The 72,089-nt window shown below is 37.2% G+C and overlaps 1 protein-coding gene and 1 long non-coding RNA gene across 3 annotated transcripts; one reads left to right on the top strand and one right to left on the bottom strand.

Moving 5' to 3' along the window:
* Nucleotides 1–23,642: 23,642 nt before the first annotated feature.
* Nucleotides 23,643–66,353, bottom strand: PCDH10 (protocadherin 10). 2 transcript variants are annotated; one of them, XM_043902423.1, is made up of 5 exons: nt 62,884–66,353; nt 61,228–61,286; nt 60,570–60,676; nt 52,182–52,487; nt 23,643–25,109 (listed from the first exon to the last, which is right to left on the bottom strand). In XM_043902423.1, exons 1-5 carry the CDS (start codon nt 65,509–65,511, stop codon nt 25,090–25,092), a joined length of 3,120 nt encoding a protein of 1,039 aa, XP_043758358.1. In that variant the 5' UTR covers nt 65,512–66,353; the 3' UTR covers nt 23,643–25,089. The 2 variants fall into 2 exon arrangements, with proteins under 2 accessions (XP_043758358.1, XP_043758357.1); XM_043902422.1 differs by lacking the exon at nt 23,643–25,109 and adding an exon at nt 43,107–45,108.
* Nucleotides 66,354–66,433: 80 nt separating this feature from the next.
* Nucleotides 66,434–68,441, top strand: LOC122693510. The gene is made up of 3 exons (XR_006340929.1): nt 66,434–66,528; nt 67,874–67,965; nt 68,376–68,441. It is a non-coding gene; the product is annotated as an uncharacterized LOC122693510 (long non-coding RNA).
* The last annotated feature ends 3,648 nt before the right edge of the window (nt 68,442–72,089 follow it).

The raw sequence follows: 72,089 nt of genomic DNA, 5'->3' as shown, positions 1-72,089 counted from the left end.
GCCCTCATTGACACCACACATGCAGGTGATCAATTACCCCCTCTGGTTGAAAGATAGGAGATTTATTCTTTAAGGAGGTTAAAATAGAGATTCTTAGATTGGAAGTCAGCAGGACCAGTTTAATGTGGGATCACTAAGAGAAAACATTGCCTGCATGAAAGAGTTCAAAATAGCTTTAAAAAGGTATATTCAGAAAACAATAAGATCTCTTAGATTTAAAATAATAATGAAGTAATTAAATAACTAGCTCAACAGAAACTTGGATGACAAATGTGAGAAAATCTCCCAGAAAGCAGATTTTTAAAATATAGCAAATAGAGAAGAAAAAGTGAAGAAAATGTACAGGTCAGTGAAAGAGTTTCAACTTACAAATAAGGAATTGAAAAAAGATGAAGAAAATAGGGTAAAAAAAAAAATGATGAAACAAATAATTCAGAAAAATTCCCCCAAACTGAAAGATTTGCATTTAAAGACTGAAAGAGTTACTAAGTACCTACAATGTGCTTGAAAATGATTATACATCAAATCACATGAACTCATGAGAAGTTTATTTATGAAAATATTCTGCTTTGGAAGACAACATGGAAAACTTTTCAAGGAATCTAAGCATCACATCTGACAAATTTGGCTTGAATCCAGCAAGACTAAAAGCTAAATTCTTCGAGGGTTCTTGAAGATTTTGGTCTTCTCCATCCCTCTGACACTACGCTGGGACTCCTTCCCTCACCGACAGGATGAACAGGAGGCAAGTATGACAACCTTTGACAGAATGGTCCAGCCATGAGCAGGGACCCACAGTCAACTTGAATTAACTGCTCTTAGATAGATGAGTGGTTTCATGACACAGGGAAGGCTACCTGGGACCCAACAGCCAAAAGCTAGCAGAGTGGACTTGTGTTTTGGCCTGTTGGGTGTTGTGTTGCCTTTTCCTTGTGTTACCCTCTCTTCCCACATTAAAATGATCTTATCCTGAAGAGGAGAATTGTTCATTGTAGCTTGGCATGGGGCTCTTTCAGATTCAGTCTGTTTTTGGCTCTCACTCAGCTAAAGAGACAACACAGCACCTTAACTGGTCAGCTGGTGCCTGAGTCCCCCTTACCAAGGATAAGCTAGAGCTTTCAGGTCACTGCACCTAACTTAGTACCCATCACTAGCTGCTTGGGACAGCCGTTATGGATGCTATTTGTGATTGTACACCCTCAGGAGGGACCTAGGATGATTCATTGTGAATTTTGTGGAAAGGAAGGAGATCACCATCTATGGAGACTTAAGCTTGGCACTCGAATCATCTGATAAGAATCAGTGAGGCAAGGTAGCTACCTGTGCTACTGTTTCCCTTATTGCTGTCCCATATATTCTCCTGAGCCCAAAGTGTACATATCTGTGGTAACTCAGGGCCCAGGCACTGATGAAAAAACAGTAATAATAATGAGATTAAGAGGAAGAAGTATTGGGTACCAGCTCCTCCCAAGACAATGGAGGTGGTGACACAACTGCTTTACTGATAGAAAGCCCCTAGGCAACGTGCCGGGCTTTTCCTAGTGCTGCTCCTTACCGGTAGGCCAAGGGGTGGTATGATCACAGGGCTTGCTTGCCTATCAACACTGTAGACAAACTGTCCTTACTGGAAGTGGTTCCTGACCCTGGGGACATTGCCTGATGCTCTCTGGAGGAGGAGATGGATATCTACAGGTGGGTAGCTCAGCTTCCAAGCTCTTTCCCCTCAACAGCCCAGAAGGTCTGCCCCAAGGTTGATCAGATAAAGGAAGACATTGAAAGTCATGACTATTTAACATGTCTATAAATCGAAAATATATTGAGAAAAATTATACAGAGGGAAAAGGACAAACAAAACAGAAGGAAGCTCCTAAGCATATAGCAAAGGCTGATTTTAAATAACTGACCTCTGAGGTGGGAGGGGGGATCAATGGGAAATTCATGTAAATCGATGGCTGACTCATGTCAATGTATGACAAAAACCACTACAATAGTGTAATTAGCCTCCAACTAATAAAAATAAATGGAAGAAGAAGAAAAAAAGAGAAAATGCCACGTACCTGAATGGTAGCAAATAAATGTTTCTCAGTTCAGTTCAAAATCAATAAATAAATATTTATTTAATCAGCAAAATAAATAAATAAATAAGTAAATAACTGACCTCTGGATGTGGGGCCTGGAGCTCTGTTGTCTCCTTCTCTATTGCAATAAAGATCCTAATTCTCGGGATGATGGGGAAAAACACCCATGCACCTCTATGGCAAAGATAAGGGGATCCTTGCATTCTGTAATGCCTTGGGGGAGGCTACAATACTGATGATAGTAATTTGAGGCTTTCTGGAGTCAAAAAAAAAAAAAAACATAAATGAGAGCAGGTTAGAAAGAACTCTCCACCTCCACCACCAACAAAATGAATCTAGTGGCAAAGAAAAAACAAACAGGAAAGGAAGGAAAGAGGAAAGAGGTAAGGAAGAAAAGAAGGGATGGGAAGGGGAAGAAACAAAAAAAAAATTAAACAAATGTACACAATTTAGCCTTGGAAATTAAAATTTTACTAAAAGAATATATACAACAAAAAGATAAGAACACCACTGATTGGCTTTGTGTGTCTACAATGTAAGTTCTGAATTGACTAACATCTGTTGAAATGTACCAAATGGCAAAACTTTATGACTTTAATCAAAACTGGGACTTAAATGGCACTATACTGGAAATCCCACCAAATTTAAATGTAATAGCATTTATAATTTTAGAGGAATGACTGCATATAAAATAGAGAATAAGTTGGTGAACTCCACTTTAATCATCCAACCATTAACTTTCCTAAATTTCCCATGGTTGTAACACTTGCTGCCCTAATTTTAGCACAGTTCTAAAGTGGACATGGATGGTATGACACAATGAATAATAAACCATAATTAAAATAAGTCTTTGGCATTAAAATTGGCCTAAAAAATGGAACCCATGGATCCTATTCCCAAGTTGAATTTTGGCCTCTTCTTAAACCTGGCAAGAATTAATAGCATCCCATTGTGTACACCTACCACATCTTTATCCATTCATCTGTGGAATCTAGAAAAATGGTACAAATGAATCTATTGGCACGGCGGGAATAGAGATGCAGATATAGAGAATGGACAAGTGGAGGGGAAGGGAGGAGGGCTGAATTGGAAGGCTGAGACGGATATGTATATTTCACCACGTGTTAAAATAGATGGCCAGTGAGAACCTGCTGTGCTGGCAGGGAGCTCAGTGCTCTGTGAGGACCTGTGTGGGTGGGACGGGGAGTGGGTGGGAGGGAATCCCAAGAGGGAAGGGATATATGTGTACGTATGGCTGATTGGCTTGGTTGTGCTGTGGAAACTAACACAGCATTGTAAAGCAACTGTACTCCAATTTAAAATAAATAGCACCTTATGGTAGATTACAACAACCTTAGTGCTGTGGTTCAAGCCAATAAGACCCTCACACTCAAAACCTAATATGTGTGCCTGTGTACTTAGTCATTCAGTCATGTCCAACTTTTGTGAACCCATGGACTGTAGCCTTCCAGACTCCTCTGTTAATGGGATTCTCCAGGCAAAAATACTGGAGTGGGTTGCCATTCCCTTCTCCATGGAATCTTCCCGACCCAGGGATCGAACACGGGTCCCCTGCACTGCAGATGGAGCCTTTACTGTCTGAGCCACAGGGAAATCCTCAATACCTAGTTTTGTTTTGTTTTTTTTCAATTATTGATTTAATCCAATCAACAACCTATTTAACTACTACAGATCTGACTATTCAGTTCAGTTCAGTTGCTCAATGGTGTCTGATTCTTTGCAACCCCGTGGGCAAAAATTATGGATTTGGCTATTATGTTCTATTTAATGCCTATTTCAGCAAACTCTAAGCCACATGCTGCCTTCACCTCCAAAGTAATATACGTTTATCAGACTACCCATGGGACCCCAGCAGTCTTGCTATCACACAGTCTTTGCTGCTAAGACAGGAATTGCATGCAGCCTTCTCCAGGAGCACAGGTATTGTATTAAACTAATGACATCTGAGGAGATTCACTTCACACATATGTTTAGGACATACAAATTCTCACAAAGGAGCTCACAAAAAGGGGATGTGCCATTGCCCTCTCCAGAGTGGTAGGCCCTGGAACTTCTGTTAAATTCCTGAAAATTCTTTGGCAAACTGAGGGCTACCCCATCCAAACTGAAAAAAAACAAAACAGCAATTGATCCTTCTCAGCACCCACAATGTTTATATAATCCAACATCTTTCAGGTCTTCAGGAGTTTGGGAAGCCACATATTACTTATCTACAGTTTTACTTAAGCCCATTTATGCAGTTGCTTACAAATCAGCACAACTTTATTGGAGAACCTTCAAACAAAAAGGTTTAGAATCTGTCCAAATTGAAATCTGCAGGTACTCCCTTTAGTGTCCTCAGAGATTCCTTCACTGTAGAGACTTTAGCAACCTCTGCTCATGGCTCCTGGAGTCTCTGGCCCATGTACAGAGGCCACAAGTTGTCTATGATCGTCTCATACAGGAAACTGCCCCCTTGGCCTTGTGCTGTATGCCATTAGAGTGATGACTGTGGACCACATGCTAAGCTATTCAGAAAAGAGTCTCTCACAGACCCTGAACATCTATGCCCCCACTCCAAGCTGGCCCTTGTTCCTCACATTATGGAATCAGCCAGCACTGTACCAGCTCTGCACGGTGACCATGGCTCATTTCTACAGCTGAAGCCAAACTCGACCCTCTAACATATCACCCTGCAGGAGGAAGAGCTTCACTTCTCAATCGCTTGTCAGATGTCATGGTGCTAGAGGAGGTCAGCATACTCCCAGCCCCCTTGGCAACCTGGAGAGTCTCTTGGGAGCAACTGAGTGAACATTAATGGGACTTTATACAGTTTATGTGCCATACTGTCACCATTATATGTGCTGAAGCTCAGGGGAATAGTGCTGCTTCCCATTCCTAATCTGGTATGTTCTTAATAAGTGATAGGGACCAGAGGATCAGCACAGTTGACGACACACCAGAAGTCACCTTAGGACCAGAGACCCAGGCCAGTAAATACCCATTTACTGTACATTTTTAAAACAAACTAATATGTGCCACAGGCTTCCCTGGTAGCTCAGAAGGATCTGCCTGCAATGCAGGAGACCAGGGTTTGATCCCTGGGTTGGGAAGTTCCCCTGGAGGAGTGCATGGCAACCCATTCCAGTATTCTTGCCTGGAGAATCCCCATGGACAGAAGAGCCTGGGGGATTACAGTCCATAGGGTTGCGCAGAGACAGACATGACTGAAGCAACTTAGCACACACACACATATGTGCTACATGAGAATTGCTCCTTTTGGGACTTCGTGGGTGGTGCAGTGGATAGGAATTCACTTGCCAATGCGGTAACACCCGTTTGATCCCTGGTCTGGGAAGATCCCACATAACCATGGAACAACTAAGTCTGTGTGCCACAACTTTTGAGCCCGTCCTCCACTCTGCTGGCAGCAGCGAAGATCTAGCACAACCAAAAATAATTTTTTTTTTTTTTAAAAAGTAAAGGACTCTGAAAATCTCTTGCCTCATGGAGACCTAAACTTTAAATAAAGGTAAAGATGTCACTATCTGCACTAAGCCCCCAATTCAAGGCCTCAACAGAACACCCTTTATTGTCTTCAGAATTCCAATGATCATAGATCATTGGATGATTTTTTCACTTCTCAAAATAGATGATGTTGAGTTTTTGAAGAAGTCATTCAATGCACTTCACCCCCGGCAGCCAGTTTAGCTGAGAGATAAAATGCTCCCCCTCCGCCCCGCCCCCACCCAAAGAAAGCACATGGACCCCCTGCCATTGCCACAGGCGTGGATCAGCCTGCAGCCAGGTCCCCTGGGGGCAAGCACTCTCCAGACAATGCCACAGAGGTTCCTCAGTTTCCCTTATTGTCCATAAAAGGAAGACCTCTAAAATCCATGTTTTTGAAAATCACCTCACTATGTGGTGTTCTTCCTCCTCAAGTGGCTACTTCACATCCTAAAGAGGCACTTTTACTCCCTGGAAATCTCAGCTAATCACCAATATAAAAATTGATGGCAAAGCATCAAGTAGTTAATTATGGTCTAAGAACTAAAATTAAGGCCCAGTATTATGTACTGCTTTGACAGCTGGGATAACCAGGAGTGCCATTAATGGCAGAAACTCACCTTCCTCATTTTCCACTCAAAGACAAGATCCCTTAGGCACAGTGTTCTCCTTATCAGTAAGTTTCATTTCCTTGCCAGCCTCAGTGAATTCAAATAAGCCAATCACATGCTCCAGGAGGAACCAAGGAGAAAACTTTCCTTTTAATATATTTTTAAAAAGTCAACTTCTCATAGCCTCTGGAGTTCCTTCTATCCCTGAGTTTAAAAACACTGAGGTCCAGTGTTTTGTGGGGTGTCCTTCCCTCCCAAACTGTTAGAATATATAACTAACAGATTGCTGTCAATTTCATCTGTCTGTCCAGCTTCAGGTATCATGTGTTCTTCATTCTGTAACCCTAGGGTGGAAGTCTCTCCCTCATCAATATGGTGGATTCTTGTTGTTCAGTTGCTAAGTCATGTCGATTTGTGACCCCATAAACTACAGCATGGTCCATACTGCACTCCACGCAGTTAGTGAAAGATAGTGTCCTTCACCATCTCCAGGAGCTTGCTCAAACTCCTGTCCATCGAGTTGGTGATGCCATCCAACCATCTCATCCTCTGTTAACCCCTTCCCTTCCTGCCCTCAATCTTTCCCAGTATGAGGATTCTTTTCCAGTGAGTCAGCTCTTCATATCAGGTGGCCAAAGGATTGAGGCTTCAGCTTCAGCATCTGTCCTTCCAAGGAATATTCAGGGTTGACTTCCTTAATAGGGTAGATAGCTGATGATTAAACTACCCTTTTTAGAACTTATTTATATTTCAGTATTTGACTAAATTAGGTGAAGTAAGTTGAGCTCCACTGGGTGAACTTATTAGGTGGGATGATGATGATTTTACAAAATCAGGCTATTCAGACCTATTCTTGGTGAAGCAGCAGTTTGTTGAATATGATTTCTCTGGGAGATGTTCTCATATTTGTGTGACTCTAGTTTTGCTTATTCACTGCCAACTAGCATGTTGTTAAGGCGAATAGAAATGCATATATTAAAGCAACATTCTAAATATAAATCCTAAAAGGACAGTCAGAACTGTCTTTAGTTTCTTAGTTCCAATTTCATGGTGTCTTATACATGAGAATCATACTTACAGATGAGCATGTGGCAGGGAGAGCACTGAAATTTTAAAATATAAAATGAAGTTCTATATGCTTTAACGTATTTGTGTATTTTTAATTATAGTTGCTCCTAGGATTTCAACTTAAAATAAGACACAGGGACTGGAAGCATATGTTGGCCCAGACTGAGGACTGTGAGTCAAGAGAAAGGGTCTAGGTGAGAAGAGTTAGGATAATGGTTAGGTTCTCCCATCAATTGGTCTATATTTGTCTCATCTTCAATAGGTAGGATGTGTACATGCGTGTTCAGTCACTCAGTTGTGTCCAACTCTTTGCTACCCCACGGACTCTAGCCCGCCAGGTTCCTCTGTCCATGGGATTTTCCAGGCAAGAATATTGGAGTGGTTTGCCATTCCCTTCTCTAGGGGATCTTACCAACCCAGGGATCGAACCAGTGTCTCTTGCAGCTTCTGAATTGGTAGGCATATTCTTTACCACTGAGCCATGTGGGAAGCCCAACTTTCTCAAAAATAGTTGCTAAAAACATTATTTGAATGCAGATGCAAAGGTAGGTTACAAAATAAGTTTTTTACACTTATTGTTTCTTTTATTTATTTTTATTTACATTTCTTCCTCTTCATTGGGTAATGGCAGGCGTGTGTGTCACAAAAAAATAAAAAAGGAAGAGCCAGAGGATTTGATTTAATCTGTATCCTTTTTAAATTGATCAAGCACATTTTTGGCAATACACTAGCCAAAGTTCCACGTGAAAAAAAAGAGTAGACTTTCAAAATATTCATAATTTATATATTACATATTTATAGAATGATTTCCAAATAAACATAATTACTGAAAAAGTTAACTGAAGAAGTATCATTTAAAAAGTAATAATAATCATCAATTACCACATGAAGAATAAAGTGGAATACAGTAGAGAGACTTTTATTTGACATAAGGGTAAAAGTCTAAATTCTCTGGGAATTTTAAAACATAAGACTGATCAGGTCCCATTTGGATAACAAGCTTAATAAAGCTTGAATGATAAAGTTATCAGACTCCTTTGCAAGTAAGCTTATCTTCCCCACAAACCTTTTTCTTTCTTTTCTGTTGTCTTGTTAAAGGCAGAAAGATCCACTCAGGCAGACAAATAGTCTCAGTGATAACTTCTCCTTCTCCCTCATCAGTAGCTGACCATCTAATCTGAGAGGAGGTTCAATCTATCTGTCATTTGACATGTCTCTCAATTCTGTCCTTACACTTCCATTTTTACTAGCCCAGTCTGAAGTTAGCTGTGCTCATTTGTTGCCTAGCTGGAGCTATACAACATTGGGTCTCTCTTTTTATTCCCCCCCAGTTATGAATTGTCTTACTAAATCTAAATGTGATAATACTTAGTTACTTGCAGCATTTATTTTCACCTTTTAACTGTTGCTGCATCTAACATTGGAATAGATTCTTCTGCAAAGAGTGTTAAAAGAAATGTTACATCTTAAACTAAAACTCTGTGCTAAGGTCTAAACTTGAGATATACTTAATACATATACCTCGTTCACTCCACATAACTGATTTGCAGTTGAAAACTTGTTTCCCACCTCAGCAGCAGTATCTTGAACTGATAATCACACTGCAACAACTTTGTCATATAGATTTATGAGATGAGTTGTACCAGTATCACGTGATTCCACATGATTTGTTAATGGTATAACCTATTTTTCCCTTTTCTGGTTTTTATAATTACAAGTGTGTTATCCTAAGGTCGTTGAGACACCTTTGAACTCAGTCTGAGTAATGCTTGCAAACACTGACATGTGAATCCATACATCTTTGTCAAAGAAACAGTGGAAACCAAGGAAGCATTTACTCAGGCATTTCAGTGAAAGTGTTTGGTAATACTATATTTTAAATAATATGAAGTTATTTATTCCCTCTTTTACTTCTTACTGGGCATACTCTCGGAAAAGGGAATGGCACTCCACTCCAGTACTCTGGAAAATCCCATAAAAGGAGGAGCCTGGTAGGCTGCAGTCCATGGGGTCGCAAAGAGTCGGACACGACTGGACTGAGCAACTTCACTTTCACTTTTCACTTTCATGCATTGGAGAAGGAAATGGCAACCCACTCCAGTGTTCTTGCCTGGAGAATCCCAAGGACGGGGGAGCCAGGTGGGCTACTGTCTATGGGGTCACACAGAGTCGGACACAATTGAAGTGACTTAGCAGCAGCGGCAGGGCATACTCTATCACTTTATTTCATTCTTCATAATATTTTAACAAGAATTACTCAACAATCATTTATTTTCATTGCTTTTCTCCTTGTTTTAACTTACATAGGTGTATGACAACATGGACTTTAAAAATCAAAACTGCTTCTCAGTCTCTTAAAACTTACCATAGAATGAAAGAAAATTATTGTATTCTCTTTCTTTTTCTCTCTCTCAGTTCTCACTTTCTTTCTCTAATCCAACCTTACTCAGCATACTTTATTGTAACCATTGTGATGTTTCATTGTGGTCCATGTAGCCCAGTGATAAACAGCAATGGTTTTCACATATGCCAAAAAAAAAAAAAAAAAAAAAATTGACCATTGGTTGCTCAAGGGTGGAAAAGCTCAACCCAGTTTATTGATGATCAAATATTATTACCTTCCAACCAGGCATTTCAATATTCTGAACACTAATTAAGAGAAGGGCACAAAATTCTGTCTCTTCATGTATTCATCCACACGTTTCTTTGGTGCTGATTAATACCTCTACCCATCAAACACACACACACACACACACACACACACACGGATATCAATTTTGAGAGAAATAATTGCCAGAAAACTTTGAAAATGGCCATTCAATCCACTGTTAATTAGGAAACATAACTGAGAGTGACAGAAGTCTCACACTTTCAGAATAAAATTCAAAATTTCAGGTTTATGCAATTCACCCTGTCAACAGTTGTATTCCTCGCTTTGTCATGATTAAGAGGAGTCATTCACACTGATTAGGGGATGGGAGAGAATGGGAATTGTGCTCCAGACAACCTGATGGCAGTGTTAATTAAATGTACCTTACTCCTAACTGGATTCCTTGAGGAGTTGCCCAATGATTATCAACTGCTCTCAAAAGTGCATAAGTTAAGAGGAAATAAGACAAATGTATCTTAATCTACACAATATTCTCAATAGAAATTTTTACATGGACTAATAAATTTTCTTTAAACTATAAATGCTCCCTTAGAAACATTAACTTAGTCAAAGATGAATAAGAATTGCCTTATTTTAGCTGATAAATTTGAATCCTATTTTTTACAAGAACATAAACCTTCCAATTGATTAAAGAGAAAGAGAGAAAAAAAAGTTTAAACTTTTTGCAGAGCCGAAGGACAGCTCTGGAGAATACAGTCTGCCTAGCTAAGAAAGGACAACTTCAAGAAGTCTACAATTAGAATGATTACAAAGAAATCCAATTTCCACTGAGCAGATAGTGAGTACTGCCTACATTCACTTTTATAACATAAGTCATATGCAAAAAAATATGTGATTCTGTCAGATAGGCAGTTAATTCCAACTCATTTATTTGCATGGAAATATAAAGATATTCAGAAAGCACATTGGGGTTAGGTTAAAAAATCAGGTATATATGGCCTAGTGCTGAGGCAGGAGATAAGACGACTCCCCAGCCCCCCAGAGAAAAGTGATTGGAGATTCATTTCCTGTGGATCAAAACTGCTAGAGGAGAATAACAGGACAATTGAGGGAAGAGGTTGGTCCTACTCAGAACATACATTTCTCATTCTTGAAGTCAGGAGACCTCCCTGACCACACATGCACAGAAAGGCTTCTTTGAGGCCAAAGGGGAGTGATGCCAAGGGATGATCTACCCACAGGCTTTTACAGTAAAATCCATCTTGGCTAAGAGATATGCACATCTCTTGTGATGATCCTAAGATATACCAAATATGGACTACGAATAAGGCAAATCAAAATGATTGGCCAAAGGAAACCTGGAAGAAATGCCCCACAGAAATAATTCAAACTGTCAGGAGGGTATGACTCAGGGATTCTCCCTCTGAGTCTCCCCCATGTCTATCCACATTTACTGTACTCTTTTCCTCTTAATAAATACTTAACTTTCTTCACTACTTTCCATCTTTATGGAAATTCTTTTCTGCAAAGCCCAAGAGCCAGGGCCCTTGTTGCTGACCGCTGGTCTAGTGGTTAGGATTTGGTGTTGTTACCACTGTGACCTGGCCTCAATCTCCAGCTGGAAACCCAGGCCCTGCTCTAAGCCACTGCAGGCTTAGGCCACCCAAGATCAGGGCAATCATACATATACACTTTTCATTAGTGTAGACAGACAGCAACTTGAGATTGTCAAAATGGGGTTGAGAGAGATAACTCAAAGTCAATGGTGATTTTTTATTTCCTGGACACCATATCACCGAGAAATAAAGAGGCATCCAGGGACTGAGCTGATGAGTGGGTACCAAACTTAGGTATATTCTCATCTTGAAGTTTGGAAATTAGTATTGCTTAAATACAACTCTGGAGCAGTCTGGATTTTAAGAGAGGAATTATTTCCATTCTCATACTGTACTCCATGCTTTAGGTAACCAAGAATAAAGTGATAGAAAAAATATTAATAATAAAATATGCCACTTATAGTGTGTTAGCACACATCAATTCACCTAATTCTCTTCTACAGCTTAGTTAGTGTACTTCCCCATATTTTAAAAGGTAAAGATTCAGATGTGAAGTAATTTTTCAAAAAGATCTTGCCTGTCTTTTCACAGCCATTCAGTTCAGTTCAATTCAGTTCAGTCTCTCAGTTGTGTCCGACTCTTTGTGACCCCATGAATCGCAGCACGCCAAGCCTCCCTGTCCATCACTGACTCCCAGAGTTTACTCAAACTCATGTCCATCGAGTCAGTGATGCCATCCAGCCATCTCATCCTCTGTTGACCCCTTCTCCTCCTGCCCCAAATCCCTCCCAACATTAGGGTCTTTTCCAATGAGTCAACTCTTCGCATGAGGTGGCCAAAGTATTGGAGTTTTAGCTTCAGCATCAGTCCTTCCAATGAACACCCAGGACTGATCTCCTTAAGGATGGACTGGTTGGATCTCCTTGCAGTCCAAGGGACTCTCAAGAGTCTTCTCCAACAAGAGTTTTCAAAAGCATCAATTCTTCAGTGCTCAGCTTTCTTTATAGTCAAACTCTCACATCCATACATGACTACTGGAAAAACCATAGCCTTGACTAGATGGACCTTTGTTAGCAAAGTAATGTCTCTGCTTTTTGATATGCTATCTAGGTTGGTCATAACTTTCCTTCCAAGGAGTAAGCGTCATTTAATTTCATGGCTGCAGTCACCATCTGCAGTGATTTTGGAGCCCAAAAAAATAAAGTCTGACACTGTTGCCACTGTTTCCCCATTTATTTGCCGTGAAGTGATGGGACCAGAGGCCATGATCTTAGTTTTCTGAATGTTAAGCTTTAAGCCAACTTTTCCACTCTCCTCTTTCACTTTCATCAAGAGGCTTTTTAGTTCCTCTTCACTCTCTGCCATAAGGGTGGGGTCATCTGCATATCTGAGGTTATTGATATTTCTCCTGGCAATCTTGATTCCAGCTTGTGCTTATTCTAGCCCAGCATTTCTCATGATATACTCTGCATATAAGTTAAATAAGTAGGGTGACAATATACAGCATTGACATACTCCTTTTCCTATTTGGAACCAGTCTGTTGTTCCATGTCCACTTCTAACTGTTGCTTCCTGACCTGCATATAGGTTTCTCAAGAGGCAGGTCAGGTGGTCTGGTATTCCCATCTCTTGAAGAATTTTCCACAATTTATTGTGATCCACACAGTCAAAGGCTTTAGCATAATCAATAAAGCAGAGATAGATGTTTTTCTGGAACTCTCTTGCTTTTTCAATGATCCATTAAATAACTTTAACTTTGAAATATAGATCATATGGTGCAGTGCTTTTCTAACATTTAGGGCAATGTTCACAGTAAGAAATACATTTCACATTGTGACCTAGTTCACACATGTATCTGAAAAAAATATTTCACAAAGAACTATTGGCTTTTATCACAAATGATGAGTTTTGATATTTTTCTATGCTACCTTTTTCATTTCTGTCCTTTATTATGTCCATCTTTGCATGAAATGTTCCCTTGGTATCTCTAATTTTTTTTGAAGAGTTCTCTAGTATACCAAGAGATACCAAGGGAACATTTCATGCAAACATGGGCACAATAAAGGACAGAAATGGTATGGACCTAGCAGAAGCAGAAGATATTAAGAAGAGGTGGCAAGAATACACAGAAGAACTATACAAAAATGATCTTCATGACCCAGATAACCATGATGGTGTGATCACTCACCTAGAGCCAGGCATCCTGGAGTGCAAAGTCAAGTGGGCCTTAGGAAGCATCACAACAAATAAAGCTAGTGGAGGTGATGGAAAGTCAGTTGAGCTATTTCAAATCCTAAAAGACGATGCTATGAAAGTGCTGCACTCAATATGCCAGCATATTTGGAAAACTCAACAGTGGCCACAGGGCTCGAAAAAGTCAGTTTTCATTCCAATCTCAAAGAAAGGTAACGCCAAAGAATATTCAAACTACTGGATAATTGCACTCATCTCACACGTTAGCAAAATAATGCTCAAAATTCTCCACGTGAGGCTTCAATAGTATGTGAACCGAGAACTTTCAGATGTTGAAGTTGGATTTAGAAAAGGCAGAGAAACCAGAGATCAAATTGCCAATATCCGTTGGATCATAGAAAAAGCAAGAGGTTCCAGAAAGACATCTTCTGTTTTATTGACTATTCCAAAGCCTTTGACTGTGTGGATCACGACAAACTGTGGAAAATTCTTCAAGAGATGGGAATACCAGACCACCTTACTGTAAAGTGAGTGCAGAGAAAAAGAGAGTGACCTGAGCAGTCAGGCAAGAAAAGGGAAATTTATTAGAGGGAAAAGAGAGGGTGGCTGGCTCTTAAGGAGAACCAGCATCCTCCCTTTCTGATGGAATCCTTCTTATATCCCACCGATGAAAAATTCTCTGAAGGGATGTTCTCCACATAGCTGAAGGTCTGGAATCTGGTGGTCTCACAGCTTGGAGAAGTTTTTGATAATCTGAGTGAGTTAGAAGTAGCTCATGGATAGTTCAGTTGGTGAAGGCTTGTAAGCAATCCTGAAGAAATTTTGAAAAAAAGACACGTTAAACATGGGCAGAAAGTTAGAATTAGGGTAAATAGAAGGAGAAGGACTAGAAAAGGTAGGACCCAGGGCATCCAATTCCAATTGCTTTACCACTTTTCCCATGAATTGCTGAGGTGTTGGCGTATTCTCCAGGCCGTTTGTCAGATTTCTTGCTGCTTCCTTTACAATGCCTGATTTATTGGTGTAGAACCAGCGGGCTTCTTCCAAAAATAGGCATAGGCCTCCTTTCTCTGCGGTGAGGAGGTCTAATCGTCTTCTGTTTTGGAGGACCATGGCTGCCAGGGAATCTAGCTAGTTTTGGATAGTGATAAGGCTGTTAGCTATTTCTCCTAGGCTGTCAGTGAGGTCTTTAGGAAGGCTTTGATAGTAACTTAAAGAGGTTGTGAGTCCTGCGGTCCCTGTCCCAATCCCAGCAGCTATTCCTAAACTGATTAATAGAGGATCGAATTGAATTGCCTGCCTGGGTCGGTTGTGAGTTAGTGGGATAGGAAGGGTCTGATTGTTAGGAGCAATAGAAATATCTGGGGCCAGATATAGCAGGGTGCATATTCCTTTCCAGTTAGTGGGAAGACATAAATAAGTAGTGGTTCCACATAAGAAAAATATTCCAGGAGTAAGAAGACAACAGCTGAAATTGATAGCAAATAGGAGTCTTTCTGGGAACTTGTTAGTAGTCTCTGAAGCTGACAGTGAACTCACTAGTGTAGCCCCCACAAGAGGAGTATTTATACCATACACAGAAGGGAGTCTCCTAAGAGAATGTCCTGCAGTTCCTGAGACATGATAGATTGGCTGAACGGAAGGAGAGATGTGAAGTGTGATTACAGAGGTGTGACGGTATAGTTCCTAATTGGGGGTAAGAATTGTACACAGAAAAAAAAAAAAAAAAGAATTGTACATAGAGTTTTGTCTGGAAAAAACAGAAAGGAGCCTGTTGTAGACGCACATGAGAAGTGGCGGGTGTTAAGGAGCAGTAACCAGGCTAGATCACAGGGTGGGCTTGAGATAGTAATAGAGGCTTTGAATTTTGAGAGAAGGTCTCTCCCAAGAATAGGAGTGGGGCATTTGGGGAGTATGAGAAAAGGATGGGAAAATGGGGTATCTTAAAGTGTACAGGGTAGAGGCTCAGTTATTCATGGCATAGATATTAAACCCCCAAACAGAGACTTGAGAGACCTTAGTTTTTTCGGAGTAGGCAGGCATAGCAAAGTGAGTGGCCGCCGTGTCAGTGAGAAAGGAGACTGGCTTACCTGCCCCTGTGAGAGTCACCCTGGGCTCCTCAGAGGTGATGAGAGTCGGGGCCTGGGGCCCTGGGCACCGTCGGTCTTCAGCGGCGAGTCCGAGGAGGCCGGGCAGAGCTGGGTCAGAGGACTCCTGCTCATGGAGTCCCTGGATCTGGATCCCTGGAGGGGGGATTTGGGCAGCCGACCTTCCAAGGTCCCCATATGCCACTGCTGGGACATGGACCCAGAGGGGGCCTTGGCTTTAGGCATAAGCGGGCCCAGTGGCTTTCTTTGCCGCATTTGAAGCAGGGCCCAGGTGGCTTCCTTTCTTTGTTGGTTGATGGAGGCTTGGAGCCACTTAGGACAGTGGTGAAAAGGTGGTATTTGGCCTGATCTCGTTGGGTCTTCTCTAGCTTTGCCTGTTCCTCTTGGTTATTGAAAATCTTAAAGGATGAATTTAAAAGGTCTCATTGAGGGGTTTGAGGGCCTTCTTCTGCCTTTTTTAGTTTCTTTTGGATATCTGGGGATGACTGGGAGATAAAATGGATATCAAGGACAATGGTGCCCTCTGCTGAAGTGGGGCCTAATTTTGTATATTTTTGTAATGCTTCCATTAACCTGGCTAGAAATTGTGCCAGGTTTTCGTATAGTCTGAGTTATTTCCCGGAGCTTATCAAAGTTGATGCTTTATGGGCTTTATGCCTTGCTTTTGAAGGCCCACAATGAGGCAAGCAATCACATGCTCATCCAGGTCTCCCTGCCTGATAATCCCAGTTGGTATCTTCTTGGGGGACAGCCGTAGCCCCTACGGGCTTAGTGTGTATCTCATCAGCATGTGCCTGAGAGGCTCACCAAACTCATTTCTTCTCTTCTGGGACAAGAGTGGAGGAAAGTATGATGTAAATATCATGCCAGGTTAAGTCCTAAGACTGGGTAAGATACCTGAATTCTTTTAGATAATTATCCGGGTCTGAGGAGAAGGAGCCGAGATGCTTTTCAATCTGAGACAGATAGGTGAGGGAGAACGGGACATGAACCCAAACAATGCCTTTTGCTCCAGCTGCTTCCTGTGAAGGGAGAACTGGGGCAGAGGAAGGAGCGGCATCCTGCGGTGAAGTTTCCTGATTTAAAGTTGTTCAGACCGGTCTGGGGAGGAGATCTAGGAAGGTTGGGGTAAAACCTTGGGACCCTCAGGGTAGAGGGTGGGGCTGAGCTCTAAGAGCTTATCTCAGGCACAGGCTGGGGAGGAGGGTTGGGAGCTGCAGGTGGAGGAGGCCTCCTTAAGAAGGAGGGAGGGAGGAGGGGACGTAAAGTGGAGCTTGTGGAGCTGGAGGATTCCGAAAAGTGAATCTGGAGCTGCTGCAAGGGGATTGGGAGCTATAGGGTGTGGGCTGTGGTCAGAAGGGTCCAAGGAAGAAGAAAAGTCTAAACAGGGATCGGGAGACATTTTATTAGGAGGACGGGGCCCAGAGTGGGCTAAGAGTATTTGAGAAGTAGAGCAAGATTCACAGAGAGAGCGGAGAGTGAAGAAAACCTGAACATAGGGATTTCTAACCACTTTCCCTTGAGGCAGCGGCTGAAGTTATCAAGGTTTCATAGAACATTATAATGGAGAGTTCTGTTTTCTGGCCACTGGGAGCTGTTATCAAGTCTCTATTTCGGCCAGACAGTGTTAGCATAGTAAATAAGTCTTTTTGGTCTTATCTCCCCTTGGAAGCCCAAGGCTTTTAGGTTTCGGAGAAGGCATCTTAGAGGAGTAGATTTTGAGGGCTGGAGTTAAGAATTTCCCATTGTGGCCAAATAGGGAGGTTAGACAAGGGTGACAGAAAGTGAGGAGAAAAGTCCTAGAGAAAAGGCATCCCCGTTCTCAGGACTTTTTCAAAGAGTAATAATAGTCTGCTTAGAAATGGGTGCCCCCTATTCCAAAGTCAGATGGGGCACAAGGCCAAGGGCCTGAGGGCCGGGGGGTCCTCCCACCTAGCGCTAGGACTTGGAAAAGAGATGAGAGAGGGAGGATCCGAGGGAATGGGATTTCACTCACCCTTGCAACCAATAGATGAAATGTGGGCCCGTGTGTGGATGTCAGTCCAGGAAGGCAAGTGGCGAGTCACGTCTCAGAGCTCGCCTGTTTCTCAGCAAGGTCCAAGTGAGGGGACCACTGCAGGTGGGCTTGTGAGAGGAGCCCACCCAGTTGCGGTGGATCTTCCCTCCCGGGTTTCAGCACCAGAATGTAAGGCCAGTGCAGAGAAAAAGAGAGCCAGCTGGGCAGTTAGGCAAGCAAAGGGAAATGCATTAGAGGGAAAAGACAGGGTGACTGGCTCTTAAGGAGAGTAAGCGTCCTTCCTTTCTGATGGAGTCCTTCTTATACCCCACCAATGAAAAATTCTCTGAAGGGATGGTCACGTATCCAGAGGTCTGGAATCTGGTGGTCTCGCACCTATGAGAAGATAGGCAGCAGTGAGATAACAGGATGCCATTTGGACAATTTGGTCAGTCTCACGATCACTGTGATTTTAATCTTTGTTTGTGAGGTCAATGTAACGAGCCATCTTATCAATGAGACCCCACGTGGGCCCTATCACTTACCTGCCTCTTGAGAAATCGGTATGCAGGTCAAGAAGCAACAGTTAGAACTGGATATGGAACAATGGACTGGTTCCAAATAGGGAAAGGAGTATGTCAAGGCTGTATATTGTCACCCTGCTTATTTAATTTATATGCAAAGTACATCATGTGAAATGCCAGGCTGGATGAAAGCACAAGCTGGAATCAAGTTTGCTGGGAGAAATATTAGTAACCTCAGATATGCAGATGATACCACCCATATGCAGAAAGTGAAGAAGAATTAAAGAGCCTCTTGATGAAAGTGAAAGAGGAGAGTGAAAAAGCTAGCTTAAAATTCAACATTCAAAAAACTAAAACCATGGTATCCGGTCCCATCACTTCATGGAGAATAGATGGGTATAACAATGGAATCAGTGTCAGACTTTATTTTTGGGGGCTCCAAAATCACTGCAGATGGTGACTGCAGCCATGAAATTAAAAGATGCTTGCTCCTTGGAAGAAAAGCTATGACTAACCTAGACAGCATATTAAAAAGCAGAGACATTACTTTGTCAACAAAGGTCTATCTAGTCAAAGCTATGGTTTTTCCAGTAGTTATGTATGGATGTGAGAGTTGGACTATAAAGAAAGCTGAGTGCCAAAAAATTGATGCTTTTGAACTGTGGTGTTGGAGAAGACTCTTGAGTCTTGAGTCCCTCGGACAGCAAGGAGATCAAACCAGTCCATCCTAAAGGAAGTCAGTCCTGAATATTCATTGCAAGGATTGATGCTGAAGCTGAAGCTCCAATACTTTGGCCACCTGATGCAAAGAACTGACTCATTGGAAAAGACCCTGATGCTGGGAAAGACCGAAGGTGAGAGGAGAAGGGGCCAACAGAGGATGAGATTGGTTGGATGGCATCACCGACTCAATGGACATGAGTTTGAATAAACTCCGGGAGTTGGTGATGGACAGGGAGGCCTGGTGTGCTGCAATCCATGGGGTCACAAAGAGTTGGACACGACTTAGCAACTGAACTGAACTGATGTTTTTTGTGTCCTAAATACTTATTTTTGATCTTATGCTACTGCCTTAATATACTGAATTGCTCTCACAACTCAATGTTGGGTTTTGACCACAAATGTGATCACTGAATTATTTGATCATTTTATTATTTAATAGTCTCCTCTTATTTCTTTGGTTCCCAAAGCAAATTATTAATAGAATTTTCTTGAAGACAGATTTTACCATGTTACATCCCCTCATTGTCAAACCATAATATATGTTGAGAATCTAATAAAATTTAACTTTACCTCTGAAAATTCATAATCTGGATTAAATAGAAGAGTCCATGATATGATTCACAGAGCAGATAATAGTAAGGGATAGGAGATACAGGTGCACAGGGGAACCAAAGCTACTTGTAGTTATAGCTGTTAACATTTAACTGAGAACCATCATTCCTGTATATTTTATGTACTTCTTTTCCATTATCAGATTGGCTTAATTACATGTTCAAATACCTAGTCTTCTCTTTTGTTTCGTAACACGAACCTCTGTCCAGATGTGTGTAGTTTGAACTCAAGAAAATAAGTTATGCAAACCACACATGGGATTAAGAAGCACACATTTTTTCTATTACCTTTTAGCTATTAAAGAACATAAATTTCTATGATTCATTCAGATTCTTTTTACATTATAGAAAATTCTATACCTTAATTCATGTTTTCAACTTGGGCAATGATACCCATGTGATTTTTTTTTTTAATGTTTCCATTGACTTTAAATATGAAAGAGCTTGCTTCTAAAATTTCAGATAAAATTTTTTTCTTTTATTGCTTGAAGGCACTCATATCCTACATATAACTTTGTTTTAATCCTCGTGGACTTTTGTATTACTACAACTTAAAAAATTAAAAAGAAAATATAACATTAGGTGGAAAAATACATGTATAAAATATTCATTATGGCTATCATGAGACTCATATGGAACTAAATGCCTACTTTCAAAACTATAAATATAGTGAAATCCTTTAAACCTAGCATATGTTGCTTCAAATGAGACTCGGTTTTGAACAGATGTCCCCTTAGACCTGTTATATTAAGACTAAAATTACTAAATCAGCATTAGTTGTTTTTAAACTTAGGGCCACATTTGCCACTGATTTTTATTCAAAGCTCCCACAGGCGTAAGTGGAAGACCCATGCATGGAAAAATGGCATAATATGTATCCTAGTTTTATTTATTTCATATGTATACAGCAGTATAAAATAATATATTACATTTACACTCATTTTACTTATGTATTATTATAGCATTCACAGTAACAAACACTATAGTTAAGATTTAAACTCATCTTTTGTTATAATACCCTGTTTTCACTCACAGATAACTGTCTCAAAAATGTGTTTAGAGCTGAAATTCCCTGCTTACTTTCAGCTCAAGCATGTATGAATGTATTGGAAGTCTGAGTTCTGTCACTCAGAAATTTTTGAGTCTCATGTGAAAATTTAATTTTTTTTGCATTATTAATGCATTATTTTCATGCAACTCAAAAACATCTCGAGTGTAAAACTTCAAACTAAGCATGTGACAAGTTTTCAAGAAATAAAAGCCGTTTTTCTAATTTTACAAATACTTAAAAATAGCAGTGGTTAGAAATATATGCAGGCACACTAAAGGTATTAGAATTTTAGTCATATTATTGCCTGCAATACTCTGGCGGCACCCAGCAACCCACAGACTTCCCTGGTAGCTCAGTGGTAAAGAACCCGCCTGAAAATGCAGGAGACTTAGGTTCAATCCCTGGGTCAGGAAGATCCCCTGGAGAAGGAAATGGCAACCCACCCCAGTATTCTTGCCTGGGAAATCCCACAGACCGAGGAGCCTAGCAGGCTACAGTCCCTGGGGTCGCAAAGAGTTGGACACAACTTAGCGACTAAACAACAAACAACCACCACCACCCATTCTCATAGAACGCTATAATCTAAAACCTATGCCAAGTTTTAGAAGAAAAAAAAAAACCTAACAGTAGTTTCACAAATTACTGTCTTAGGGTCTTGTTGTTTTGTTTGAGGGATATTCCTTGAAATGCTAACAATATATAAAGTAATTTTACTACTCCATGGCATAAAAAATATGGAATTTTGTAATTTTCTGTTTTTCCTTGTTAAAAAGGAACATAAAAAGGATGTTAAGTGCAAAGCCTTTACCACTACAAAATTTGAGCTGAAAAAGATAACCTAAGAAATTGCAATATGAAAAATATAAGATTTTCAGAAAAATTATCAAGTATATCAATGTTTTCAGTATTTTTGAATTCCTTGGATATTAAACACACACAGAAATATAAAGGGGAGAAAAAAAAACCACATTCAATGACAAATAACTATCAGTCAGTGACATGAATTATTTTCTTTACCTTGCTGAACACTTGCAACATTCTGACTGAATAATTATATTAAAGATGAACTTTACTCCAGTAAATAACTTCTGGAAGTTAAATGGTACAATTAATGCACAGCTATTGAAGTTTATGTCACAAACTGTGAGGATTTTCTTTCTTCCTCTTACTGGTGATGCAGGACGGTTTCTACATTACAAAAGATCTGACAGCAAATTATAACACTATTAAGAAATGAAACAGGAGAAAAAATAATTAAAATATTTAAATCTACTGTAGCACTTAATTTGCAATGTTTGATAAAGGCATTGCATTTAATATCTTCATAAAATAAATATACATATTTCCTTAGTATTTACTAAGATAGATGATATGCTTGTAATGATATAAACGCCTTATATCTGTAAGGTAATTGTGATGCAATATTTAAATATCTGATTTAAAATGATTTCACAAAATTAAGTTCACAAGTTAAAAATTGGAATTTTACATATGGATGAAATATTTCTAAAAATTGTCATTTGACATACCTTTGAAACATCAAGACACTGTTTCCACAGGAAAATATTAACTTTTTACTACTCTAAAACTAACCATGTTAACAAGGAGTAAATGTCATGATTATTCTTTTCTGAAATAATTCATTGATGGAATATTGTCTAATGATTTGGATATTGTTTTGCATTGATATGTATAAAATTATGGAAGGTTGGATATAAGGATAACTAGATTAAGTAGAAAACTTATTCTAAATTTTCTTTTCATACAAACCTAGTAAATGTTCATTTGGAAAACTTCATTATTGATTGGTTGAATCTTTCCATCTTAAAATCCCCCTCACTGGTAGCTAACATTTTGGCCAATTTAATAAGGTCATATGCTTACTGTGTTGTAACTTCTGATTTATGCTGGTTGCAATAAATAGATTAATAACTAATTACTTAATATTTCATGTTTAAATCATTCTAGTTGTATCACAGATTAGGCAAAAAAATTGTTATTTTTGAAGATCATAAAATTTAAGAACTAAAATGCAAATTAGTATGTGTTTGCTACAATATATTACAAAAATAGGCAAATATATGATATGAGAAGTTGATTCAAGGGGGATTATATTCAATGATATGAAAGACTAAACAATTAAATAAATTTTTGGTCAGATGAATTAGTATAACTCTTAGAGTATAACTTATTTTCAATGCATGTAATAAGTCTGATGGACGTGGGTTTCCCCCCATATTTATAAAATTGTGAATGAAATGTTTTAATTAAAGCAGAGTGATTCAACAAGAAAATAATTTTCTTGTTTAAAAAGCAGTTACAATGAACAGACATTTTTTCCAGTTAAATTATTTAAAAACATATAGTTTCTTACTAAAACAGTCTATCATCTAAAATATTAATGTAGTAATGCAAAAGTTGTGAGAAAATTTTACTGCTGCCTCTAGTGAATGTGTGTGCTCTTTGTGTCATATGTGATGGATTAGCTTCAAATATTTTTAAAAGGTCCCCAAAAGCTACAGATTATTTTGTTACATAAATTGGTTGGGATTGTGACATACTAATATCTATTTTGATAGGACAAATAAGTGATACCAAGATATCACTCAAATAAACACAGCAATGACCTAGGAATATATATGCATATTTATATGCATTTTAATTGTTAAATCTAGGAAAATATTCCCATTCAAATGACATAAAATTAGGTGGAAGACATTTGTTATGTATCAAGTTTAGTCTGTTCTTTAATAACAGTCTGGCTCAAACTATCGTTGAACATGCGATCAGTTAAAATTAAGGAAAATATTTCAAAATCAGTCTGCAATTTGGGTTGGGAAAGTACTTAGATATAATGTTGAAGGAGTCTTTTAGAGAGGAACTGTGACAAAGCTGGTTTTTGCTTAGAAGATTATCTCACATCTTCTGATTTTCCCTTTCTTATTTGTACTTTAACAAGCAATAAACAGCAGCATAATAAAAGGAATATATGTAAAAGAGGAAAATGCAGATTACTAAATTTAATAATCAACTTGTTGACATAAACATAAAAGGAGAACTTCACTTTTCAAGGCTGACTCATGAAGAATTTTCTCTTTAATAAAATGATGACTACATTTAAACTATAATTCTCACACGTAAGACAATACTGAAACAGTAATGTACCATGTTTCTATCTCCAAATTTATTTGTTTTAAATTTAGAGATCCTTTATATCTTATAGTTATTCTTTACCAGTTTAGGTATTTATGTATCTCTATATATTCATATAGAGTTATAGATTTTATATGTGTAGCGTGTGTTATTAGAAGTCATGAAACTATGCAAAACTATGTAAAATAAAATTCTGTGTGAGTTGTATGATTGAGGACTTCATTTAAAATAGTAATTTTCAGCTATATATTTTACACCACAAAATGTACAGACACCAGTGCTTTTTTTTTTTTTTGCTAACAACAAATACAGGTAAAGGTATAGATTCTTTATAAAAGCTTTAAATGATTCTAAATTCAAAGCCATAGAAGTAGAATTGAGATTATGTAGATTGTTAGATATTTTGAGAATACATGTTCAGTGTTCTTTTGATAACATCGACAGCTATATCTTTGGCATTGAAAATTCAGTACGAGTTCTTGACAAAATTTGTAGCTTGGAGCTTCATTTTTTTAAACAAGGAAAAACAGGGTTGAAAAAGATATGAAAACTGGGAGGAAACTATAAATGATTTTCTTTTCCTTCGTATGTTTATCTTTGGGACCCTGAATTACCTTTTATTTTATTATATGATGTGGATTGTATGAATCCATTTAAAAACCAACTGAGTTGTACCACATTTTAGGAAAATTATATAATATAATATATATATTTTATATTTATTTAGAAGCTTTGAAATAGTACAGTAAACACTTTGCAACACGGTGTATAAACTACAGAATGTCTTTGATATTTTGTGGGTCTTCAGAATACATTTTTTATAACCCACAGGTGAGAAGAACATAATCACAATCTCTTGTAAAGTTGGAATAGCTTGGGGAACACTTGATCACACAAAAATAATATAAAACAGTCAAGTTTAAAACAGTGATATTGCATTTATAATGCACAAATTTCCTTTATCTTTATGACTGGCTTCTCGTGGTGAATATAAACATCTAAAGGGCTCAGTGACATTTGGAGAGAGAAAGATATATAGTGCTGTAAACAGGCACACACTGATCGGAGAGGCAAAATCAGTTGCCTAAAGTTTCTATAGTTCTGCACATTTCAACTCATTTCTCAGGCCTGCTGAGAGCAATTAGGTCCTATAATTGGCCATGATACTCTGTCGGCAACCTAATACTCAGTTATACACAACTAACTGGATGGCCAAGATAAATGAAGTTGAAAAGTTGATGCTTTTGTTGGTCGACTTTGTGCAAATCATGCTGCTTCAGGTAAGTCCTGTAGAATTGACTAGCATATCCTTTTCCGTGCTGTGAAAAAGAAAAGAAAAATACTCTAAGAAAAACAGCCTGACTTTTGGTGGTTAGAATTGCACAGTATTGTAAAAGAAACAAATACGGTAAGAAACAAGTTGTATCCCTGTAAAAGACCCCTGTGATGGCAAAATATTTCCGTGTCCGTTTGGCTTCTAATAGTCATAGTCATTCTGCTGTTTGACTTTCTGAAAATGACAATTTTGACATTTATACAAATTGGTTTTGCAAGGGAAATGTGAGCTTTAAATACCAACCCCCAATTATGTTATTAACTTTTTAAGGTTATGTACAAAACAATTCCCACTTCACTATCTATGTCCAGTCAGAATAGAGGAAAAATTTGTAGTCCTTACATTTCCAGAATAAGTCTTCAGGATATCGATGAATAACTAGATATATATTTAACTTAATAAGCTCTATATTTCATATACTAAATCTACAAATAATAAGAGAAAACTATACCAGGAAGTGTATATGTAGTTAAAAATTAAAGGATGATTCACATTTTTAAGGTTTGTTTTGTTTAATTTTTTAGAATTATGTAAAGATCAAATCTTTTTATGGGCTATAATTTTTTAAGGTAAATTTATACCCTCAAAGGAATCAGTTTTCTCCTGAAGTGGGAAAAAGTGAAGGGGAGAAAAAGATATTATTGAATGTACTATTGAGTTTTGAAGCAGAATATCCAGATTCAATCATGTAGATTTATGATTTTAAGTTTTTATTTATAAAAAATAAAGGCTATTTCTTCCCAGTTATTCATTATCTTTGTAATATTTGACCTCGATCACAATGAGAAGAGAAACTATGTCTTTTAGCTCAGTATCTGGCACGTAAGATATATAATAAAAATGTGCTAAAAATCAAGATAGTTCAATCATGATTAAAAAACACATGTATGTGTTTCTCGTGAGAAATTAAGAGCTATGCTAAATAGCATAACTGAATTGTTTCAATCTGGTGAATAGTTATATTTTTACTGTTTCTTACAAGCGTAAGAACACGCTGAGGAGTTCAATTCCTCTTGTACAGTATTTCTACTCATTTCAAGTAGATTTTCAAGTTATATGTTATACTTAATTTATTTTTGCTATCTCATTTATTTCTCCTCAAAAACTCAGTTCCTGACCAGATCATCAAGCATTTCTTCATTTGTTGACCTTTTAGAAAAGACACATCAAATAAAATTGTAAAAATCAAGTACCACTACTGACAAAAAGGAAAGTGAAAACAAATATATACTTATTCTGTGTAGTAACTGGTATTGAAAATAATCAAATGTATTTTATAATATATAACATCATGAATTATAAAATGAGTTAGCTGTAACAGGGGACCACATGGTAGGTATTATAACTTACCTGGTCATAATGCTACACATAGTACTAAAGCAAATAGAAACTTGGCTCGTTTCAAAAAATCAAATCCTACTTTTCCATATGCCCTTGCGTTCAAATTCTCTGCTTCATGATAAAATTAATAAATATGAATGAATGCTTTATTTTGTATATATCAATCAAGATTTAAAATTCTCCAGGAAATTAAAATATTGAGCCATCACAGAAACTTGGGTTTATAAAATGAATTAGAACATATAGTTGTTGTGATCAAATAACTTATTGCCTAAACTGAACAACTGTGTGGCTGAAAGGTAGCACTATTAATAAGTACACAAGACATACTCTTGCACTTTTCCGACAACCCAGAATATACCATCATCTTACAAATAATATAATTTTTTTTTCCAAATAAGTTGGAGATATTACTAACAGGTTGAAGTTTTTTCTTAAACAGTATAAATAAGAAACTATTGATTTATACGAACCATCATTCTACTAAGTTCAAAACCAAAAGAAACTCAGGAATAACCTATTTCAACCTATAAACCAACACTTTATGTGAAAAAAAATGAATTATACTGAAAATCTGCATCTTAGTATAAATACAGAAATTGGTGAACCTAACACAGGTTTAAATCAGTAAAATATTTCTAATTAGGTTAAAAGATCACTTATGAACAAAGCTATTAGCATAGATATTATATGTTTATTTGATTTAATTAGAGTACCAAAAGAAATAGTGTTATGAAAATAGTTCACAGTTATAATTAATATCTGAAATATAAACAAAAGCTTAAGTGTTAAAAGGTTTATTTTATTGTTGCTTAGGGTTACATGTGTGCTGCTTTTATTTAAAGTGCACCTATTCCAGTAGTGCTCTGGATAATATAAACCACCTTTCATTAAATTTACTTTTTCCCACCTATGTGTTAATTCAGGAATGCAAATGTGAATTAGACAAGTGTAAGGACTGAGGTTAATGGTCAGAAGAAATTAGAATGGAGAGGGAAGATTTCTTTTACTTCAAAAGTTAATTTCCTAAATGTTAAGGATTGCTAGACAAGCTAGAGAAAATAAAAAGTTTTATTTACTAAAGTTACAGTTATATACATTTTGTTTCAAAACTTTTAAGAAGTTTGAATACTGAATAATGATTTTTCTTTAGGTGCTGTATGGATTAAGGTTGAACAAGCAGCACACAATAAAAAAGAAAAATCAATCTTTTTACATTTTAGGCTCTGTACCAAGGACAGTTGTTCCATAGTATTAACTATTATGTCAATGCATTTGTTGCATTTCAGGCTAGAGACTATGGGTCAAATACATTGAATCTCTATGCTTTCTGATGTATTCTATATATATTTTGGAATTATCAAAGCATAGTTGAAGAATTTCTGCTTTTTCTTTTCATTTCACAAATACATTTTTCCGTAGCTGTTCATTAGCATTTGTGGGGATTTAATCACTTGATATGAATGAAATATTTTACTTTCAGTCAAATCAAAAGTAATAGGAAAAAGATGATTGCCATTCCTCCTCAATTCATTCACTGCATTTATTCTTCATAATGAGTCATAAAAATGTTACATTTAAGACGGCTGTTTTACGGTCTTAACTACATATGAAAAATTACTATTAATGTAGAAGAGATTCAAATACCCACCTTCTCATAATTTAGCATATATGTATGTGTATATTTACCAAGTATATATGTATATTTTAGCATATATGTACAATTTTAATGAAAGTTCCATGATGCAAATTTTTTCTTATATTGGAGAATCATGTTGTTGCCTTTGGTAATTTATAATGTATGATATTAAACTGTTGGACACTTAAAAATTCTAATGACTTAAGAAGAATGATTGTAAATATGTATGTTGCAAAAATAATTGAAAAAATCACTAGTAGTATTCTATTAATTCAGCATACTATCATTTAATAATAATCTGGTGAAAAATAATTTTGTATGATATATTAAAATGACAATTTAATCATTTGGATAGTCACATTCCTCTGCTTGCATAGCAAGAAGCGTAATACCCTTTATACTTTATGACAATGTAGATCACAGAAGCTAAAGCAATAAATAAAGCTTATGAAGTGATCTAATCTATTTCTGCCACTGGAAGAAAGAACAGCCTTCAAATATCCCACATGATTGAGACTCTCCACTACAGTGAAAAACTTCTAGAAGCGGAGATCAGTAAGCGACTTGGGAGGTCATTCAAATGTTTCATGAGTCTCACGGTCAGGACACTTCTTTATGTATAAAGTCAACCTAGCATACAAGAGTTTAAGCCCGTTACCCCTTGTAGGAGTCTGAAACACCTGCTCTCTGTTCCCTGTGTGAAAGCCTATCATAAACTGAAAGAGCATTTAAAAGCAAGCCCCCATTAGAGATCTTTCCAGCTGAATAATCAGTTCTTTTAACTTTCCTCTGTCTCATTCTCAAACCATTTTTGAAGAGAATCTTCAAAAATGTCTCTAAAGAATTTTTTTTTCTCTTTAACCCTGAAGTTCTGAAATGAGCATAGTTGCATTAACTATTAAAAGTTGCTGCTTTGTTTTTTATCTTCCCACTTGAACACTTACATTTGCTTTTCTTTTTCAATATAGTTGCATATTGTTCATATTATGTTTCCCCCTCTCAAAAATTGCAAAAATATTTTAAATTAGATATGTATATAATTAAAACCATTACATGCTATGCTTTATTATGAATTATAAAGACCAAAAGCCTTCTGTTAGTATAATATAGATTGTTTTTCTAACTACAGTAGCTCAGAGCAATGTAATCTTGAGTTCTTATATTTATTTCATATTGTTCACACCACCCTCATGTTAAATTTCTTTTTTCCTTTCATCAAACAATACACCTCTTTATTCTACTTTGACAGAGTTAAGAGATCATAGAATACATCTAGAAAGAGTTCATTTGGAGAAGGTGATTTCCACCTATAAACCTGATTAATCTTTTAGAATGGAAACTGAAATAAATGACTCAAAAAAGCCTTCAGAACATTCATATAAGAAATATGTCATACAACCATGTTTTTTATTTTTAGTTTAATCTATATAGGCATGCAATGCTTACAATATACTTTGTAGTTATTAAATATCTATTAAATTAAAAAATAAAGCCAAGGGTATTTTAAGAGATAAGATATCGGCAACTGTAGATTTGTGGATTACAAATGTACATCAATAAATGAGTAAAATGAATCATTTCTAAAATAAGAGATAAACATTGACACTTTAGGTCTAGCAACTCTGACACCCCTAAATAGTCACCATCTTACCTAAGAATCTAGTTACCAATACATTTATTTTTTAGTTATGATGTAGACTGTATATCAATTTAAGGTTAGAAAATAAAAATAAATTGGACATCATTTGCTTATTAAGAATGGTTTGTGCAAAGATGGAATTAATTTCATAAACTGGAAGTTACCCTTGGGATGAAGCTGAGTTCATGCACTATGCAAAGTCCTGAATTTACTACCTGTGAAAATTTCAGAATTTAGTATTGCTTGGAACTTATTTTTAAAGCCTGTTTTGTTGTTAATTAAAAGGTTTAATAGCCTTGAAAATACGGGCTTCTATTTGTCTACAAGCACAGTGCAAAAGTATGAGAGAATACCATTACCTTCATATAGCTTTGAGGAAGAGACTCTCCAGAAACACCATGAATTTCTTCTTGATAGAGGATCCACAGGCTTCTAGAAATTTCAACATACTTGTGTGTATTTGTGTATATGTGATGTGTATGTGTATGTACACTTCAAAACTATATTCTTATTAAAGGTGATGCTGGTACTGTTGCTAAGTTGTATCCTACTCTTTGAGACCCCAGGGACTGTAGCCTGCCAGACGGCTCTGTCCACGGTATTTCCCAGGCAAGAATATAGGAGTGGGTTGCCATTTCCTGCTCCAAGGGATCATCCCGACCCAGGGATCAAACCTGAGTCTTCTGTTTGGTAGGTGGATTTTTTACCACTGAACCACCTGGGAAGCCTACTAAGGCAATAAGGTATTTCATCAAGAAATATCTATTCTATAGGTTACTGCAACTTTGTCAACTATCATTAATACTTTTAACAGGGTAGGTGTAATTATAGTAACTCAATTTTGTTTTGTTTAAAAATCTTTGTCTTGAATTAATTATGCTAACTAGGAGTGTTTTTAAATCTACAAGAAAAAAATATTGATAGTAATTAACTCCTTTAATTAGACAATATACTTTATCATTATTTGAATTGATTTAAGCAAGATATTTAAAACATGGTAATCATCTAGACACAAAAGTTATCAATATTTTAAATATCTTTTTTAAACATTAAAGAATTAAACTTTGACATTAAAATATATGGTTAAAAATTTTACCATAATGATGTACTTGCATAAAATTTTATAGATTTGATGGATGTGTTACAAACTTATCTAAAAATGTCAGAAATTATGCCTCATAAGCTTAATGAATACTCCCTGATGAGGAAAAAATAAGACATGACCCTACCCAGAAATCTTTGGCCACCACCTCTTTGACAAACAAAACCCCCTTGCCTCAATGGTATCTCACAATCAAGTCTGAAGACTGAATTATTTTTTAAATCTTTGAAGCTATATAGGAACATATTTAGGAAATGAAACTCTAATGTTTTCATGTTCGTAATGTCATTGAAAAAATCTCTGGAAAACTTTACCACAATGTACTAAGACATAGAAACTATGATTTGTTCCATGACTATTTGAAAATTATATCCTTTACCTGGCAATAAAGAAATACTGTGAATTTTTTTGTGAAGACAATCCACTCAATTTCTTTAATAATGGCAAAGGATCTTTCATTTAACTTAGACAAATACCATTATCATGTGTATATAAATTCTAGCAAGATATTCATATGCTTCTTTAAAGAATAAATGGTTCATTTTTTTTTTCTTTGAAAATTATGGAGTTGATAATATTTACTGACATTTCAAGTAGTTTTCTTCAAAACAACATTATAGGGAGATCAAATTAGTTACTTCCCTGTGAAGCTGAAATAACATTAATTTTCCAAGCAAAAGTTTGGAAAATTCATGCATGTCATTAGTCGCTCCTCTAAGAATAGGGATGTTATACCTGTATAGGCTTATTTACAACAACCAACATCACTGTATCACAATATTAAACCAACCATTAGTGACATGCACAACTTCATCTTCTATGTGAAAACCAAGCAGAAGTTCCAGCAGTGAAAGATGGGGAAATTTTAAGAATAAATATACAAGATCTTCATTTTAGAAATATATAGCCATGTATCCAATTTATTAACGGCTAATAGCCTACTTAAACAGGGATAAGATTTCAAAATAATTTAACGCTTTAGATGGCTAAGCTATGAAAATAAGTGGAAAATCTTCTGGGCTGGTAAATAAAATATTATACTAATAGCATGACTTTTACAGGGTTATTATCAAAAAAATAGAGACAACAACATGACTTAAAGAAACTGTGTGTAAAAGTATGGCTATTTATTTAATATACTTGAATTCCCCTAACATCATTCAGTTGCTTCTATGTCAAAACAAACAACAAATTAATAACAGGAATTACATGGTCAGAAGAGGATTAAAGTGCTGACACCCTGAAAAGTGAAAGCTAACCACTAGTTTTCTGTATCTAGGGAAAAAAACCAAAACAAACACTAAACAGGTTAGGAATCTAAGAATATAGACTTCAGCATCAATAACTTCTTGAGTGGGGCTGCCAAATAAATACAGACAGTCTAGTTATATTTGAATTTCATAAAAAACAATGAATAATTGTTTATACACCCCATGCAATATTTGGGTATCATGTATTTTTATTTGCTAAATCTGGCAACCCTAGTCTCAAAGCATCAGTTACAAGATCCCACATATGATACTAGTTATCACTTAGGAAAATGTTATGCTGTGTTTCCTAGAAAAATATTACACTATAGTCTCTAATTATTCCATAGCACTCTGTCATATAATAAATTTTGTACATATTTCCATCTAAAATAATTTTAAAGTTAAAATTGCAGAATTCAAAAGGAGATAAAAATAAAACATAAAAATAAGTTATCTATGATCATACATGAATACAATCTTGTCATTTAAATTTTTTTGTGTTATAGTTAAATTTTAACTTTGATTTTGAGTCAGATACTTGTTCTGTGAGGTAGCTATAGCATATTTGATTAAATGTTCTTTCTTCTTTCTATAAGAAGTATAATTTTTAATTATTTATTCTAAAATTTAAACCTAAATATACATTCTCATTTCAGTTCTATTCTGGAAACTCATTAAACTACCTCCCTCTTGGCCTTTCAAATTAATCTAGAATAGGATAATTAGAGATTTGAAAACTGATAAGCAGTGAATCAAACCCAGCTTTAAAACATCACAAAAATGCTAAATTGCTAAAATAAGATTATTACCATGCTTGTTAAACATTAAAAATCACTTTAGTTATATTCTAATTAAATGACAAGGTTTAAATCCTTAAACAGTTATATTACATTCCATAACTGTAAACTTTGTGTTTGATTAAGGTTTATCCTAATTACTGCAAATATTTAACCACCCAATAAAAGTAAAAAATAAAAGGAAAAGTTATGTAATACATTTACTATCTATGGAAAGTATCACAGTAAATCCAGGAACAAGTTCAAGTTTTAAATAATTAACCTTTGTTAAGGCCAGTAAGAGATTCTGGTTAAATAGTATTAATAATGTATATTTATATGTAACATATCTATATTGTTAATAAAATCTAACTAGAGTCTGAACGTACCTACATGTCTGATAATAAAGTTCTCATAGAGCAAAATAAAAACTTTGCATTTTTGTTTAAAAAAAAGCATCTGAGATATTCTTTAGTTGCCACAATGCCATAAAGAAAAAATTTGAAAATAACTTATGTGATAATGATGAAAAGCAAAAATACCAAAGATTTAAAAGTTCACACAAAAACCCCAAAAACCTACAGGAAAGCCAGAAAAATTGCCTGTAGCCATAGTTGCCCTGAATTATCAACAATTTCTTGCTCATACTTGTTTCTCTGTAGTGGATTGTGTTTTAGGTTCATGTATAAGATTACCTTATTTTTACTTAATGTTTATATATATGTTTGTGAATTATATGTGACAGACAATTAAAAAGATATATAGTGACATTAGCAGTTGGTGATATTGAAGTATGAGGATAAAGAGGTTATTAATCCAATCAGAAAAGAATAAATATGTAAGGCCAGAATAGAAGAGCATGAAAATCATGGAAGGTTGAAAGACGATGAAATCCAGGACAGTGTATGTTAGGAACGGAAATGGTTATGTTGGGGGGAGTTGTTTGTTTTCCCATCCAGAGATTACTATAATTATATTAATTTATGTTAACTGGGGAGATATCTAAACAACAAGGAGAAAAAATGCACTTGCTTTTTTGGCTTCAGGATGTTTCATCTATTGATTCATTGATGTAGTCTAATAAGCCTTCATGGGTATTTACTTCACTCCAGACAAAGTTCTGGGTTTTGAGACCTTAAAATAGGTACACTTGGATTCTTATCTAAGAGATCTACCCTTCCAATAGCTTAACTAGTTTTACAGGATATTTTAAAAACAGCAATTACATATAAAACCTATAAGAAGTTACAAGGAGAACATATATATGTATTGTTGTCTGAGAAGACTTTCCATTTAAGTAGTTGAATCCATTGAATCTATTAAGTAGGAGTTGAATCTTGACTGATGAGTAGATGTTCAAGCAGACACGGTGGGGAGTGGATCTGTAGATGAGAGAGCATTCCAGAAGGAGAAAGGAATGCCAAAGTATAAGGGCTTGGGAAAACTGGTATATAAAGGAGCCAGCAATCATTGAATGGCATGAAAGAAAAACTGCAGGCAGGGTTTAAACAAAAAAGCCCTTAAAGCTAATAAAAATATGAATTGCTGAAGCCACACAGAAAGCCTCTCAGCATTCTTAAAGTGGAGAATATTACAGTCAAATGTTTATGGATGTAAATATACTCTCTAATTATTTGACAATGGAAGTCAAACAGAAAAGTAGAGGGGCTTTCGTTAATTTTGATGAATTAGGAAGAAAAGCCTGGGTTCAGGGAATGCAAAGGAAAGCATATTTGTGTCTTCTCACAGAGAAAAAGCAAGGATCCAGAGTTTATACTTCACACATCTGGAAATAGTTTGCAATCCATCACCCTAAATCTTCCAAAAGTGACAAAATGTTTTGCAGCCAAAATGACTGCCTGGATGTTTCGTGGCTGATAACTCAATTCTAAGTATAATTGTGACAGAAAAAAAAAACAGTTTTATGAGCTGCTAAAAGAAGTCATTCTATCCCAACAACCTCAAGCCTCGGGTTCCAGCAGCAGCAGTAAAAACCAGGAACCTCTAGAAAAGCATCGGACATTTTTTTTCTCACAAATTTTGACAAAGACAAACTGGGCTCAAACTAGGATCACAGACTAATATTAACTGTATATAAGATTTATATATGATTTACTTAAAGATTTTGGTGAATATTTTTTAAAGTAAAATACTGCTTCAGGGTTTCTTTTTTCACAGAGACACGTTCACAAGTAAAGTAAATCACTCCCTAGAAGCATCTGGTCTGCAACTCACAGAAATGGTGATGACACAGGGGCAATTTTAATCCCGGCATTTAAAATATCATATTTAAAGTGATTAAAGTTCTCATTTTTGCTGCTGCCGTTTACTGGCGAAGTTGTGTCCAGCTCTTTGGGACCCTATGGACTGTAGTCTGCCAAACTCCTCTGTCCATGGGATTTCTCAGGTAAGAATGCTGGAGTGAGTTGCCATTTTCTTCTCCAGGGGATCTTCCAGACCCAGGGATCAAACCTATATCTCCTGCATTGGTAGGCAGATTCTTTACCACTGAGCCATCTTAAAGGTCACATACATTTGATCAAATATTTCCTATGCAAAAATAAGTACTGTTACATCTCAACCTCCTAGTATTTTCAGTTATCATCTTTCACAGTGTCTACTTTTTATGTCTAAGTATCTTAATTTAAAAAAGAAAGCACATTTGTTTTTAACACCATCTCACAACTGTGATTGCAGATGCAACCTTCTTCCAATCATCCAGTCTCAAGACTTGAGAGCTACCCTTTAGCTTAGTCGCTCAGTCATGTCAGACTCTCTGTGACCCCATGGACTCCAGGAGGCTCCTTTGTCCCTGGGGATTCTCTAGGCAAGAATACTGGAGTGGCTTGCCATGCCCTCCTCCAGGGATCTTCCCAAATCAGGGATAGAAACCCAGGTCTCCCACATTGCAGGCAGATTCTTTACCTTCTTTACTGTCTGAGCCAGTAGGGAAGCCCTGAGAACTAGCCCTGATAACTATTAATACTTCCTTTACCTTTTATTGTTGCATTTAAAATTCTAATGCTATAATTTTTTTCCCCAAAATTACTCTAATCCTTTCATTTTCATTCTCCATTGGGCCCATATTACCACAAAGTTTGAAACTGCAATAACTCTCTGTTAGTACAACACCAAAAATTAAACCTCATGCAACAAATCCATGCTGACTTCGTTCTAGTGTCCAATTTCTTAAGCCAGGGATTTAACAGTGAATTGGTTAGAGATGTTTACACTAGAATCAGATGCCAATGTACACCATGGGCTGGCTCCCCACCATCTCCTTTTTCTTAATGTTATAATCTATAAAATGGGGACAGTAAGAATACCTATTTTAGTTGGCTGTTGTAGGATTCAAATGCATTAATGTCTGAAAAGTTCTTAGAATAATGCCAGGAACATATTAAGTTCTTAACAATTGTTAGCTACTAATTACTATTGGTATTATCATTCAAATTATGTCTGAATCTATCCAAAGCATGACTTTCAAACTTAACTTCCAATATTCATCCTGGATTTAGTTTAAAGATTTAGAAACCTAGAATATTCACTTAATATTTTTTTGCTCTCTAATCCCATACTTTTCTTCATGAAAGTCTGTACTTTTTGTCTATCAGTTAAAAATCACATAGTGCTCCAATATTGGTCCCAAAAGAGAATTCTATAAATTCTTCTTTGATTACACTCTAAGACAGCAGTCCCCAACATTTTTGGCATCAAGAATTGGTTTTGTGGAAGACAAATTTTCCATGGACTAGGGTGGAGGAGGATGTTTTACATTTATTGTGCACTTTATTTCTATTATTATTACATCTCCACCTCAAATCACCAGCCATTAGATCCTGGAGGGTGGGGACCCCTGCTCTTAGGGATCTTTCCCGACGATAACCAAAGCCATTTTATTCTAGCAAAGTAAATTTAGAACATAGAATCATTGAAAACCATTGCATTTTGAGAGACAATGCTTAATACAGTTGATAGTTTAATATCATTCATGAGTCTATTAGGTGAAAAAAAGCTAAATCTACTTTAAGATGTCATTTCTTTCATAGCTGGGAAACAGCACTATAAATGCAGGAAACTTTCACTATTTAATAAAAAATAAGAAATTTTATTTTCATAGGAGCCAAACATAGAAAGAAATAAGCACATATGATGAACACAACTGGGCACCTAACAACAGCTTAGTTGTTAGGCCTCTTGCTTTCTAGGAAAATAATGATATCTATGGGCCTCCCTGGTGGTTCAGATGATAAAGAATCTTCCTGCAATGCAGGAGACCAGGTTCAAATCCTGAGTCAGGCAGATCCCCTAGAAAGGGGAATGGCTACCCACTCCAGTATCCTTGCCTGGAGAGAGGAGCCTGGTGGGCTACAGAACGTGGGGTCATAAAGAGCCAGACACCAATAAGCAACTAACGCTTTCACTTTCATGCAAAACTGAAGTGGAAGGCAGAAGACAGAAAACATAGAAAACCATAAAATCATGAGAATTATACTGGAGAGAGTCCAGTGAATAAGCCATAAACAAAGAGTAAAATTTGGGCAGCTTTTCAGCCATTAGTCAAAAGGGCTTATGACATCATTTTCTAGTTCTTTCTGACTTTGAAAGACAAAAGTATAAAAATATAAATATAAGGTAGACTGAGAGAATCAGGTTTACCAGATAACAGGATTTTAAAGAAGAAAAAGGAGGTACACAGAAAAAGGAGCTTCTGTGTGTAAAGACTGATTTAAGGCAGGCATAGATACCTAGTATATCTTATAGAAAGACCCAATTTTCCACACTAATAGACTCTTTACATTTACTTTGTGTGATAATTTTAGGGCACTTATGTCTCTCACCCAGGGCTATCAGAACTCTTTGGAATAACAATATCTTGCCCAAGGCCAGAAGTTACTCTAAAGGGTTAGTACAATTGTCAAAATTCAGATAAAGTCAAATTGGATATGGCCATCTGTTTGTATCACTTTTAAATTTTTTTGACTTGAAAAAATATAAGTTCTTTATTTTTCTACAATCATCAAATATATTCTGCTGCTTTCTGTATGAAATACCAATCTGTTGTTCCAAAAAAGAGTATTCTTTGTCAGATTATTTTTACTGCTTATTGTACATAATTGATATCTTTACTCACTGGAAATACAGAAGTTAAGTAAAATAATGGAGAGTATGAAATATTAAAAGTTATAACCATGCTTTGTGACTAACATCATTATGAAACAAAGAAACTTTAGTATTTGCTGTGCATTATGCCTTTGGTTCTCTTCTACACATTTCATTGGTTTCACAGATGAAAAGGAAAAATAGTCATACTGTACTTTTAAAGCATATGTATTATGTGAAAGAATATATACTGCAGATGTAAAATAGTGATATATCATGAAAAGAACATTTGGAGTCTGATTTTTCTCTGGGAGTAAAAGAAAGCATAATTAGTTCTATTTAAACCCAGAATTTAAATTTTCTCCATACTCAGGCTGATGTCATTGTTCCAATTTTAACTGAATATATGGTTGCCTTGAACACTTAATGAGTGCTTCCTTTGGGCCAGGCACTCACTGCTTTAAATATGTTAAATAATTTAATCTCCACAATGAGCTTTTGAGGATCTATGTCACAGATGAGGAAAATGAGTTCCAGGAAGGTTAAAGAAATTATAGAGGTCACACAGCTAGTAACAGGCTGGGTCAGTATGTGAACCTTGGCAGACTGGCTCTCTAACCTGAGCTATTAAGTACACCTCACTACTTTGACATGAGGATCAGAATAAAGATCCACTCTTATAATTTTGTAGAAAGCTAAGGGTCCAAAGGAAATACATGCATGCTTTGAGAACAAAATCAGAAAATGATGCCTTGTGAAATTAACCATTCCAAACTATCATAAAGTCAAAATGAATAAAATTAGTGATGCTTCGAAAAATCTGTCCCGAAAACAATAAGACTATAGTATTTTTAAAGTACTTACTAAGGACACCACAGGCTTCCCTGGAGGCTCAGGGGTAAAGAATCCACCTGTCAATGCAGAAGACACAGGTTCTATCCCTGGGTCGGGAAGATCCCCTGGAGAAAGACATGGTAACACGCCAGCATCCTTGCCTGGGAAATCCCACGGACAGAGGAATTTGGTGGGCTAGAGTCCATGGGGTCACAAAAGAGAAGGCTACAACTTAGCAACTAAATAACAACAACAAGGACACCCTAGTCCAACTAGGTGAACAGCTTCATAAAGAAAAAAGAAAACTTTTTGCTGGTATTATAATATGCCTGAGATTGGTTCATTCATTTTTTCAAAATTATTTCAAAGGTTGGTATCAGGTATTATGAGGTATGGAATGGAGGGATATCAATAATTTAAAATGCTTTTGCATGTTTCTAACACGGCCCAGAGTAGATGTCACTGAAATGACCCAAACTCAGTTTTTTGACCTGTGCATGAAGCATAGTGTCCTTACAGAGTGAGGATGCCCGAGGCTGTGATCACCAGTAATAAAGCTGATCAGATGCCCCTTACACATTTTCAACCAGAGTTCTCATGGTATTTTCCCCTGGATATCTTCCAGGAGTACTTCAGTTGATTCAGTTATTACATCTGTATCTTAAATTTTGATATCAATCCTATTTTCACATCACTGTGATGAGTTCACCAGCCAAAATCATTTTTATATTTGGCCAGTCTTCAGAACATTCATATAATCTAGATCTAGGGCAAACAAAACTGAAGACCACCATGCCCACAATATAGTAGGTCTTCAATAATAAGTTTTCTTGAATGTGGGTCACACTGTTTGGGAGGACTTGTTTAAAACAGCTGGTTAAAAACCTTTTTACAGTTTTAAATGGCCGAGGCATCAAAGAAGAGTATTACAAACAATAGGACCTATGGATGTCTACCCCTCAGAATTAGAAAGTAGTTGAAATGTGAAAAACTTTAAATGATTTTTTAAAAGACATATATTTAAAATTAATTTTAAAGCAGTAGAATATGCCCTTTGTGAGCTACATTAAATGTTTCTGTTTAAAGTGAAGGCAATATTTCCTCATACTAGATACCTTAGCACACTTTTCATAAACATTTAGAAATCACAATTTCTATGAAGAATTCCTACAAACATTCCTACAAAATTCCTCCAAACTCAATTTAAGTTCTCCAGGGTGGTATTTCTAGATTTCGGGCTCAGTTTTAAGTATGAGATGAAAATGAAATTATTCAACGTCAAGTATTTTTCCTAAAACCAATTCTAAAGTAAACCTGCACTTAAAAATGTATACTTTTCCCAGTAACATTTAAATAGAGTCAATATTTTGTTATAATTGAGAAATAATTATCTTCCCATCATTTCATAATATAATTTTAAAATGTAGATTTCTCAAATCTTCAGCTTGAATTCAAGTTCAAAGGAGTTAAAATTCACTGCATTTTACCAAAAAAAGTCATTGCTACATTGTCTAATACTAAACCCCCTTTACCTATATAAAACTGAGTGGATTTATATGATCATAAAATATTCTAAAATAATTCTAAAATTATGTACTATAACCTGAAATTCATAGAGCTTGTTTCATCACCCCTGACTGGTGAGAATAACTATCACGTTATTTCATCTTCTCATGCCTATATTAAATAGGCATTCAGAGGTAGCTGCTACTATTATTAAATCTAGATTTAATGTTTAACTAACACAATTCCCCTTTATTTTTCCTTTCTTAAGTGTGTAATGAATTCATGCCTCCACATTACTATGCTAATGCTACATTTTAATTTACTCTCCAAAATAATCAACCCAAGATATAATGATCATATATAGCCTGTTTGCTATATCTTCCAAAATAATTAAGAAAGCATATATCACTACTAGGTTTAAGGAGAGTAGGCAACTTGATCTTGAATCACTAATGTTTCATTTTATTTGTGAGCCATTTCATAGTAACTAACAACAAGGGTTTTCCTTAAAATTGCTCAATAGAGGAAAATATAATACCTAAAGTGGAAAATTCTTATTATAAGAGAAACAAGCCAACTCAATGAAGAAAAGATTCAATATTTGATGAAGTAAGACATTTAAAATATTTAAAATATCTTCATATAGATATTTGAAATCTATAGTCATGGGTTCTTTTTAAAAATTATTATTATATAATATGAAGTCTTAAATCTTTAAGTCATAATACATGCATTTAATAGACAAACCCAATGGTATTTATTGAACATACATAAAATATACTAGACATTTTCATACTCAGATTTTGCATTATTTTCCCAAGTTTCCTTTTAAAACTATGATTTCTTAATTTCTGCTCCTGGACATTTAATCATTCAATTCAATTCCATGTGTGAGAGGGGAAAAAAAGGATTTAAGAAACCAAATATTTCCTTTCCAAAATTCCAAAGTAGAAAAGAGAAGTCATCTATGTAGAAACAGGAAGGGCAGGAAATATATAAAAGCACGGGCTTTCTCAACTGCCTTTCTTTTCTCCCCTAGTAAAGTTGAACCTCATCCCCTCACTCCTTTCAACAAGACCCAGTGTTAGAAAAGCCTTCTTCGGGAATATATCACAGGACTAGAAAGTGCTCTTCCACCAAATCACAGTTGGCATATGCATACGTTTGTAGTTTGTAAAGCTTTCTAGGTAATGTTTCCGTATCTCTCAGGAACGAATACCAATGTCAGCGTCAGGATATTTACCATAACGTGTCATTTAAATCGCTCAGGATTCAATATAGATCCATTTTTTTTTTCTTTCCTGCTCTCAATAAAAACAGATTAACTGATCGCTATCTTATCTGTGTCATATTTGTTTAAACACTTAACATTTGCTTTGTTACTGATCCCCTTTTCTTCTCAATTTGCAGTCCCTCAGACCTTTTAGACTCTCTTCAGATATGCTATTTTCCAAAATGTTAATCTCTTTACTTTATTCAGAATCTCCTTTAAGCATCTTGGTCTCCAGTTTGCAACGATCTTCTAATCGAGACTCAAAGAAATGTGAAACAAAGACATTTCAATTTCTCTACTCTGTTGTTATAATCTGGTATTCAAGTCAACGTATTTAAATATTTGTATCTGTAAAACACCACGAAGTTAACAGAAGATTATGTTTCAATAAGAAGATATAATGAGATATATCAAGCACTTAAAAATATTAGATGTGGTAAGAACTCCAAAGATAGTAAGAGAAATCATATCCAAGGAGAATATATCCTAAGTAAATTGTCTTTTTAGCTTACACACTGATATATTTTAGCTATATTTGCTTTCCCTATGTTATCAGAGAGAATAACTAGCTATTATATTCTAGTTAACTCAAGTATACTGCACTATTTTTTCAAACTCTATAAAATTTTATAACTGGAAAAATTAATCTTTGGCTAGAGTCCAGGACAAAAACTAATCTTTGTCTAGGTAACCCTGTGAGTGGTAGTAACTGAAAGGGGACAGAATGGTGGACTTTTTGAGATGCCAGTGATGTTCTGGCTACTAGGCTCAGTACTCAGTTAATGTGCTTCCAGATGACACAGGAATGTTCCCTTTCTGGAAACTTCTGGAGTTATCCATTTGTGATTTTTGTACTTTTCTATATGGGTATGATGTGCATGCCGTGCCTGTCCAATATACATATCATATATTAATCAAAGTTTTAAAATAAAGATGGGTTTCCATCAACAAACTTGACTTTAATCATGAATAAAATTAATTATAAATGCAAATAAGAGTTATGAGAAAATCATGGAAGTTTGAACAATGACCAGACAATGAACAATAGCAAGAAAATTTTCAAGGAGAGAGAGTATTCTTCTGGTTATGCTAAACTTTAGTAAACCTGCTGAAATAGTTATGGATTAAACAGTAAGGTTTCTGGATTTGCTTTACAAAATCTGAATGAAGAGGAAGTATTTAGCTTTTGGATGAAACAAATTTGGCCAAGAATTGATAATTGTTTAAGCTGGAGAATGTGGAGAGTTTAGTAAACTATTTCCTTTTTTGAACAAGCTTGAAATTATCCATCATTTCAAATGTTTAAAAACATAACTTAGTAGAATGTATGGGTTCTACATAATATTGTTCTCTGTTACCATTGTTCTTATCAAAAAGACTGAGATAAGTCAAGAACCAAGATATAGTCCCCGAGGACAGATCTAGATTCATGACCTCCAACGCAATCGTCTGATCAACAATTCTATGGTAAATAAAACTTGAAGCCACATTGCTACTCATTAGCAAGGAGATTAGTTCTGGCATCATATTTATTAAAGATGAAAAGTACAATAATTCTATAGGTCAATCTCTAGGTTTTCTACATATTTCTAAAAATACACTGATAGCAACTGTCAAACCATAACATTAACTTTCTTATCTGAGGACCTACCACCATTTCAATTAAACCTACACGGGAAGTATTTTATCTTAAATACACCATCTAGTGTACATCATCAAGACATCTTGCTACGTGTACTTTATCTATTGTTGCCATTTATGACTCAAAAAGTTCCTATCATATGCTGCCCTTTGAGACAAAGCCCAACAGTGTTTGGTTAGGTATAAGAGAAGCGTCCTACCCTATTTCTTTACCCAGGATGATTAACAATATAATCCAGGAAATATACATTTGATATTGAGTTTATTTATGTATTACTTCTAGGCTTAAGTTTTTCTTACCTTTCAAACACTTATTTTGGAAATTTCTGACAAAAACATTTACAAATATGCTTTTTATGGAATAATACAGTAATTATGCAAATTTCAGCTGAAACATAGTTACTGGCATATATATGAATCTTGGAATATTTGATGACAAACTAATGTCAGTTTTCTACTTTGTGTAAATTATACAGTTAAACATCCAACACAAGTGATATTAGAATCTTGTGTGGGATTCTAGTTGACATCAACAGTAAAAAAGAAAAAAAAGCCCTACTGATTACAACATTTTTACAAGCAGTAAAAATAATGTCTTCCTTATAATATAGACATCTAATTTCTCTAGAGAGTCATGGTTAATTTCGCTACATTATGCAATATGAACTGGTCCTCAAAAGTACATCTAGTAGTTTAAAAAAATAAAGGAACAACCAAACTTGATTGCATCACTCATCTGTTCCTCAAAAAGCACTACATTATCATGCTAATAGCTTCTGATAATGAAGTAGCAGTTAGTTAAATAAATTTACTCTTATGTTAAGCACAATCCTTGTTTATTCTTTCTCTGGAAATTGATAGATACAATTAAAAATTAAACCTAAATTAAAAATATAATGCTTCTCTATGGGATACATATATGCATAACTGTGTCCATACAACAGAATCATGAAAATAGAACACAGAAAATATATTTATAATCACTTGTTGAACTCAATGAGTTAAAAGCTATGCTTGATGATTTAGATAGCACTTTAAAGTACAGATTACAAACTTTTATTGAAATAAAGTTCACATATAATCTTTTAATCCCTACATTTAAAAACAATCTATCTCTAGGAGAAAGAAGTGCCTAGAAGTCAAGTGCCTAGATAAAATGTATAAACATAAAGTTGTGTATTGTACCAAAGAATAAGAAATAAAGACCTGATTTTTTTCCCTGTAAATTTTATACCTTACGACTTGTTTTTATTCATGTCATTTTGTACGTGATTACATTTTTGGGTTCAATCTTTCAAATCTTCTATACTGTCCCCACCTAAACTGATGTAGGTTATTAGAAACCACTGATGCAGTAATTAGGGAGTCTTATTGGACTTTAACATAAAACTTCCAAGATTATTATTATTAATGCTATTTGGGAAGCATTAAGTGGATCCACATTATGCTGAGTTTAGTCTTGACTCAGTAGTATTATCTAATCTTGAAAAATGAACCTTATGGTTCAAAACAGTTTCTAAACTACATTGTCTAAATGATGCTATCTAATTTCTATTAAAAGGATTTCAGAAGACGCAGACTCACTCAAAAAAAGTCTGGCACATTGAGTATTGAACAATGTTTAATGATATTTATAAGCAATTGAACTTGTAAATTCCAGACTTATATACAATATCTTTATAAATTAATGCATTTAGATTTTGACCCATGATCTTCAGAATGATGAGGCAGGAAAATTTCCCAAGTAGATATTTCTTTTGATTGATAATTCTATTTATATTTTAATTGATAATCTTCCTTTGTGAGGCTCACGTGATGGACAAATGCTTATATGGATTTACTTCCAATGTACAAAATAAGAAAGGGGATGAAAATGATCTGTAATATAAAATGAGGTATATAAATAATATTAATATGCTAAATGTTAATTCAATAAAATGCAAAGTGTGCACAAAAAGAATGATTTTATGTAGATAAAGAATCACTTACTAAGCAGTGTAAAACATTGAATAAATATATAAATTAGTTTTATTAATTGTCTTTTCTGTATGACCTTCAATATTTTATTTAACCATATATCAATGAATTGAAAAATGCAATTAATAACACACACACAAACACCTCCTACCTGGGAACTAAGTAAGAAGAAGAAGTGACTATAACAGAGCAAAGAAAGGAAAATATACTAGCTTTAAAAAATGTGAAAGATGAGAGCTTATGTGTGAAAGCTGCTAGTAAGTAAAACATGTATTGTTTGTAAAACAATACATAAGAAAGGGGAGCAATTAAATTTCTAAGAGAGTTAAGAAATTAAGAACAAATATATTTCTTCCTTAGGATATGAATACAATTCTTTGAATAAATCAAAAGAAATTTAAAATCTTAAAGTATTAAAAAAAATCATATTTCACAAAATACCTTGGTTAGGTGTATTTCAGTATTCTGAATGAGTTCAAACTCTGTTTTCCCTCATAAAAGTTTATAGACACTATTTAGAAAGAAATATAAGCAATTTAAAACATGTTTTATTAATTGAAAAAAGAGAGTTTGCCTGTTGTTGTTCAGTCGCTAAATCGTATCCAACTCTTTTGTGACCCCATGAACTGTGACCCACAAGCTTCTCTGTCCATGGGATTTCCCGGGCAAGAATACTGGAGTGGGTTACCATTTCCTTCTCCAGAGGATCTTCCCCACCCAGGGATCGAACCCCTATCTTGTGCATTGGCAGGCAGATTCTTTACCGCTGAGCTACCAGATAGTTTGCCTAGAAATATCAAAACTGTGTGTAGTTGTTTTCAGTTGTGTCCAACTCTTTTGTGACTTCACGGACTGTAGCCTGCCAGGCTCCTCTGTCCATGGGATTTTCCAGGCAAGATTACTGGAATGGTTTGCCATTTCCTTCTCCAAGAGATACCAAAACTGTGTGTAGACGTGTGTGTAAATTAAAATATGATAACAGCATTAAAGAAAATTTGGTTACTTTAATAAAACTTATTCATCCATTAATTCATTTCCCATCACATAATTACTTTGCACTTATAATATGCATAGTTGCATAATGAGTCTAAATATGCCAGGAGCCTATTGGCTACTAACTAGTTTCACCCAAAGGCACAAATTTTTAAATGACATGTTGTAAGAGAATCACTGTTGTCTAAATAAGTAAAATGCAAATTGTCCACAGAAATTGCCAGATGTATAGATTTAAAATGAACTACTCTGTTTTATATCTGCACCTCAGATGATTTTTATAGCTTTCAGTTTAAATCATATTAGTTATGGAAGATCATTACTCAACAACTAAAGGAGAAGAAACAATATCATCTTATAATATCTCACTTATCTGGAGTATAGGAAGATTCCAGTCAGCTGCCGCATCAGTTAACTGGAATAATGATATGAATTGTGAATAGATTACCATTTTTCAAAACAGTGCAATATTGTAAAATCCAGTGAACATTGAATTCTAACAGTGGATATATAGAGAATATGAACTAGGGTCAGGTTTCTTCTGATCCTGAGTCATCATACATTTCCTGCTCACAGAGTTGAGGTGAGTACTTTTTTGACTATGAGAGATTAATTTATAATTACAAAATAAAAGAATTTAATGGAAAAATAGAAAGGTTGGTGTGATTCAAAGACCAGAGGTTTGTCACAAAGAGATAAACTAAAACAGTAATAAATTAGGCTCACAAATCTGATGTATTTTTATGAAGATTAGTGAGAGAACAAAAATCTCAGAAATAGGATATTTTTTTAAAATGCAGCACAACTTGAAGAAAAAGTGAACAGAAACAAACATAGCCATTTTTAAAAAAGGAAAAAAATATTGAAAAAGATGTCCACTCATTTAGCAATGTATGGACCTAAAAAATAAAAATGTTAAAAAGGCCACATATAAAAATACCTTTTGTGGAACTTAATATTTGGTAAAGTGATGCTATGTTTATGACATTAGAGGAATATACAAATCCCAAAGAAAACACTATACATGGATATAAGGGTAATCTGTACTGCTAAGAAAAGTCATTTTATTTTGAATTCTATATATGCTCCTACACAATCTTGTCTTCAACACTCAGAGGGCAGACTAAAATAATGAAAGGATTGGAAAAGGTGTGACTCAATAAAATTATACTCTGCAATTTTAAAAAAACTAAAATCTTGAAGTTCTAGGTAGAAATAATATAGATACCAAAAAGAATTTTTCCTAAAATGATGGTCACTAATGAAAACTATAGGCTAAAGTGGCAGCAATATTTTAAATGCAATGTTTCCAAATTCTGACATCTTTTCTTAATGCTATGTTATGTATGATTTGGGTTGAAATTTCAAAAGGACTCCAAAGTAGGCAAAAACAAAGTTAAGTCAGGAGACAGCTAGAGTGATTTTTTGACACATCTGGACCACTCTAAATGTTATTTGATATGAAAACAGAATCAATTGCAACACTTTTCAATAGATGGTTTCCTACAGTTCTAGGATCGTAGAAAATTTCATGGATTTAGGATTTTAAAAAAATCATGATATCAATGTAGGCTTTTTCACTCTATTCAGTATAATTTATTTTTGTATGATTCTTTAAACAAATAAAAGAAATATTTCACAAATACATTTTAGATGAAACTTCATTAGTGATTTATCTTATAATTGTCTCCAATTCTTAGGGAACGATTATGTTTTTGACAAGAAATCAACAGGTTTCCAAAACACAAATCCTTACATCTTTAGTACTGTATTGTTTAGGCTGATTTAAACTGAAAGATATACTTGCTTCCAGACCAAAAAAAAAAAAAAAAATCTGGAGAGATAATGTCAAAATGTGAAGCCAAAATCATGAGCAAGAAAGATTACGAAAATAATATGAAATGAAAGTGAAGTCGCTCAGTCGTGTCCGACTCTTTGCGACTTCTCTTTGTAGCCTGCCAGGCTCCTCTGATTCATTTGAAAAGACCCTGATGCTAGGAAGGATTGAAGGTGGGAGGAGAAGGGGAAGACAGAGGATGAGATGGTTGGATGGTATCACTGCCTCAATGAACATGAGTTTGAATAAAACTCCGGGAGTTGGTGATGGACAGGGACGCCTAGAGTGCTGCAGTCCATGGGGTCGCAAGGAGTCGGACAAGACTAAGCGACTGAACTGAACTGAACTGAGGCTCCTCTGTCCGTGGGGACTCTCCAGTCAAGAATACTGAAGTGGGTTGCCATTTCTTTCTCCAGGGGATTTTCCCAACCCAGGGATCGAACCTGGGTCTTGCGCACTCCATGCAGACTCTACCGTCTGAGCCACCAGGGAAGTCCCCAATATTAAATATATTATTTTAAATATTGGGCTTTTCTAAATTACATTAATGATATAACTTTTTCCAGTTATATTCTTGAACTTAAATTATTTTTATGTTCCTTATTTGCTTGGACTATCTAGATTAGTTTATGTTTAACTTACCATGTCACTTGAAACACATGTTATTTTTAAATAACATGTCTATAGTTTTAAAGAAATTATTGACTTCCATATGAAAGAATATAAGGAATTTTAAACTCCAGAGAATATTTTTATTTCATTTTAGCATGTGTTGAAAACAATGATTAACTTTTATTAAAAGTTAAAGTTATATTTTAATATTTTTTATTGTTCTAGTAAAAATTAAAGGTAAAGCTAAGCTAAAATTTATTAACATTTTAAGATTAAAATCTAAACACTGTATGACCATACTCTACATGTTTAAATTTATTTTCTCAATCTTTCAGTGTATTCCTTTGATCCTTACTAGAGTATTAGAAATCTACAACATAACGAAAATAAGAGAAGGCATGCTCGTAAAGAGCTCATGACTAATGATGTTAAGTATTAACAGATATGTTCAAAATTACTCCTGATTAAAGAAAGTAAGTTCCATTTCATTAAGTGCATTATATATACTCTTCATGGATCTTTTCTTATACATTGAAAAAGGAGGAAATAAAATTGAATAAAGGTAGTTTTTTAGAAACACAAAGTATATTTTTTAAACATGTATATACACACTTTGTGTAAAAGTTGTTTTCCTCCAATTTGTAATTTTAACTCTAGCAATCAGAGGTGTAGAAATGGAAAGTTCTTGGGTGCAGACAATGACCTCATTTGTATTATTAAGCGTATCACCATTTCCCTGGGATTATTTGTAAATGATAGTACTAGCCTCATAAGGCTTTTTTTAAGGGCTTCACAAAAGTAAATATACAGCTACTTTTTTTTAACATCAAAATGTACATTATGTTCATTTAAAAACTAAATGTGTATTTAGCAAAAGTAAAACTGCTTTCTCAAGAATTATTTAAACACTCTGATTTTAAAAAAGGTATTTAGTGCTAATTTTTAGTTTCTTTAGTAACATAAGGGACGCACTTTTCAATTTAGAAGATGAGAATATTTCCATTCCTGATGATAAATGATACACATATTAACAGCTACCACTATGTGAATTTGGGGGCAAAATAGCCAGGAATGGATGGTTCTGATTTAGTTTGTATGGTTAGATTAACATAAAATTGACTATTCTTATTAAGTCAGAGGCACAAAGTAATTTTAAAGATAACTGGGTGTCTAAGATGACATTAAACACAGGAATTTAAAAAAAGTTCAGATATCACTAAAGTTATATGAAAAACTGAGGAGAGTATAAGCAAAAACAGCAAAATAGCTAATTTTCTGCTTCTTTTTCATCCTGGTCACACTTTACCCCAAACCCTAAATTTTGAGCAATGTGAGCTGAGCTGACTAAAACAGAAGACATAAATTGTTATTCAAAATTAATTGATTATAATACACGTCTGGATAATATGTAAAAAAATCTTAATTTTCCTAGTAAAATAATACATGCATTCTTTGATTTCTAGCAGCACATATAACTGATAACATATTTCATAATCCCTGAAATCAAGGATCTAAGTGAAAATACTAGACTCCTAAAGTAGAGACACTGGCATTATAATATATGCAGCATTAAAATTTTTATCAACAAAAAATGTTACCATGATTTTTAAAATTAAAAAGAAAAACTAGTCAGTAGAGAAAGACTTTTATAGATGTTCAAAATTTCAGTTCTATAATGTAAATGAAACTTCATCAAGGTTGGTATTCACTAAGAGTTAAAGAGGGTGAACTGATTTCTCACTATATTTAATGTAGAATTACCAGTTAATATATGCTAACAGAAAATATTATATATTTATGTAGAAATACACATTTGAATTACTCTGAATCATATACACTTTGAATTTTTGCCTTGACATTACTGGTAATATATTTCTGTAGTATCTATTCTTAGTTTAAGTGAAACACTAGTGAGAATATGTTGTTTTAAATTTGGAAAACTTTGGTAAGTAAAATTTTAAATCCAGAATTTAGTTTGAGGGGCAAAGAGTGAATCATTGTCCTTATTTATTAAAATTTGAATTTAAGCTGCTTTAAATCATAGTCTATGTGGATGTATAAGTTAAACATTAGGACTTTAGCATACAAATTACATCTGTAAGAGATTTTGTTAGATAGTTCAACAAAATACTTTTTTTCAGTATTTGTGCCCTCATATTTCATAACTCTATAAAATGAAGCAAAACAAATATCAATAATTTATAGAGAGGAATAATTATTTGGTTCTGAAATGCTAATATACTATGTCATTCTGGGGTAATGGTATTCCTAAGTAATTTGAAAAACTGAATGCAATCCTTCTAAATACACAATTTGATCATTGTTGCTATCAGAATGCATGTATTCAATGGCAGATTCACATTTTTAATCGTAAGATAATAACTAACTCTTATTATCAATATCCAGAGTTGTAGTCATATCCTTATCCTCCATGTATTTAATCCATGACTTTCATGTTTACATAAAAGGGCTAAATTCTTCTAGTTTTTTCTTCCATTTAAGTATTTTTTTCATCCCACTTCATAAGTCATAAAAGAAATGATATATCTGCAGTGGCTCATTTTTGTTTCTAATTTATAGTTCCATTATTTTTATTTCTTGCACTGGAAGATGAAAGTAAGAAAATGACATGTACATTGGATTTGCTGTACAAGATAAAAATCATCTTTTGATTGAGTTTTTATAATTTCCATTCTTATCAAATATTAGTTGACATGGTTTGATCAAAATATTGAATCATCAGTGGTATTTAACTATTAACTAAAAAGTAAAGATTCCTTTATAGCAGAGAATAAATGGAATAATTTCCTTACAAAGACCCTCAAATAAAATATACTAAATAATCCTAAAGCATTTGTTATTCAACTGGTTGTATAAAATAATCCACTTAGAGACTAGGGTCCCAAAATCAAAAGAGCTAAGTACAATTATCAAAGTCTCAATATTAGAAGAAGAACCTATTGTTGTAAATAAATGAATAATATTGCTGTATTGATATGCTTTCATCATGTAGTTCCTCTGATTCTGATAAGTGACTTGAATCCATGCCAACATATTACTAACCTACACAAAATTATCAAACTGATGGCTGCAATGTACTCTGAACTTAGCTTAACATGTTTAATGTCTTTATGGGGAAAGGATGACTAAGCAATAATGCTGGTATCAATAAGAAAACAAAATTGCTCTGTGAATTGTGTCAAGAGATGTTTTTCCACCTTACACAAGCCCTTCAAAACACATGGAAATCAAGTAAACATGTGAGCAATATTCAAAGGAAATATGAAGATCATTTGAAAAATGTTTTCAACAACATCAGAAGTTGTGTTTGATTTAATCTACTAACCCAGGAACCTGTCTTCCTGTTAAGTATATTCATTTTTGTATTGTAAAGCGCTGTCTGCATCCCAGAGTCACTTTTATCTTTGTTTTTGAAAACAACCTGAATTCTATTTTTACGAAGAAGAATGGCATGTTGAACTTTATTTCCTGAAAGGGAAGACTTTGATACAGCCTTTTATGTAATACTTACTCAAATATGGTGGTTTGTAAGGCGCTCGTGTATTAGACAGCAGTCCATCCAGTTCCTTCCTCTCCAGGGTGCTGTGAAGGGCCTTCTCTTTGCCGAAGGTGGAGAAGGACCTCTCCGCCCCGGGCTGGGCTTCTGGAGTTTCAAACACTTCAGTGTCTGGAACAGAGTCCATGCCAGGAACATGCAGATTGCTACGATAATCAGCAGCCTGGCGTCCATCAGAAGGGACAAAGGAGGGCATCCAGCACCGATCTGAGTGGCCAAGTGCTTTACATTCCTCGGTGCAGTTGGAGAAGAGATCCATACCTGTGAGCAGAAAACAGAGAAGCTTTGGATGGAGGCTACATCAACACGACCAGCTGCTTGTGTATGCGCTCTGTTCTCAGTTATGTCCGACTCCTTGCGACCCTGTGAATTGCAGCCCACCAGGCTCCTCTGTCCATGAGATTCTCCAGGCAAGAATACTGGAGTGGGTTGCCATACCATCCTCCAGGGAATCTTACCAGCTTAGTAGTGAAACATTACAGGCGATGTAAAGAGTAATGGGTAAAGGCATCTTAACAGAATTTTCTTCTGTTAACCTGACAGGAGCCCCAAATTGCTTTGTATTATTTGGTAAAGGGTAGGACTCTTGGCAAACAGGGCTCTGAGATAGATGTTTCTAAACTGGTCAGGATGTTGAGGGAAAATATTGACTCTAAATTATTTAAATAATTGGAAAATAGTGAGAATGAATATTAAAAAAAAAAGAAAATCTCTGAAATTTGTAACAGAAAAAATAAAACCCAAGTGGAAAGCCTTCATTACCTGTAATTTCTAATGATGATAAGTCATATTTTTTTCCTTAGAGACAAAAATGGAAGAAATATGGGAAGCGTGAGTGACGATATTTGGATAATAAGATCTAGACATGAAATAAAAAGTGAAATTCAACAGAAACATGGCCTATATATCGATATACCAATAAATAATAAGAATAAAACAAGAGTGGCCAAGAGCATGCTTTTTTAGGTTCTTAGAAAATGACTTCCTACAAGTTATTTTTCAGTGACACTCTTGTAGTCCATATTACTACAAACTGCTTATCATTTAGCACTTAGACAAGCCCAGAACAAATGACTGTAATTAGTGAAACCAAGGTAACCAAGTGCAAGGTGAGTCAGCTGCAGGCGCTATTGACGAATACGTTATTACTTGTTCTATATTGGAAAACACTTGTCCCAGACAACACAGAAATGTTTGCTTACTGATCCTAGAATACCAAGATTTCAAATGACATCTTCAAGTTTCATTGTCTCCTGTAGGCTGACAAGATTATTAAACATGATATTTATGACCCAAGAAAGCTCACTCAGTCTCTTAAGCAAAATATCATTTTAGAGCACTACAGAATACTATCTGTTATTCAATTTGATAACTAGCATTATGTAAAAAAAGCAAGCACACAAACAAAAATCACATTTTAATGTGTTTCTAGACAGAGCAATGCATTTATTAAATATGTTTAAAAATAGGATCAATTAGAAATAACCAAAGAGTGATTATTCCGTATGCCAGAAACTCTCAAATGCATGAAATGCCCGGTGTGGAAAAACCACGGATTATTTTTTTAATCAAGAGAGTGTAATGAAAACACTTGATTGTTTCTTCTATAAATATTATGAGTGATTTGAGCTCTTGAGCAAGTTTTAGTTTGTAAAATCCTGACACACAATCATTTACTTTTTGTGTGCATATTTTAACAGCTCTTTATATAATACAAAGAAATCAATTTTTCATAATTACTAAGCCCCCAGATTATCCTCAAGTATTTTGGAGTTTAAAACAATTAATTATGTAAATTGTTTAAAGAAATAACACCAAACTTCTTATCATATATTAATCTCAAGTTATAATGACTTTTTAAATTTTAAATTAAACTGTGTATAATGCTGGGGCTTTCCAGGTGGCTCATTGGTAAAGAATCTGCCTGCCACGCAGGAGATGCAAGAGAGGGGAGTTTGATCCTTGCACTGAGATCTTCTAGAGAAGGAAATGGCAACTCACTCCAGCTTTCTTGCCTGGGAAATCCTAGGCAAGAGGCATGGGCAGAGGAGCCTGGCAGGCTACAGTGCATGGGGTCATACCGAGTCTCACAGGATTTAGCGATTAAATAGCAGCAGCGGCAGCATGTACAATACTAAATCTGACTTCGATTATAATAATCTATTGATAATTGTCATGCATAAACCCAGAAGTAAATACTGATCAGTGCATTATTGAGGAACATAAATGTGAGTTGAAGCTGGGATAAGGAATCAGACTAAGATCAGCAAGTAAAACAGGTCAACTATTTTCTAGACACCAGGGAAGTTAAATTATCCTATTCCTATAAGGAGATAGGTATTAGGGGGAAAAAAAAAGAGGAAGGGAAGAAGAATATCCCCGATGCACACTGACACGGCAGGTAACTAGAAGCTATAGAACCAGAGAGATCTGTATTTTGATGCACTGTACTCTAAACATTCCCAATTTATAGTGTAATAAGGAATAAAAGGTCTTTTTGATAGATGGAAGTACCATTAAAAGTCAATTATGAGCAATTATTTTAAAAATACATTTATATCATATTAAATTTGAAGTTGATGGAAAAATTCAAATATTAAGATAGAATTATATTACCAGATCCTGATAAAGATGGGTACTAATGCAAAATTTGGAATTAATACAATTTTCATCACATAACTGATAAAACCCTTTCAAATACACCTCATGAGACCATTAATATTATTTCACATCTTTTTGAGCACTGTACCCAAGAATTCTTATAATTCTGAATATGATAATCACACAGAAAAAACTTAATGATCTATTCTCTGCATTATCTTTAAGATATTTGAAGGTACTTTTAGGAGATGTTAGAAGGTACTTTTATGAGATGTTAGAAGGTACTTTTATTAGAACTTGTTTTCATGGCTAGTTGATATTCAATTGTGCTAAATTTCTTCTCTTGAAGTGTACGGTTTTCTGCCTCTTTGACTTATTAGACGCTAGTTAAAATTCCCTTAGATGATGAAATAAAGTTCTCTGACTTGAAAACCTGTACAAAAAAATTATCATGTGCATAACAAGAAAAGCGAGAAATATGATAAAGTTTTCTGTTGGATAAACAGTGTTACCTGCCTGAAAGGGGAACAACACTTGTACATAATGTTCCTCATAAATTTATGAGCTACTCCTTTTAAAGTGGGATCCCCATAGTGATAACACAGCTTTATGTAAACTACAAAGAGAGGGAAGATGGCATGAATATGTTTCACATGTTTTACCGACAAAACAAGTGTACTAATTTCTCATGAGGAAAATATCAGAAGTAGAAACAATTTTTTTAATCACATAAAAAGTATATCAATAAATTTCAAATAAGTTTTAGAAGTATTCATTGAAAAAAAAATTTTTTTTTTGTCTCATATGTATAGTTTGAGAACTAAATAAATTGTGCCCATTACCTGGCCTCACCTTAGGGAGCCACTGAAAGACGAAAATGACTTTATCTTTTTTCATATATCACTAGTCCCCATTAAGTATATTATTTTAATGACCAGACAAGCAGAGGCGTGTTTAAGTTTTGTGGCGGTCAATGACTGCACAAACGACCGGAATGCCAAGTATTTCTGTACATGGGACATTTAAAAATGCGTATCTTTCACACTGCTTTGGAAATTTTTAACATCTCAAGTTGCAGGCCCAAGAGAAAATAACTTCAACTGTCATTTTTTTTTTTCTCATTCAAATGCCCTTATTTTAGAACCTGTGAGACTTGTATAGCAGAAAACTACCGGCCACACCTGAGTTATGAGGTTTTGGTCATTCCTAAGAAACATTTCAACATACAGATTTTATTTGCAATTTCTTGCAATTTATTTTTTTTCCACTTCTCAGAAATGGCCTGTTCTACATGGCACGACAGCTGAAGTGATAGACTGCCTGCTATATAGAGATATATTTAGACAAATTTTAAAATACATCTTTTTACACTAGCAAGTAACTTGATCCCTTATAGTCAGAGGCTGTGATATTACCACTGAGAACAAACTGTGATTTCAAAAATGTAATTATAGTCAATTTGTTCTGTTTTCTGATGAATTCAATACAGTAAAATTACATGGACCTTTCTCATGTAACAAGCCTTCAAAAAATGTATTTTTCCCCAAATATGATAAATTAGTTAAAAAATCAACACACATGTTTTTGAGGAAATTTTAAGTCTTCTTGTAATTATTTAACACTGGAGAAATTCGAGATATTAACAATAATCACCAAAATTTCTGTAGTTTTTGGTTTGGTTTGGGAGCAGAGATTTTACAACATAATTCATCTATGAAAAAATCAAAACATGCAGATCAAAATTTTCTCACTACCTAACATATTTCAATATATTTATCTTTTTCTCCATGTTCTCTTAATATTTGTCTTATATCTTTTTCAATTGTAAATGTCTCTGCATTACCTAGTTGTAGCTCATATTTTCACCAGAAACCTGGTGAAAAAGAAAAAGCTTTTGCTTATTCAGATTATGGTATAAATTCACCTTATTTGTAAAGCCAGAAGCTAATTACCAGTATCTAAATTCTTTTTGGAGTTGAGAAAGGGAAATTTTTAACTTTATGATAGGCCGAAAATTCTTATTGATATTGCAGTAGTAGTACAATGGCTTAATTTATTTCATGATTTATGTTTATCTACTAGTATGAAAACACTGACAATATAAATCACTTTTTAAATTTATACTCAAGTTTTGAACATGTGTCATGTACAAGTCTCATAATAATTAGTTAAGAAATAAACACATTTAGAAGCTAAGCTGTCTTTTAAATAAAAGAAAAATTTAGAAGAAGAGAAATTTGAAAATTTTCAGGTAGATTATAACAAGTAACATTAACTTATGAGGGTTTTCTTCTTCAATACACATTTTAAGAAGGTCAATTATTAAAAATAAATTCAAAAAAAAAAAATTCAAATTTAATCTTAGTGTGCACATTGTAAGTACTTAATAAATGGGGGGAAAAAAACAACTACTTACAGCTAAATAGATCTTAGATCTACCTCCGATAATACTAAAATGTTTAAGACTATGCAGCTAAAAATGTTGTATCAGTATTTAAATCAGACAAAAAAATCTATCTTTTAATCTAACGGTATTATAAAATGGAACATGTACTAGTTTTAAGTTCATTTCGTCTTTTTTTTTTCAGCTATTTACGCTGTGATTAATCAGTTTCTCCCCTTGTGATAGTTTATGCAAGCATTTACCACATCTCCTTGGACTTCTGCCATACCTACCCAATACATCAATAGTGCAGTGAAATAAACGGAAAGCACCTTGACAAGCCTATAGAAAGAAAGTGCCACAGACCAGTGGTCACGTCGAAGAATTCCACACATGGAGCCAGGTGCAGTGGAAAACTGAAAAAGCTTATGTGATTCTCTGTGCAGCTGCCTCCGTGTTTAAAGCCCTTCTATGAACAAGATTGGTGACTGCAAATGGCTTAGAGAGGAGAAAAGCAAGTGGGGAGGAGGGAGAAAGAACAAAAAAGAAAACTATTCATAGAAGAATAAACAGAAGGCATATCCAAATAAATAAATACAAATTAATGTTAACATAGAAAATGAAAGTGGGAATAAATAAAGACTTAGGAAGTTTAAACAGGTGAAGAACTAAGCTAGACAGTGTATACTATGTAACATGCAATGAGATACAAACTAGAGAATTCAGAATTCATATCTTTTCAGTGTTGTTTTTCCATGATAGTCGAACTTTCCCCTTTAAAACCTAAAGCTGAGTGGGATTTGCTTATTAGCTCAAAAGTTTTCCATATCCTAAACCTGGAAACAGATGTGCTATGAAGAATATTCTCTAAATATCGCAAAATTGGAAGATCATCAATACCTCGTTGTACAAGGAAATAAAGCAGATGTACCTGTTTGCCTGAGATAGGCTTAACTTTTAGGAAATACTCTAGCCACTTGGTGTGAAGTTTATAGTACACAACAAAGAATGGACTGGAAAAAAGTCATTAAGTAAAGGCATCTTAATTCTCTGCATTTAGGGTTTTATACTTTAAAAGGTAAACAATGCAAAATCATTTTAACAATGAAACTAGATACATTAAATCTGACTGCAATTCAGCACAAAAATGTGTAATTATTTCTTAATACAAGTGTGTTAACACAATTCAAAAACAGCTATCATTGCGCCCATATGTTGTGGCAACCTTATAAATGCTAATGAAATAGTTCCGCAGATTGTTAACTCTGTAATACTTTTACATGTTAAAAATCTAAGGACAGAAAAAAAGAATTTGCCATTTTGATAAGAAAAATGAAAACTACCCCGCTTTTAAACATGTTTTCCAAATACAATTTAGCATTTAACATTTTCAAATGTTTTGACATCTCAAATAATTTGTAAGTAATATTACCAAAATGGCAACATTGAGTGCTTGTGAAATAAAAGAGCTGCTGGGAAGGCACATTGATAAGAACATATTCCCGTCCATCTTCCAAATTTAGCACTTTTTGCAGATGTTTATTCCTTTCTCTTTCTTCAGTTAAGTTATTATGGCTCATTATGTCTGAGGAACTAAACTAATTGAAATGTTCATTGAGACTGGAGTGTTACAGAAAAAAAAAAAAAAGTAAGGGGGAGTGGGAAAGGAATAAAATACACCCAAGGAAACATGCAGCGGGGGATTTTCTTTTTTTAATGTTAAACATTTTGTTTCCAAAGCTTTAAAAGGCTGACTATGAAATCAGAAACTGAAAAAAAGAATAGGAATGAGCAATTCCAAACGTACACCTTTTAAAAGATAACAATAAATCATATGTCATATATAGGCCAAAAATGAAAGGGACTTTGTACTCAAATATAAACTTCTGGCAAGATCTGGTTTGTTGTCAGGTTCCCAGACACTAAATAGATGCTCTGTTCACTTAGCGTGAAGGCCCGCAAGGGGCAGGGACCTCCGGGGATTCTTGGCAGTTCTCAAGTCTCATTAGGTCTGCATATTAATGACTTGCAGCAATATAAAGAGACCCTTGAGCAGTCTTTTCTCTCCCTCCTCCTGCCTGTGTTTCCCAAGGCCAAGGCAGCCTCAGACACACCACACATGAGCCAAGTGGGGCCAGTAGCCACCACTGCTGCCAGGCGACGGTGGGGCGGGTACTGCCCTTTGACACAGTGCCTCAACATCTTTCAGAGGTCCATGCAGTGTGTTAAGGAATGGGTGCTCTCGAGGATCAGTTACCTTGAAAAGGAGAACCCTATCTCCCCATGGCTTAATCACTAACCAAAACAGAGCTTAAAGCTCAAGTGAATGAAGTTGGACCTCCACACAGTCCAACGACGGGCGCTTTTTAGAAGTGACACAAGTTAGCTTGCCTTTGCATTGCTTCATGTGTCAGATGAATGCAAAACTCAGTTGAAAGAGAAAAAGTTTAAAAAAAAATTCATAAAGCATCCTTCATAGTTGAAATGCAAACAAAGTAGAAAGAAAATCCAAACCTTGTGAAATTGTTTTCATTATTTTAAGGTACATATTTTATTTCTTTTCAGTGTTTTCTTTAATTGTTAGTAACTAGAGTTATCAGGATTCTATAAAACTTAAAGGGGACATGTGTACAGGAGAAAAATAAAGTAAAACAAAGTAAAAAATATGTATCACATTGTAACTCCCACCAGGGAATACCTTCAAGCTTACAAGCAAATACACCCAGAGGTCAACTTTTGAACATGGATTCTGTTGAAAATATGAGGAATGCCTCAGAAAATGCACATTATCAAGTGTTTACTAATGTCTTGAAGCCTAAGAACCCAGATTTGGAAATCCTGCTTTCAATCTATTCATGACTTTTAATCACCATTCCTTCTCTCATCAGCGTTCAGTGGTATGTAAAATGCATTGCTCTGGAAGTGAGAAAATTTGGATTTTGCTTCCCAGTCATTCACTTTTCCTCTTGTGACCTTGTACAGGTCAACCAATTTCATTCATCTTCTGTTATTTCATCCATAAGCAAGTCTAATAATAGCTTAATTGACTGAAGACTGGGGACTGGACCAGGTGAGCAATCTATGTCCTTTGTACGCAATATAATTCCCGGAAAGAACATGACATAAAAAAGAAATGTTTCACGGTCTCACGTATTCCACAATGAATTTCTAACTTTCATTCTCTAAAGGAACATTAGACTGTATTACAAGTCCCTTTGAGTATACAATTGTCAACATAGGATGACACCAGTTTTCTGTAGGTTTACTAACACTGAGAACTACCTAAAACATCATCCTCTGAGGATTTATTTTTTAAAAATCCACTATAAAAGTCAGCATCGCCCTTTAATCACACTTACCAGCTGACTGGCCGCGGTTGGTGGCGTCATGATCACTATCTCCCTGTTCACTGTCTCCATGACCACTGTCCTTAGAGCTTACTATGTCGGCTTCCTGGAATGCAGAACTAGAAGTACAAAAATGTGAATATTAGAATAAAAAAGATTGAAGAAACACAGAAAACATTCTTCTGCCACCACATGGTCACCTATGGTGCTGCAGATGCTTATAGCTCTTGATTTCTGCTTAAAGCTAGTTTTTAAAACCTTAAGCCTAACTCTCCAACCCTGAGCATCTGCAGTCAGTTTGAGCCCTTAAGGCATGTAAAGCTCAATCATTATTCTATGATTAGAGCTGAGCATATGTTTATATCACTGTCATAGGACAGATATATATGTATATGTCTGGAATAGTTAGGAAGATTATCAGAAGCAGTGTAAGAGTGTAAACTGACAAAATATTCAAATATACTTAGTGGTTGTATATAAAAGAAACACACCAATATTTTTTAATTTATTGTCTAGAAAACCTAATATAATCAATATTTATGTCCTGTCCTAATTGGAAATACTTTATCATTTTCTATTTTGATATTGAATAATATACCTAATTCCTACTTTTAGTAGGTCGCAATTTGTCTATACACCAAGCTAGGAAAAAAAAAAAAGGAGTCCATACCTGTTAACTCGGCGAGGTCTGTCAACTAGATAGCTGAGCTCTGCTCGCTGATGTTTATTCTAGAAAAAAAATAAATAAATCAAGAGCATTCGAACGCTATGGGTTTACCTAACAGTCTGATTTTGAGGTTAGTAACTATTTCTAGCTTAAGTAATTGTGTACATTATTAAGGAATTTCTAAGCTGTTCTAAGATCTCAGACTAGTTATTATAAAGACTAGTGCTAGTAAAGGCAAGAAGATATGCAGATTTTGCATATCTAGATTTTCAGTAAAGGTTAAAAAAATACACAAATAAAAGGCCAATTTTAAATGTGTCTGTGTGTGCGTTTTAAGGAGAGAATGCAAATAACCTCATAGCTGGCCCTCATAAACTATTGTCTCCAATAGAGTCAACCTAGAATATGCTGCAGTCTTCCTTTCAGTGGCCTAAAAAAGTGTTTAGGTGCATACTGGTTGACACAAGAAAAACAGCACGCTCAATAAGCAAAAAGGTTGGATATTTTATGGAATAATTTTGTTGTTTATTTTCAAAATGTGCTTAAGATACAAATGAGCTGTACAAATATTCATGAAAGTCAATGAATAATATCTAAGACTCAAAATAAATAAAATAACCTGCCAAAAAAGGAGTTCATAATACCCGCTTCCCTCCTGACCCCAATTCTTTCCCGCTCCAAACACACTCTGCATTCTCCTCCCCGCCTCCACCACCCCACACGCACCTTTTCCGGTCCAAACTTTCTTTTTACAGAAATCAACTCTGTTCTCCCTCTCCCTCCCTCCTTTCAACTTTGCCACTTCTCCATCTTAGAAAAGGAAATCGGAATTGACAAGCCAAATTCTTTGATGAAGAAAGCCAACAGCAGTGATTCATCAAAAACGATGGCAAGAAGGTGATTATTAGCTAAAAGGAATATGTAAGACAACGACTGTTGAAGCCTTTCCGTGAGTTTACGGCTTACAGGGGTTTGTGCCAAAGCAACTTCATTCAAATTCACACTGTGTGGGCGTTGGGCTTCAAGAACGTCTGTAAATGCTGTCCAGAGTAGAACTGAAGGCTTTTTTTTGCAACCCGAGTTCAGAGAACAAGGATCACTGAAACATGCATTCGAGTTTAGACAACTGTGCAAAGTTAAACAATCTATAGCTTACTTTTACACGCGACTGAAGGCATCGATAAACAAAGCCAAACAATTAATTTTATTATGCTTGGGACAAATGCAAAGAGGAAAAAAAGACCTTTGCCAGTGCCAGAAGGTCCCTCCCTGCATTTCCCTCTCCCCTCGGGCACTTTCTCCTTTAGTCCCAGCTTTCTAAGAAGGGAAAGGACTGGGGTGGGGTGGGGTGAAGGGACTAGGATTTTAAAAGGAAAGATGCCAGAGGGAAGAAGGAGGGTCCAAGGTGGCAAAGCACCAAAGGAGGGCAATGAAAATAAATGTGGAAGGGTGGAGCGCAGAAAATTAGGGACGACACGAAGTTTAAGTTACACAAGAAGGGGTGGGAGAGGCAGCTTTCCCTTCCTGCCCCCACAAAGATACAAATAAGCTAATATCCTAAAAATAAATACACAGTGCACCAGAGATACAAGGGCCGGGCTAGAGGAGGCTTTCGGATGGAGGAGATGAGAGATGGTGGTCCTTTCGCTTCAGCCTTACCTCGTTGGACAAAATGCTTCCGTTGGAGATGATGTCGGGCTGCTGGTCTGTGTAACCGGTGACGATGGCCCCGCAGGGGTTGTGCTCAGTGTCCGTACTCCGCGATGGGCTGCAGGGCTTAAGGAACATCAGGTCGGTTTTGGCGGACTCGGGGGTCAGGCAGACCTGGTAGCAGTAATTCTGGTTGTGGTGATGGGAGCCAAAGCCCCCGGACTCCTCCACCGGCACCTGGGCCGGGTTACTGGGTACGTTGGAGCTTTGAACCAGCATGATGTCCGACTTGCTAAGTTTCTTCTTGCGCGCCCGGGCTTGGCGGCCGCAGCAGGTCGACCCCCCGCTGCCACAGCAGCAGCAGAGGCAGCAGTCGCTGGCCAGACACGTGTAAATATTCAGCTTTTTCTCTTTCTGGCACCGCACTGCAAGTACGATCATGGCCAGAAGGAAGATGAAGGATACCGAGCCCAGCGCGATGATGAGGATGAGGGTGAGGTCCAGCGACGTCTCCCCGCCGCCGGAGCGGCTGGGGCGCTGGTGCTCTCCTGACCCCCCGCCACCGCCCCCGCCCCCGCCCTGGGGCTCCACAGCGCCATCCACCAGCTGCACCACCAAGGTGGCGGTGGACGACAGGGGAGGTTGCCCGTGGTCGCGCACCTCGATCACCAGTTCGTAAGGCCGCTGGGGGTCGCGCTTGGCCGGCACCCGACGCGCTGTACGGAGCTCCCCGGTGCGCCAATCCATGCGGAAGAGGTTCATTTCGTTACCCCTCACGATGCTGTAGGTGAGCCGGGCGTTCTCGCCGTCATCTGCGTCCACCGCGGCCACGCGGGTCAGCAGGTAACCGGGCTCAGCCGAGCGGGGCAGCACCTCGCGCGCCGGAGTCCCGTTGCGCCCCGGAAGGGGGGCGACGATGGCAGGAGCGTTGTCGTTCTGATCCACGATGAGGATGTTGACCGTGGCGTTGCCAGCCAGCGCCTGGGGGCTACCGGCGTCCCGCGCTTCCACTTGGAAGCTGAAGTCCTTGAGCTGTTCATAGTCGAAGGAGCGCAGGGCGTACAGGTAGCCGTTCTCGGAGTTGATGGACACGTACGTGAAGACGCTCATGCCCTGGATCTGGCACTCCAGGATCGAGTAGGCTAGCTGGGCGTTGGCGCCCTCATCACGGTCTGTGGCGCTCACCGCGTAGATGTAGGCGCCTGGCACGTTGTTCTCGGTCACATACACGTCGTAGACCGGCTGGCTGAAGCGCGGCGCGTTGTCGTTCACATCTGACACTTGCACCTGGATGGACTTACTGGTGGAGAGGGCAGGCTCGCCCCGGTCGCGAGCCACCACGGTCAGGGTGTAGGAGTCCCCCGCCTCTCGGTCCAGGGGGGCCTCGGTCACGATGGTATAGTAGTTCTTGAAGGAAGACTTGAGGCGGAACGGCACGTCCCCCAGCAGCTCGCACTGCACCTGCCCATTCTCCTCGGAGTCGCGGTCGGTTACGCTGAACAAGGCCACCACCGTGCCGGGCGCCGCGCCCTCGCTCACCGCCTCCTTCACGGTGCTGAAGCTGATCTCCGGCGCGTTGTCGTTAGCATCCAGCACCCTCACTATCACCTTGCAGTGCGCAGGCACGGCGTTGGGGCCCAGGTCCTTGGCTTGAACGTACACTTGGTACACCGGGCTCTCTTCGTAGTCTAGCTCGCCGCTCACCTCCAGCCGGCCGGTGCGAGGGGAGAGTCCGAAGAGCTCGCGCGCCCGGGGCGAAATGTGGCTGCTGAAGGCGTACACGACCTCCCCATTCTGGCCCTCATCTGGGTCTGTGGCGTTAAGCTGGATCACGAGCGTACCCGGCGGCGAGTTCTCTGGTAGGGACACAGTGTAGACGGGTTGGTCGAAGGCGGGCACATTGTCGTTGGAGTCCAGCACTCGGATGGTGAGTAGGGCCGTGCCGGTGCGCTGCTGCTGGGGGAGCAGGCCCCCTCCCCCGCCGCCGCCTCCTCCTCCATCTCCGCCTCCCCCTCCTCCCCCGTCCACCGCGGTCAGCACGTAGCGGTGCACCGCTTGCTGCTCTCGGTCCAGAGGCTTCTCCAGCACCAGCTCGGCGAATCGGTTGCCATCCCCCTGGGTCTGCACGTCCAGGGAGAAGTAGCTGTTGGGGGTGATCTCGTAGTCGCGCAAGGAGTTGGTACCCACGTCTGGGTCGAAAGCGCTCTCCAAGGGGAAGCGGGTGCCTGGCGTGGCGCTCTCAGAGATCTCTACGGTCAGGTCCGGCTCCGGGAAGGAGGGGGGGTTGTCGTTGATGTCCAGCACCTCGATCTCCACCCGGAACAGCTCCAAGGGGTTCTCCAGGAAGACCTCCAGGTGCAGGACGCAGGAGGGGCTCTGCTTGCAGATTTGCTCGCGGTCAATCTTCTCATTCACGTACAGCACCCCGGTCTCCAGGTTGAGGTCCAAGTAAGGGGTCCGAGAGTTGGGCGCCGTTTGAAAGCCGCGAGCGGAAAGTTTTGTAATGTCCAAGCCCAGATCTTCAGCGATATTCCCCACGAAAGTGCCATGTTCCTGCTCTTCCTGCACCGTGTAGTGAAGCTGGGAAAAGACTCCTTCCACCATCCAGAGCAAGGCAAAGAATAATAGCACAATCATCTCCAAAGGGAAAGGAAGCAGCTTCCCGCAGCCAGTCAGCCACCCAATCACCTCCCCCACCACCACGAAAAAAAAAAAAAAATCTCAAATAAAAAATACAAATAAAAGTGCGCTATGTGGGGGGGCTCCTGTGGCTTTCTGTCCTTACAAATCTTATTTCTTTTGCTTCATTTTAGGGTTTCCCCCAATTCAACCTCATTTTTTGATTTTAGAGAAGGAAGGGTGACAGGCGTCCCCTTTCCTCATCTGTAATCTTCCCACTGACCAATTAATAAAATAATAATACAATAGTCAGCGTCCTTTATTCCGACAGTCTTGGCGCAACGCGGCGCTGGCAAATCCCAAGGAGGAAATTTCGGTATTTCAAGACTGTCCTCGGTTTGTCTTCTCGCTGATGGGAGGAGGAGGAGGAAAAGGAGAAGGAGGAGGAGGAAGATGAAGAGGAAGAGGAGAAGGAAGAGGAGATGCTGTTGGCACCGCTGAACATGCCTCTTACTGTCAACGGCTGGCAAATGCAAAAGGGCTTAAAAACAGCGAGGGAATTTTGTGCCGGAAAAGCATAGAATGGCTCTGCAGCATAAAACTTTCATTCTCTTCATTTCTCCGGATGGATGTTCTTGGCATTTTTTCCTCTTTCTATTTGTCTTTTTTGGCTGTCATAGTCTTGCCTCTCTCTGTCCTCATTTCCACCGTCGTTTGCCTCTCAGTAACTGTGATGAGCAGTTTCTTTTTTGCTGTTTCCTTCCCAAGCCTCTTCTTTCCTCTAACCTGTCTCTCTGCTTTTCAGTTCTTCCCTCCTCCTCCTGCCTCAGCCCTAGAGCCTGCGATCTCGGCTGGCAGTTTCTGAGCTCCGAGCGCTCCGCTTCTCTGTTTTTGCGCAGCGCCCTCATTCTGCCAACCAATCGCCGAGGAGCACCACCCACCGAGTCAGAGCTAATTGGACAAGCCGGCCGTCAAGAAGGCGCGTCACGCAGCAACCGGGCCGGGCGGGATGGAACCCGCGCCTGGGCTGCCGGGGTGAGTGTGAGTGTGAGAGCGAGAACAGCCCGGCAGGTCCCGAGGTGCTAGCTGGGGACTCTGCCGCGGAAAGTTCCTAGTCCCCAGCCGCAGGTAATGGAGAGGGAATAGAGAGGTTTCCCTGTTTGCATCAGCAAATGCGAAAACATAATAGCAGCAGCGGCATCCTCTCCCGGGAGCGGGGTTTCCAATGACGCTAACATTCTTTTTCCTTTAAGGTGTTTTCCTTGCTGCTCATCGTGAAAATAAGTCACCGAGAAAAACAGGGAAAAGTTGCAGAGGGGCCACTAATTGGCAGGGGTTACCAAATTAAGGGACCCTGGCGGAGATTAGCAGGACATTTAAAAACAGATATGGCGTAGGCTGTGTCAAACTAAGTGTGAAGGTCTTGAAGGGGCTGCGGGGAAAAGGGGTGAGACAGCTGGAGTGTGGAGCAGAGGTGGGTCCCAAACAGCCAGGGGATGCAAGCCCAGGGATGAACGCTGGCGGCTCCTATAGACGTGCAGACGCTTTATACTCGCCTCTTCCCTTCCTAAACGTACATCTACAGTATCTTACCAAAAGATTAATTCGCTGGGGGATCTGATTTGAGCTGTGAGCCCTTTGATCAACGACTGAGGAGTTTCATTTGATCTCTGCTTTCCAGCCCGCCAGCCTAGCGCTGACTCTCTGGCCTCGGGCACGAGCTCTGCCGTTCGCTGCAAGGCGCCTCGAATATCCCTGCGCCTCCCCCTGCCTAGTGCAACGCAGCGGCGGCGCGCACAAGCTTTTTTCTGTTTTTTTTTTTTTTTTTCCTGACAATTGGCGATCTCCTCCTCCTCCCTACACTAGACCCGAGCACCGATTCTTGCCCAGCCTGGAGCAAGACCGCAGGATGAGGGCAGCCGGGCGGCTGTGAACGCGTATGCGGGAGGGGTTGGGGGTAGGTGCGTGGGCTGGGGCCGTGCACACGCTGGGCCCCAGTGTGTGTGAGGCTGCGAGTATCTGCGAACGCGCTTACACATCCATCCACGGCGCTCGCATCCATCCTGCAAGGTCCCGCGCATCGCTCTGTATAAGCCCCAACGGAGCATCCTCACAACACCTCCGGGGCCCCGAAGGATGCGCTTGAGGAGCTCCGAGTGCTCACTCTCGGCGAAGCGCGGGGGCAAAGCGGCGCGTAAACGCACCCAGTTCTTGTGAAGTTAAAATACAGCGCGAACTCTTCAATGCCAGAGTGGATTGAATGTTAATTCTCCAAAAAGATTTTTAAAAGCATAATTGTGTATTAATTAATGGGCTGTAGGGGGTTGTTTATTCAACCAATGCAACTCTTGTTCAGTTGCCTTCTTATGCTACAAGATAGAAAGATCCCTTGGGGCTTCCTGGTAATGAATGACCCGGGAGTAACACCGCTACAACCTGCGGGAAAAGGAGAGTCGTTTACCCGATCCTGAGGTATGTTGTCATTCCCTCCTGGCAGGGAATTAAGAAGGGCGAGTGGCCGCGAGAGTATAGACTGAGACTTGCCTCTCCGAGTCCCGCGAGTGCCTGTCTGCTGCTCTAGGCCCCCCGCCCCCCATTGGCTCTTTCATGGAGATAGGTCCAGCCTTTGAGCGGTTGGAAGGAAAGGATGCCAGCAAAAATGGCTAATCCTTTTCCAGCTGCAGTAAACTGACGATTGGCCAAAGCCCAGGGAAAACCGCTGCAGTTAAAATGATTTTAGCGTCACGTCTGCAGCTGAGAATGGAGCGTCAGTTTTTAAAAGAACCTGTGGATCAATGAAAAGGAGATTATAGTGTATCTGAATATTAATAATGGCATTGCATCTGTACTTTCTCCCCCTCCCGTTCCTGATTTTTCCTTAGATCTGCAGGATTGAAATGAAATGTTTTGAGGTCTTCAAGCTGACTCATCAAAATAATCCTGGAGCATTTTTTAAATGACGGTAATTTTCTAATATTTCATTTGTACGTACGGAAACACTTGTGTGTGCGCGCGTGTTTGCGTGTGAGAAGCATGCGGCTGAATGACAATGCAGATCCAGAAACTGTGGGAGGGGGTTTGTCTTCTCAAAACAGATGAAGTTTGAGCAGACTTTGGACGTTCGCTTAGAGCCAGAGAGCTTCCAGAGGTGGAGATGAGAACGTGGAGAGATGGTCAGATTTGCCTGTAAATAATCGCTACATCCACTGTAATACTTGAGCTGCATTTTTTTTTTTTTTTTTTTTGATAGCAGTTGTGTTCGAAAGGGAAACTCTGTCCACAAACGTGGGTTACAGGCGTCTCCTAGCGGCGAAAGCGGCACAGGACAAGCCAGCGAATTTGGCTTTGGGGCTCTGGTTCGGCTGGGCCGGCCTGTTGGGGGCTCTGCAGGATTTCTTGGATCGCAGAGGCCAGGATCCGCGCCGGCGACGCCGGCCGGGGTCCTCTAGAGGTCTCGCCTCTCTGGCTTCAAGTCTCCGAGGCGCCCTGGAATCGGCGGGGTTACGACGGGGTCTTCCTCTTGTGAGAACAAGCGCGAGCCCTCGGTCCGCCTCCCTCTACGTTGCTCCAGCCAAGGGTAATTGCAAGAGCATGTAGTCCCGGGCCACGATTCAGACATTGGCTTTAGCAACCTTCTCTGCCTCCTCACCCTGGCACCATTAAACAGCCCCACCCCGTCACCTAAGGAACAAAACAGCGCTTTAACTCTGTCTTTTAAAAATGCCTCTTAAATAAAACCAGGGTACTTTCTTCGATGCAGTGTCAATGGAGCAGATTTCCCCCTTTGCTTTTTCACTTGTCGGACCCCAGAATTTAGTGAGGCCGTGATTACATAAATAACAGCCCGGGTGGTGGGGCTGACAACCTCTTTGAAGTACAGAATATCTTATAATGCAGCGTCCTTCACCCCCCTCCTCCCCCATAACTGAAACCGGCGGGGAGAAGCAATCCCTAATATAACCCTCCTCTCTCCCCACGCCCCCTCCAGGAACCAACTCTCTGGGCCAACGCAAACTGTATCCTAAAACAGATGGAGGAAAGTAGCTATTATTATTATTTGGAGGGTTGGTTATCAAAATCAGTCTTCATAGAAGTCCTCGTTGGTGTGTGAGTGATAAACCATCCTTGTTAATTTCATTGTCCTCTAAGGGCAGCAGGCGAGGGTGGGCGCTAAGAATCTCACAGTCACGTTTTCTGTACACAGTAGTTACAAACTTTGTGTTTTGTTTTTTTTCCCCAAACTTTGAAACTAACTAACGGGACTGCTTTCCTCCCTACGCTTTTCAGGGAAAGGCGGAAGGAAAACAAGTTTGTTAACTAGCATTTGGATGAATGAGTGTTTGCAGTGATTTAACTTGACTTGAAAGCAATTTGTTTCTAAATCCTCTTATTATTGCAGTGTGCCCAGAGCTTTGAGAGAATTCTTTTTTAAAGAAATAGAAGGGAAAAAAATTTAAATTGTCAATAAGGAGTCTTTCAAATGCCAAACCCCTGCCAGGGTTGAGCTGGGTGGTTCACTGCACTTATTATTCCCAGCAAGCACAGTGCAGAGGGCAAACGCAAAAGACCTGGACTGTATGGCAGCTCTGTTGGGTAACCATTAAATCGGTTTATTTGTAGCAGTGTAACCTAACTTCAGAGGTGGGAAGGCAAGGCTTTGGAACCAATGCCATACTGTTCGTTTTTGTTCATCTCCAGGAGAGTGAGTGTTGATGAGAGTTGCTGGAAAAGATTTATAGCATATACATGCTATATGTTATAAGCATTCAGGTAACTCTTTAGTTACTGTGTTCTAATGCTTTGAACCCAATGGAAAACAAACCAACCTGTTTGGGGGACTGAGAATACTAGCTATTAAGTGTTACTTGATATTCAAGGTAGAAATGTTTTCTCCATTTTGTTTAACCTTGTTAATATTGGTGTGGCTTCACATTTCAGTGTCTTTTCAGTTATCAGACAGGGCCATCATTTTGTTAAACTCTAAACAGTGAATTAAAAGCACTGATGAGCTGAAGCAACCCTTTAATGCAAAATGACAAATTGCACTTAAGCAATACATGAACAAGAAAATGATTTATGGATTTTTTACAATGGTCTGAGCAAATGAAAGCAACATGAATTATATATCCTAATGCTCAAAATATCATTTTCTAATAATACTGTTTCAGTTCAGATGCTATACTCTTATCCTTTCTCTAAGAGGTATTGATCAGTAAGAAGTCCAGGAGTATTTTAAAATCAGGCAATAGTGTTTGATACTGTTTCCAAATATATTTCCTAAGTATGGGGTGGGTGATCAACATTGAGCACACTTACATTCTTGTTAGCTCCTTCACATATTGTGTCTTTTAGTGAAAAATAGGTAATCCTTTGGAAATTTATGCTTTGCTCCACACCTTCTTTCAGAATGTAAATAAAGAGATCTGATATGGAATGACAATCTTTATTACATCATGACCTCTTTTTCTGAAAATTAAAATGCATTACCTCATCTTATCCTTCTATAAAAAATTGCTTTGGATATTGAAAAATCTGATTTCTTCAAATGTCTCATCTCTTTTTATTGGTTTATCCTGTTTTTTATTTCTTAATTTTTCTTAGTGTCCTTAAGACACACCTGAGTTAGTAAAAATGTCACATGCCTTAGTTTTGGGGGCATTAGTAGACAAGATAGATTTATTATTGTCTTAAATTACAGAAAAATACTCAATCAGATAGAATTTGGTGGGGTGCCTATCTGAAAAAGAAAATTAGTTACTTCTGTGGTATGATGAGTGACTACTCCTAGCATTTTTTTTAACCATTTGTAGCTCATATAATTATTTTGGGGTATGTATAGAAGTTTAAGTGAAGACATTATCTTTACATTGATTACATAGTCAATCATAGGAAACTTCTAATTACCCAGAGGCCTCTAGAGTTACATTATTAAGCTTAATCTTAATTATCCAGGTTTATTTTTTTTTTAAAGGAAAAGAAAAAAATTGAATCCCAGCCTCTGCTTTTGACAGCATTAATAATTACTCTTACTGAAGATTACTGAAATCAATGATGTGATTAGGATTGTAAATAAAACTATAAGACATCACATTTTAAAAAGCCAGCTAACAGGGATGATATGCGGGTTTTACTTACTGATGGGGCCCAGAGGTAGAAATGAAGCTTTAAACATTAAGGATGATATAGAACAATTTCAAAAATTTAATTGCAAGCCCTGATTAAGTTTATATGAGTAGGAGAAAAGATGTCTAGAATTCTGTTTTCTTCCGCGGTGAGTTTGCTTCTTTTTTGACTCTGATACAGTCAGCAAAATACTAGTGTTTGTCTGGCAAGTATAAATTGTTTTCTTAAGGGGAAGCCCCTTGATTTTTATGAATACAGAATGAGATTACTCAAATTGTGATTAGGGTTACAAGTCATAGCATTATTTTCTAAAGAATTTGAAAATGTTATTAGAGACAGGCACCACAGAGAGACTATCACACAAAGAGTGAGAATTACATTGGTAATTAGAATTATAATAGTAAACAGAATAAATAGAACAGATATTTCAGTTTAAGAAAAATATCTTTCTCAGTTTGACTGGTTACTATAAT

Source organism: Cervus elaphus, chromosome 5, assembly GCF_910594005.1.
Source record: "Cervus elaphus chromosome 5, mCerEla1.1, whole genome shotgun sequence".
NCBI classification, from domain to species: Eukaryota; Metazoa; Chordata; class Mammalia; order Artiodactyla; family Cervidae; genus Cervus; species Cervus elaphus.
This window is presented reverse-complemented; position numbering and strand designations above follow the sequence as displayed.

Coding starts and splice junctions, on each gene's coding strand:
- PCDH10 (XM_043902422.1), bottom strand. CDS start 65,511: ATGATTGTGCTATTATTCTTTGCCTTGCTCTGGATGGTGGAAGGAGTC. Junction 52,488..60,569: donor CAACCGCGGCCAGTCAGCTG/GTAAGTGTGATT, acceptor TTCTGCTCACAG/GTATGGATCTCTTCTCCAAC. Junction 45,109..52,181: donor TTACAAACCACCATATTTGA/GTAAGTATTACA, acceptor TTTATATTACAG/ATCATTTTCATCCCCTTTCT.